Source organism: Dendrobates tinctorius, unplaced genomic scaffold (genome assembly GCF_039654945.1).
Source record: "Dendrobates tinctorius isolate UK_male_01 unplaced genomic scaffold, ASM3965494v1 ptg000397l, whole genome shotgun sequence".
Classification (NCBI taxonomy): domain Eukaryota; kingdom Metazoa; phylum Chordata; class Amphibia; order Anura; family Dendrobatidae; genus Dendrobates; species Dendrobates tinctorius.
The window spans coordinates 1216325-1288413 of record NW_027362063.1 but is presented as its reverse complement, the minus strand read 5'-3'; the positions used below and the strand labels follow the sequence as shown (position 1 = coordinate 1288413).

Sequence of the window (72089 nt, the reverse complement as noted above, 5' to 3'; positions counted from 1 at the left end):
ACAGTCTTCGCACCTTCTGGAGCAGGGCTGTTAACTCCGGATAATTTTTGAGGAAGCACTGCACCACCAGGTTCAAGGTGTGAGCCAAGCAAGGTATGTGGCTGAGTTTTGAAAGGCCTATGGCTGCCACAAAATTACGGCCGTTATCACTAACTACCTTGCCTGCCTCAAGATGTACACTGCCCAGCCATGACTCAGTTTGTCGCTTCAAGTACTCGGCCAGCACCTCGGCGGTGTGTCTGTCGCCCAAACACATCATCTGCAACACAGCCTGCTGATGCTTTCCACTAGCTGCTCGATAGGGGGACACCTCGTGTGCAACAGTGGCAGCTGCAGATGGAGTGCTCGTACGACTGCGCTCTGTGGACGAGCTTTCGCTTCTGGAGGAGGAGGAGGGTCGAACGCCTACAGCCAACTGTTTCCTATACCGTGGGCTAGGCAGCACTGTCCCACCACCGCTGTCCCCTGTGGACCCTGCATCCACCACATTAACCCAGTGCGCAGTGATGGACACGTAACGGCCCTGGCCATGCCGACTGGACCATGCATCAGCTGTGAGGTGCACCTTTCCACTCACTGACTGCTTGAGTGCATGGACAATACGGTCTTTTACATGATGGTGGAGGGCTGGGATGGCTTTGCGAGAGAAGTGGCGACTGGGTAGGTCATAGCGTGGTACTGCATAGGCCATGAGTTCGCGGAAAGCTGCGCTTTCCACCAACCGATAGGGCGTCATCTCAAACGAGATTAGTTTGGCAATGTGGGCGTTCAAACCCAGTGTACGCGGATGAGAGACTGAGTACTTTCTTGACCTACTCATAGTGTCTGGGAGGGTGAGCTGGACTTGAGAGCTGCATATGGTGGAAGTAGCGGTGGACAGGGTGGACTGAGAGAGGGTTGATGATGGTGATGGAGTTGGTGTTCTTTCTGATGGCCTAGATTCAGTATTTTGTTGATATAACAGTGGGATTCCCTGACTGCTGTGACCTTGCAATGACACCTCAACATTTGCTGCTGTGCTAACCGGTGGGCTTACAGTGGGGGAAACAATGTAGCGTTGCTGACTACCTTCTTTGTGATCAGTTGCACATGTGGCACTTGAGGTTTGGTGTTGTGTCCACGCTTGCAAGTGCATGGTGGTTAAATGTCTAAGCATGCAACTGGTATTCAAATTTTTCAGATTTTTCCCTCGGCTAAAGGTCTTTGCGCACTTCTTACAGATAACCTTGGCCTGATCATGAGGATTTTGTTCAAAAAAGTGCCACACTGCACTCTTCCTACTTTGGCAGACATTTTGCGGCCTAGCACGCTGTGATCTTTTGGCCCTCTGGACAAGCTGTCCAGCAACTCTTTTGATTTTTGGAACCTGTCTTTGGAGTGCTCCGGGCCTGCCAGATAACAGCTGTTGCGATGTCGATGTCTGCTGTGGATGCTCCTCATCTGAGCTATTGGAAGCAGCACCCTCTTCCCCCAATGGATGCCAATCTGGGTCAACAACTGGGTCATCCATCACCTCCTCTTCAATGTCATGAGCACCTTCCTCTGTGTCACCGTGTATGGTGGTATAGTGTGCGGGAAGGGGCACCTGAGTCTCATCAGGGTCAGAATCTGGCTCTGTACACTGCGAGGACAATGTAGTGCTCTGAGTGAATGTACCAGCAGAATCATCATCAGCGGCTGTGCATCAGTGCACTCCATGTCAGATTCATCTTGGCCTGGGTAATTTACCATTTCACTTGATAATCCAGGCATGGTATGTGAAAACAGCTCCATGGAGTAATCAGCAGTATGGCCTGCGTCATCCTTCAATCTTGGTTGGGGTTGAAGGACACAAGGAAAGGTGTGGTTCATGAACATGAGCCTCCAATGACGACTCAGTGCTTTTACTTTTTACAACTTCAGAAGAGGAGGCGATAGAGCTGGAGGCTGAGTCAGCAATGTAAGACAAAACTTTTTCCTGATGCTCTGGCTTTAAAAGCGGTTTGCCAACTCCTAGAAAACTAAGCCTTCGAAGCCTTATGGAGCCAGACGATGACGCAGGCTCAACACCTCCTCAATTCGGTCCTATTTTGCTCTTGCCACTACCATCAGATCCACCACCAACACCATCATTACCAGCTGCCAACCCCCGCCCAATTCCACGGCCTCTTCCACCAGCCTTCCTCATTTTTTGTAGAAATGTAGACAAAATCCAACAAACTATATAGTAATGTAAAACAAGGTACAAGGTGTCTATAGGACAGGGGAGATTTTGAATTTCTGCACACACTTGTGGACACTGGACACTTATGGATTGTGTGAGGCCCACTGAATATCAGAGCGCTATGTCACAGGCTCGATGGCACAGGTGTGAAAAAAGTGACTACAGGATCACAGAGATTTTGAATTTCTGCACACACTTGTGGACACGGGACACTTATGGATTGTGTGAGGCCCACTGAATATCACAGCGCTATGTCACAGGCTCGATGGCACAGGTGTGAAAAAAGTGACTACAGGATAAGGGAGATTTTGAATTTCTGCACACACTAGTGGACACTGGACACTTTTGGATTGTGTGAGGCCCACTGAATATCAGAGCGCTATGTCACAGGCTCGATGGCACAGGTGTGAAAAAAGTGACTACAGGATCACAGAGATTTTGAATTTCTGCACACACTTGTGGACACTGGACACTTATGGATTGTGTGAGGCCCACTGAATATCACAGCGCTATGTCACAGGCTCGATGGCACAGGTGTGAAAAAAGTGACTACAGGATAAGGGAGATTTTGAATTTCTGCACACACTAGTGGACACTGGACACTTTTGGATTGTGTGAGGCCCACTGAATATCAGAGCGCTATGTCACAGGCAGAAATTGGCTAGTGTATCACAAACTACAAGGTGTATGTAGAATTGGGCAGAATAGGAATCTCCCTAGAGTGTAGGTCTGTAAGAACGGAACAAGTCCTCCACTTATCCTTCCACTGTGACACACAGATAGCTTCACTGTGGCCGTGATAACAGCCATTACACGGTACTGAGAGGAGCGTGCACGTACACGGCTGTCCGGTGTACGTAAAATTGTCAAGCTCCGTGTTTTTTAAGTATACGGACTGACACACGCTGTCTCTCTATAGTTTTGAATGTGATCAAATAGCAAATATATTTAACTGTTTGAAAGCTAGACAAAACTAGTAGGTGCAGGTCTGTAAGAACGGAACATGTCCTCGACTTATTCTCACAGAGTGACACACAGATAGCTTCACTGTGGCTGTGATAACAGCCGTTACACGGTACTGTGTGAGGAGCGTACACCGCTGTATGGTGTGAAAAGATGCACGCTCAGTACCTCAGCAGGACAAAAAAAAAAATTGGGATTGCTTTTAAAAAAGCAGTTTGCAGAGCAGTGGGTAAACAGCAATGCAGCTGTCAGGAAGCCTTAGAAGGCAGCCTAACAACTAACACCGCTGATCCACCACAATATAGCCTCCCCTTGCACTGCACACACAGTGACTGGTGTGTTGTACAGGCAAAATCGCTAGCAGCAGAAGCAGTTTTTTTTTCTTCTTCCCTGCCTAACGCTCTCCCTACAGAATCAGCAGCAGCAACCTCTCCCTATGCTAAGATCGGCAGAAGTAAGATGGCGGTCGGCGTGCACACCCTTTTATAACCCCTGTGACACCCACCAAAGCAAGCCAATCACTTGCATGCCCTTCTGAAAGATGGTGGTGAGCCCTGCCTATGTCATCACGTTGCCCACAGTGTCCGTGGATCCTGATTGGCTGAAAAAGAGCGCAAAACAAACTTTTGAAACGCCACTTTGGCGCGTAAGTCGCCGACCTCGTGGCCGACCTCATCCTAGGGTCGGGTTTCGTTTCATGAAACCCGACTTTGCCAAAAGTCGGCGACTTTTGAAATTTTTCGACCCGTTTCGCTCAACTTTAGTGGTGAGCACTTTGAACCCCCAAGTGCTTCACAGAAGTTTATAACGCCCGGGCGTGAAAATAAAGAGTCATTTTTTTCCACAAAAATGATATTTTTGCCCCCAATTTTTTATTTTCCTAAGGGTAACAGGAGAAATTGGACCCCAAAAGTTGTTTTGCAATTTGTCCTGAGTAGGCTGATACCCCATATGTGGGGGTAAAACACTGTTTGGGGGCATGGCAGAGTTTGGAAGGAGCGCCATTTGACTTTTTCAACGCAGAATTGGCCGGAATTGAGATCAGACGCCATGTTGCATTTGGAGAGCACCTGATGTGCCCAAACAATGGAAACCCCTAACCCTAATCCTAGCCCTAATCCTAGCCCTCACCCTAGCCCTAGCCCTAACCCTAACCCTAGCTCTAACCCTAGTGGGAAAATGAAAATAAATACATTTTCTTTTAATTTTATTATTTTTCCCTAACTAAGGGGGTGATAACGGGGGGTTTGATTTACTATTTATGGCGGTTTTTATTTTTGGCAGCTGTCACATGCTAAAAGACACTTTATTGTAAAAATAGTTTTTGCATCACCACATATTGAGAGCTATAATTTTTCCATATTTTGACCCACTGAGTCATGTGAGGTCTTATTTTTTGCGGGACGAGTTGACGTTTTTATTGATACAATTTTCGGGCACGTGACATTTTTTGATCGCTTTTTATTTTGTTTTTTGGGATGCAGAATTTACAAAAACCAGCGTTTCATGAATTTCTTTTGGGTGGTGCGTTTACGCCGTTCCGGGTGCGGTAAAATTTAAAAGGCGGTTTTATTCTTCGAGGCAGTACGGTTACAGCGATACCTCATTTAGGTCTTTTTTTATGTTTTGGCGCTTTTATGCAATGAAAACAATTTTATATAAAAAATAATTATTTTTGCATCACTTTATTCTGCGAGCTATAACTTTTTTATTTTATCGCTGATGATGCTGTGTGGTAGCTCGTTTTTTGCGGGACAAGATGACGTTTTCAGCGGTACCATGGATATTTATATGCATCTTTTTGATCGCGCGTTATTGCAGTTTTTGTTCGGCGGTATGATAATAAATCATTATTTTTTGCTTCGTTTTTTATTTTTTAAGGGGTTCGCTTAAGGGGTTAACTATTGGGACAGTTTTATAGGGCGGGTCGTTACGGACGCGGTGATACCAAATATGTGTACTTTTATTGTTTTTTTTTTTTTTTCAAAAAATGAATTTATTGGGGAATATTTTTTTTTTTTTTTAATTTATTTAGCGATTTTTAAAAAATTATTTTTACACTTTTTTTTCTTTTATTACAATGTCCCAGGGGGGACATAACTGTCCTTTGACAGATCTCTGATCTGTCACATCACAGATCACTGTGACAGATCAGCGATCTGTCACAGGCACTGCACAAGGCTTCCTCATGCCTGCGCTTTGCAGGCACTGAGGAAGCCAGCTTCCTGCAGGCCCCCGGAGGTCCCCGCCGCCATATTGGATCCGGGGACCTGCAGGAAAGGAGCCCCCCGCAGCAGCGTTGCACATTGCGCTGCCGTGGGGGGCTCAGGGAAGCACGGAGGGAGCCCCCTCCCTGCCGATGCTTCCCTTTAACCCCCGGTACACCGCGATCGTGTTTGATCGCGGTGTGCAAGGGGTTAACGTGTCGGGGGTGGTCCGTGACCGCCCCTGACACATTGTGCCGGGTGTCAGCTGTGATAATCAGCTGACACCTGGCCGCGATCAGCGGCGCTCACCACGTGGGCGCCGCTGATCGCTGTGACGTAATATTCCGTCCATGGAAATTAGGTCCAGGGTCACATGGATGGAATATTACGTCCATTGTAGGTAAGGGGTTAAATTTTCTTAAAAAAATATTATCATTTGTTTATAATTTAGCAAAATATGAAAAATAATTTTAAAAAGTTTGGCAATTCCACTTGTTAACACTAGGGGGAGCAGCTACTGAAATTTGACACAAAGACCTAGTGTACAACTAGCTCACAGTGCTGCCCTGCAGGAATTATGGGCGGAGTCTGCTGACATGGGTGTGGTGTCACTCCTCTCCCCTCCTTCTGAGTGTTTGCTAAGGGAGAAGAGAGGATGACATCTAGGAACACAGTGATTAGACATTTTGAAGGTGACTGAACAGTTATACTGACAAGTAGACAGTCACCGAGGATGGCAGGCAGAAAGGATTCTGAGAGCAGGGTGACAGCAGCACAGAGTATTTCAGGAGAGCAGTGTGCTGGTCTATGGGGGGCACAGAGAGAGATATATGGGGGATGGAGCAGGGTGACAGCAGCACAGAGTATTTCAGGAGAGAAGTATCACACAGGATAGGATTAGATACATGCCTCAGCAGTCAGTATCACACAGGATGGGATTAGATACACAGCTCAGCAGTCAGTATCACACAGGAGAGGATTAGATACACAGCTCAGCAGACAGTATCACACAGGATAGGATTAGATACACAGCTCAGCAGTCAGTATCACACAGGGGAGGATTAGATACACAGCTCAGCAGACAGTATCACACAGGATAGGATTAGATACACAGCTCAGCAGACAGTATCACACAGGAGAGGATTAGATACACAGCTCAGCAGACAGTATCACACAGGAGAGGATTAGATACACAGCTCAGCAGTCAGTATCACACAGGGGAGGATTAGATATACGGCTCAGCAGTCTGCATCACACAGGAGAGGATTAGATACACAGCTCAGCAGTCAGTATCACACAGGGGAGGATTAGATACACAGCTCAGCAGTCAGTATCACACAGGGGAGGATTAGATACACAGCTCAGCAGTCAGTATCACACAGGGGAGGATTAGATACACAGCTCAGCAGTCAGTATCACACAGGGGAGGATTAGATACACGGCTCAGCAGACTATCACACAAGACAGTATTACAGATATGCCCACACACTGGTGAAACTTCCAGCCCCCCCAATTATTCACTAGACTATGGGCTGTATATGTCACTGTCCTCCTCAGACAGCCATAAAAGCTGTCATAAAAAGGAAGGTGTCAGATTACCGGAGATCACTGGGGCTGTGAGTGAGGAGACAGAGCAGGAAGCACATTGCAGAAAGTGGAGCTCAGCAGATAGCACTGGGCTACAGTAAAATGGCGCCCAGCCACACCTACAGCAGTGAATGGTGCAGCCCACAGGGGCGTGCCCAGTTCACTGCTAATGAGGCTGCATGGTGGGGTCGGGAACCGACCGCAGTCTCCTATGTCCAGGGACGGCCATACTTGCAGACTGTATGAGTCCTGCACAGATCTGCAAATCAAGATGGCAGCGCCCAGTGGCTACATTAAAACATTATTACAAACAAACCATAAATCCTGGTTAGTACAACATTTGCTGAAACAACATGTTTTGTTACTTACACTTTTTTTTGCAATTATATAAAATTGCGGCACCTTTCCTTTAAAGAAGCACTCCTCTCATCAGTCATCTACATATATAAAGCTGATATATAAAGCAAAGAGAAACACAGTCATAAAGCCCATTAAATAATAATGAAGTAACAATCTTTATTATATAAACAAAGATGAAGGGATAAATAGGGCTAAAAGGGATGGTACAAATTGGTAATACCACAGCATCTACATAGTGCCTGCAGGAAGGTCACAAGTGATACTTATAGGCATATAATAATACAAGTATCCATACATGATTAAATAAATATATACAATGTACATACAAGCGTAAACATCTCAGGTCCTATGATGCACTGCAATATCCACTTATCGTTTGGCAGGGACAGGATGGCTATCACTTTGAAATACCTTAGACAAATCCTGCAACTGGCAGCCCTTCAGGGAAAAAGTGTCAGCCATGGACTTCAATGCCTATAGGATCATGACAAGAGTTGGTGAGGAAAATCACATCCTCAAATGCAGACATCTCTTCCACCAATTCATCGTTGACATGTATGCAAAAATTTGGAGTGAACGTCTTCTGTACATCCGACTAAGTCAAAAGAAGCTCAGAGCAGAGGAATACATTCATCTTAGAGATGCTGTGGCAAATGATGTTTGTTATAACTAACTACACAGTTAGTTACCATGCCCGGGCAACGCCGGGCTCTTCAGCTAGTCATATTTTAAAGCACTGTGTATTTACAATTGCTAATTTTGCCTTTCTATCCAGTTAATTCTTCTTTTTCCATTAGATCTGTGACATCACGTGATTAAAAATTGACTTGCTGCATCGATCTAAGTTCTGTAAAGACACCTAAGGTGTCACTGGCACTGCCTAGGGGGCACTATCAGGTGGCACGTGAATGAGCGCAGGGAGTCCAGGCAGAAGGCACACAGTACAACAAGGACCTGAGTCTAGTGCAGTGAGCGCAGGACCTGGCACTAAGCGATCACATGACTAGGGGGCGGAGCCACCGCACTTGAGTGCAGAGAAGGACACTGACTACGCAGAGCACAGGGCAAAGACAGTAAACATGATCAAGGAGAGCAGAGACTCAAAAGCCAGACGTGCGAACGCGAAGTACCTAGGGACAAGACAAAGAGTAAACGGGTACAAGCCAAGGGGGTCAGATAAGCAGGAGAGACAGAGCAGTACAAAACCAGGATACAGAGGCAGAAGTCAGGGGACAAACCGAATCCTACACACCAAGGCGCACAAGCACAGAGGCGCACGTTTAAGGACGAGTCACCTGGGTTAGCAACCACTAACCGAGTATACGGAAGTATCACCGACCCTAAATGCAGGTACTGCCAACATTAAATAGCCACCCCAAAACCAAGAAGAGGTGGACTGAATTAACCCTGACCTGACCAGGATGGAGATGGGAACCATCCTGTCCTGAGTCATGACAAGTTCTATGTACAGTGGAAATAAGAGCTCCATTTTCTCTGCACAAATCATCAGTCACTGCAAAAGTCTATGACTGGGGGAGGAGCAGAGCAGCTGGGTCAAGAGTTGAAGAGGGAAATGATAAATGCAGGGACAAGAGACTTCCTTTTTCTACATACTGCAAAGAAAAGAGAATAATTTACTAGGTAGAAAGGCAATTGTAAGTACAAAGTGCTAAATAATATGATGACTGCAATATATTAACAGGATAAAAACTTTGATAGGAGTGCTTCTTTAACCCCTTCACCCCCAAGGGTCGTTTGCACGTTCATGACCGGGCCAATTTTTACAATTCTGACCACTGTATCTTTATGAGGTCTTAACTCTGGAACGCTTCTATGGATCCCGGTGATTCTGACAGTGTTTTCTCGTGACATATTGTACTTCATGTTAGTGGTAAAATTTCATTCAAATAACTTGCGTTTATTTGTGAAAAAAATGGAAATTTGGCAAAAATTTTGAAAATTTCGCAATTTTCCAACTTTGAATTTTTATGCCCTTAAATCACAGAGATACGGCACACAAAAAACTTGATAACTAACATTTCCCACATGTTTACTTTACATCAGCACAATTTTGGAACAAAATTTTTTTTTTGTTAGGAAGTTATAAGGGTTAAAAGTTGACCAGCGATTTCTCATTTTTACAACACCATTTTATTTTTAGGACCACATCACATTTGAAGCCACTTTGAGGGGTCTATATGATAGAAAATACCCAAAAGTGACACCATTCTAAAAACTGCACCCCTTAAGGTGCTCAAAACCACATTCAAGAAATTTATTAACCCTTTAGGTGCGTCACAGGAATTTTTTTGAATATTTAAAAAAAAATGAACATCTAACTTTTTTTCACGAAAAAAGTACTTCAGGTTCAATTTTCTTTATTTTACCAAGGGTAACAGGAGAAATTGGACTGCAAAAGTTATTGTGCAATTTGTCCTGAGTACGCTGATACCTGATATGTGGGGGGGAACGACTGTTTCGGCGCATGGCAGAGCTCAGAATGGAAGGAGCGCCGTTTGACTTTTTCAATGCAAAATTGTCTGGAATTCAGATCGGACGCCATGTCACGTTTGGAGAGTCCCTGATGTACCTAAACAGTGGAAACCCCCTACAAGTGACCCCATTTTGGAAACTAGACCCCCCAAGGAACTTATTTAGATATGTGGTGAGAACTTTGAACCCACAAGGGCTTTATAGAAGTTTATAACGTACAGCGGTACAATTAAAAAATCATATTTTTTCCACAAAAATGATCTTTTCACCCCAATTTTTATTTTCCCAAGGGTAACAGGACCCTAAAAGTTATTATGCAATTTGTCCTGAGTATGCTGATACCCCACATGTGGGGGTAAACCACTATTTGGGCGCATGGCAGAGCTTGGAAGGGAAGCAGCGCCATTTGACGTTTTTGGCTGGAATTGAGATCGGACATCATGTCGCGATTGGAAAACCCCTGATGTACCTAAACAGTGGAAACCCTCCACAAATGACACCATTTTGTAAACTAGACCCCCCAAGGAACTTATCTAGATGTGTGGTGAGCACTTTGAACCCCCCAGTGCTTCACAGAAGTTTATAACGCCCAGGCATGAAAATAAAAAATTTCGTATTTTTTCCACAAACATGATCTTTTAGTCACCATTTTTTTATTTTCCCAAGGGTAACAGGAGAAATTGGACCCCAAAAGTTGTTGTCCAATTTGTCCTGAGTATGCTGATACCCCATATGTGGGAGAAAACTACTGTATGGGCACACGTCGGGGATCGGAAGGGAAGTAGTGACGTTTTGGAATGCAGACATTGATGGAATGGTCTGAGGGTGTCATGTTGCCTTTGGAGAGCCCCTAATGTACCTAAACAGTGGAAACCCCCCACAAATGACCCCATTTTGAAAACTAGACCCCCTAAGGAACTTATCTAGATGTGAGGTGAGCACTTTGAACCCCCAACGGCTTCACAGAAGTTTATAATGCCAGGGCATGAAAATAAAAAAATCGTATTTTTTCCACAAACATGATCAATTAGTCCCCAATTTTTTCATTTTCCCAAGGGTAACAGGAGAAATTGGACTGCAAAAGTTGTTGTCCAATTTGTCCTGAGTACGCTGACACCCCATATGTGGGAGAAAACTACTGTATGGACACACGTCGGGGCTCGGAAGGGAAGCAGTGCCATTTTGGAATGCAGACTTTGATGGAATGGTCTGCGGGTGTCATGTGCGTTTGGAGAGCCCCTGATGTACCTAAACTATTGAAACTTCCCACAAGTGACCCCATTTTGGACACTAGACCCCCCCACGGAACTTATCTAGATGTGTGGTGAGCACTTTGAACCCCCAAGTGCTTCACAGAAGTTTATAACGCTCGGATGTGAAAATAAAAAAATCATTTTTTTCCACAAAAATGATATTTTTGCCCCCAATTTTTTATTTTCCTAAGGGTAACAGGAGAAATTGGACCCCAAAAATTGTTTTGCAATTTGTCCTGAGTAGGCTGATACCCTACATGTGGGGGTAAAACACTGTTTGGGCGCATGGCACAGCTTGGAAGGGAAGGAGCACCATTTGACTTTTTCAACTCAGAATTGGCTGGAATTGAGATCAGACGCAATGTTGCATTTGGAGAGCCCCCTGATGTGCCCAAACAGTGGAAACCCCCAATTCTAACTCCAGCCCAAACCCCAACACACCCCTAACCCTAACCCAAGCCCTAACCCAAGCCCTAACCCAAGCCCTAATGGAAAAAAATACATTTTTTTAATTTTATTATTTTTCCCTAACTGAGGGGGTGATAACGGGGGGTTTGATTTACTATTTATGGCGGTTTTTATTTTTGGCAGCTGTCGCACGCTAAAAGACGCTTTTTATTGTAAAAATAGTTTTTGCATCACCACATATTGAGAGCTATAATTTTTCCGTATTTTGACCCACCGAGTCATGTGAGGTCTTATTTTTTGCGGGACGAGTTGACGTTTTTATTGGTACCATTTTCGGGCACGTGACATTTTTTGATCGCTTTTTATTCTGATTTTTGGGACGCAGAATGAACAAAAACCAGCGTTTCATGAATTTCTTTTGGGGGAGTGCGTTTACACCTTTCCGCGTGCGGTAAAATTGATAAAGCAGTCTTATTCTTCGGGTCAGTATGGTTACAGCGATACCTCATTTAGGTCTTTTTTTATGTTTTGTCGGTTTTATGCAATGAAAACTGTTTTATATAAAAAATAATTATTTTTGCATCGCTTTATTCTGCGAGCTATAACTTTTTTATTTTTTCGCTGATGATGCTGTGTGGTGGCTCGTTTTTTGCGGGACAAGATGACGTTTTCAGCGGTACCATGGATATTTATATGCGTCTTTTTGATCGCGCGTTATTACACTTTTTGTTTGGCGGTATGATAATAAATCTTTATTTTTTGCTTCGTTTTTTATTTTTATTTTTTAAGGGGTTCGCTAAAGGGGTTAACTAATGGGACAGTTTTATAGGGCGGGTTGTTACGGACGCGGCGATACCTAATATGTGTACTTTATTGTTTTGGGGTTTTTTTATTTTCAAAAAATGAATTTATTGGGGAATATTTTTTTTTTTTTTTTACTAATTTATTTGGCGATTTTTTTTAAAATTATTTTTACACTTTTTTTTTATTTTTTTTTTACTTTATTACATAGTCCCAGGTGGGACATCACTGTCCTGTGACAGATCGCTGATCTGTCACATCACAGATCACTGTGACAGATCAGCAATCTGTCACAGGCATTGAAGAAGACTTCCTCTTGCCTGCGCTTTGCAGGCACTGAGGAAGCCAGCTTCCTCCAGGCCCCCGAAGGCCCCCCGTCGCCATCTTGGATTCGGCGGCCTGGAGGAAAGGAGCCCCCCGCAGCAGCGCTGCACATTGCGCTGCCGTGGAGGGCTCAGGGAAGCACGGAGGGAGCCCCCTCCCTGCCGATGCTTCCCTTTAACTCCCGGTACACCGCGATCATGTTTGATCGCGGTGTGCAAGGGGTTAACGTGTCGGGGGCGGTCTGTGACCGCCCCTGACACATTGTGCCGGGTGTCAGCTGTGATAATCAGCTGACACCCGGCCGCGATCAGCGGCGCTCACCACGTGGGCGCCGCTGATCGCGGTAGACGTACTATCCCGTCCATGGGCATAGGGGCCCGGGTCCCATGGACGGGATAGTACGTCGGATGTCAGGAAGGGGTTAAGGTTAAACACCTTCCTCAATGTTAGGTCATAGTAAGTGGTCCAACTTGTAGCAAATGTTCTTGAATTTCAAAAGGTATTGGGTCATAGAGTCCATTACATTCAATATTATGAAACTGAGTATAAATGGGGTTAATCTGCAGGTCTTAATTGTGGTTTAAATCTGTGCAGCTTCCACACTGAAAGTACAGCTACCCGGGGGAAATTAATTCTCATATTAATAGTCATATAGAAACTGCCGGCGCGACTTCTGTCACTGTTCAGTGAGCGCTGACCATAACCATGCTCGAACACTGACTGACAGCCGGCTTAGCACTGATGCACTGCTGAGCTGGCTGTCAGTCAGTGCTGGGGAGTTGGTTATAGTCGCCGCTCACTATGTACTGAGCAGTGACTGAATCCAGGCTATATTATTTGAAGGCTGTGCTATACCATATGATCCATGTGATGTGATAGATGAAAGGCATTATTGGGAATCCAGTCTGGTCATGCTTGAGATCATGTGTGCCTTCTCTGGCTGAAGCAATTTTTGAATTGTGTAAAGCAACGGCGTACATTTTTGCCGATTTGCACGACGCGAATCACAAATAGTTCAAATTCGCCAAGTCCAGCAAATTTACAAAAATTCATCAGAAATCTGACTTGCATCGAATCGATTTGCTCATCTCCACTTACAACCACTTCATCTAATAGCCGTAGCACTATATGTGTAATTGCAGGAGCAAAGAGTCTGGAAGTGATGAAAGAATCTTCTGAAATTACAATTCTGCAGATGACTCAATCTTGAACAGGAAATTTGATAATTTCATGCAAATCTAATGTCCTTTATAATGAAGTGGGGTCTCACAAAACAAGTCAGCACTTCAGGCATCACATGGTGTGACGTCAGATGCCTATTTGTCACTAGAAGCCCCAGTACAGAATGAAAGTGCGAGAAAAGGACATCTCTTAGTGTGCCGAAAGAAAGAAGAGGCCAAAGGGAGCTTTGCAGAGGATGGGTGGTTTCTGCAAAGAGACTGGCATGTGTCACGCTGTTGGCTGTAAAACCACTGTGTCATGGGCCGGTCTTGTCCTTCGAGGGGCGTGACTAAGCGGCTACTTCTTCAATAGAGTCCCTGATATTGGAGTTAGGTTTTTGCCGCAGTTAGCTGCCAGGTACCACTCACCACTCCAGTCCCCGGTACCGCAGCAGCTTCCTGCAAGGGACAGGGCCACAGGTACGGAGTTGGAATGTCAGGTGGGACAGGGGCAGCATCACTGGCAGAAAGGATACTGGTGCTGGTTCAGACAGGATGGCTGTTTTAGACAGGACAGATTCAGGATCTCAGGTACTGATTCAGACAGGACAAATGGTTTAGACATGACGGGTTCAGGATAATGAATACTGGTTCTGACAGGTTGGGGACCTGACAACAAACTAGAAGGTTTGATGACAAACTAGAAACTAAAGTTGCAAATGCACCTACCTACAGGGGAGATTGACTTAAATACATGATGCCTCCAAGGAATAAGCTTTGGACACTTCTGCAGTGTGCGCACTGCCCCTATTATAAGAGGGGGCATGTATGAATGCCCTAAGTGCGTTGCCAGAAGACCTGCACGGCGTATGCAGTCCCTGGGGTCTGGGAGCTGCAGTGGGAGCCACAGTAAGAGGGACAGCAGAGTGGCCGTGACAGTGAGCATGTTTGCGTCCCTGCCAAGGGGACAGGAAAGAACCATGCAGAAATTCACCAGAATCTGAAATTTAGGTAAAATTCAAAGGAAATTCAATTAATTTGCTCATCTCTAATACTTTGTATTACCTATCTTGTTGTAGTTTTGACTTTCATGATATTTTGTGCTCTATCAACAAGCAAAGCGAATTATAAAATTCTTTTCTCTTATCAGCTTAGATAACATTTATCCTGGATGTTCAGATGATGGTTGAATAAGTACTTGAAGATCTTTTTATATATTTAAAGTGGATCTGCCACCATATTTTACTATATACAGTAAACTGTACACATTAATACATATATCTCTTAGATCTGATGAGACTGCTGTACTTACCTTGAAAATTCATATCAGAATGGCTATAAAATCCTAATATTGAAAAAAGTTTTCTAGGAGTACAGCTAAAGAGTGAAAGCGCTCATGAATCCAAGTGTATGCAGTCTCCAGCAACCTAGCCTAACAGATGCAGCTTGTACTGAGGAGTGTGACAGCAGCAGGACAGACCCAGAGGAGCTGTTAACACCTTCTCAACCTTGGACGTATGTCATGGATAGTAAGTGCCGCCGGGTGATCAGGTGATCTACCAGCTGACACCCGGCACTCACTGCCAGGAGCGGTGCCCGCAGTATAAATCTCTAAATGCTGCAATCGATATTGATCGCACCATTTAAAGGCAGGCAGAGGGAGGGGGCCCTCTCTGCCCTCAGATCAGCGCTCCCATAACATCATTGCGAGGGCCCGATTGTTGCCATGCTGATCTGGCTTACCAGGCTCTAGCAAGTTAGTTAGATCATGTACATGATCTAACTAACTTTTATCAGTGCAGTACTGATTGCTATAAGCCAATTAAATGCTTGTTTAAAACAGCGATCAGAGCCGTAAAAGTGAAAGTTCCATGGTGGGGCAAAGTAAAAAAAAATTTAAAAAATTGTAATTATAAAAAAAATACATATACTGTACCGATAAATTTCTATTTTTATGTAAAAAAAAATACAAAAGATTGACATCATATCGTCTGGAAAGTCCTACCACATAAAATTGTCACTCTAGTTGACCCCTTCAGTGAACACTTTAAAAAAATAAATAAAAAATGAGGCAAAGGATGATGCTTTTTCATCATACCACCAAACAAAAAGTGGAATAAAACGTGATCAAAAACACGAATGTAAATAAAAATGGTACTGTTGGAAACATCATTAAAACAAACTACTATTCAGCTCATCAGTGGAAAAGTTAAAAAGTTATAGCTTTCAGAATGAAGCGATGCAAAAATAATTCTTTTTTCTATAAAATCATTATTGTGTAAAAGCGCCAAAACAGATAAAACGATACAAATGTGGTATTGCTGTAATCGTACTGATCTGAAGAATAAAGCTGAATGGCATAGCTCCCCCTCCCCAAAAAAACCCCAACTATTCCTGAATTGCTGTTTTTTTTTCATTCTGCCTCCCAAAAACTGGAATAGAAAGTGAGCAAAATATGTCATGTGCTTGAAAATGATACCAATAAAAACGTCAACTCATTCCGCAAAAAACAAGCCTTCAAATAACTCTGTTGGCCAAAATATGAAAATATTATAGTTCTCAAAATATGGCAATGCAAAATTTTTAGTTTTTGCAATAAAAAGCATCTTTAAGTGTGTGATAGCAGCCAAACGTAAAAAAAGATATAAATCTGGTATTGCTGTAATGACATCAAGCTGAAGAATAAAGTCGTTTAATCACTTATAACGCGTGATGAATGGCGTAAAAAGTAAATAAAACCAATTCTTCACCTGCTGTTGATTTGTTCATTCTGCTTCCCAAAGATCGTAGTAAGGCTTAGGCTGAGTTCACACGTGGCGTTTTTTTCGCGTTTCCGCGGTGGTTTTAACCGCGCGATTTTGCAGCGAAAACGCGAAAAATAAGCATCCCATGCATTCCTATGGGATTCCGCAATGCTGTGCTAATGCTGCGGTTTTTACCGCGGCGGAATCGCTTCGCGGTAAAAACCGCAGCATGCTCATTAATGTTGCGGAATCGCGGCGATCCCGCACCCATAGGAATGCATTGTTCCGCTTACTTCCCGCATGTGGCTGTGCACACCATGCGGAAAGTAAGCAGAACAATTGCGGATGGTACCCACGGTCCGGAGGAGAGGAGACTGTCCTCCGGGCTTTGGGTACCATATCCCTGTAAAAAATAGAATTTTAAAATAAAAAATATTGTTATTCTTACCTTCCGGCGTCCCGCGCAGTCTTCCTGCCTCTCTTCACGCTCCCGTTCCCAGTAAGCCTTTGCGAAAATGCCCGCGATGGCGTCCACTCTCGCGGGATCGCGAAGTCTCGCGGTCATTCGCGCGACGTCATCGCGAATGACCGCGAGACGTCGCGATCCCGCGAGAACGGACGTCATCGCGGGCATTTTCGCAAAGGATTACTGGGAACGGATGCGCGGGACGTCGGAGGGTAAGAATAACACCATTTTTTATTTTTTTTTACATTCTATCTTTTACTACTGATGCTGCATAGGCAGCCTCAGTAGTAAAAAGTTGGTCACACTGGTCAAACACTATGTTTGACCAGTGTGACCAACCTGTCAGTCAGTTCTCCAAGCGATGCTACAGATCGCTTGGAAAACGATAGCATTCTGCAAGCTAATTACGCTTGCAAAATGCTAGTTTTTCCGTGGGAAAATCGCGGGAATTTAAAATGCGATTTTCCCGCGGACTGGAATTCCGGAATTCTCGCGGGAATTTCCGCGAGAATTCCGGTACGTGTGCACTTAGCCTTAACCTTCTCTCTATGCTGAGAACTTACACCAGGGTTTCAATGTAAATCTCTGAAATATGTGCTTCAAACGGAACCCCCTGCGAAAAATTCCCTATAATGAGGCAGATAGAGTCACTTTGGGTATCTGTGTAGTCAGGAGAAATTGCACAACATATTTTGGGATATATTTTCTCCTGTTACCCTTGTGTAACAAAAAAAATTGGGGTTAATAGAACATTTTTGTAGAAAAAATGTGATTTTTTTTTTTTCACGGCTCTACATTATATTATAAACTTCTGTGAAGCACCTGGGTGTTTAAGGTGCTCAGTACACATCTAAACACATTCCTTGAGGTGTCTAGTTTCTAAAATGGGGTCACTTGTGGGGGGTTTCCACTTTTTAGGCACATCAGGGGCTCTCCAAATGTGACATGGTGTTCGCTAATGATTTCAGCCATTTTTGCGCTTCAAAAGTCCAATGGTGCTCCTTCCCTTCCGAGTATCTAGATACATTCCTTGAGGGGTCATGTTTCAAAAATGGAATCACTTGTAGGGGTTTTCCATTGTTATTTTTTAACAAATAAACGCAAGTCATATCAAACAAATATTACCACTATCATGAAGTACAGTACAATATGTAACAAAAAAAAATTATATTGTATTATTGCAGAATAACTAGGATACGTTGAATCGTTCCAGAGTTATTACCACATAAAGTGACGCTGGTCAGAATTGTAAAATTTGGCCTGGACATGAAGGTCATCAGAGATAGAGTTAAGCTTTCAAAAAACTATTATTAGTAATTCTGATATTAATTTTCAAAGTACTGTCATTAAATTGGCCCCATAGTCTAAGATATCTATTACTTTATATCATTTTTGCTGTTAAACGTAGTAACACATACACTGAAATACTTTTAATGTGGTTAGAGATAAAACCATCATTCTGCATATGGTCTGTGTTTGTGCATTGCTCAATTCCGTTCCCATGTTCAGCATAAATAATAATACAGGCCTGTGGTTGACTCTTAACAATTTTATTTTATTGACACATGGGATAAAAGAGGACATTATAAGTGGGGAATCACTTTTCTGTTATGTCAGGGCAGTGATACCTACATACAGTGGATTAGCTATAATGCATACATTTCAGTTACAAAATATAGACAGTGTAAAAGACGTAAATTAAGAGTGTTCAGACATTAGAATACAAGAACAAAAAACACTGGTCTACAGTTCTGCATCCATGTAATGGTAAGACCATTCACAATAGTTGCATTGCATATTCTATGTTCAAAACAGAAGATCAGCTACCAAGAAAATATCTCTTGATCTTCCAAGCTGTGCTAAAATCTTAGTACAGACACCAATGCCTTACATTTTTAGAAGGCCTGAATATGTGACTATTGTCCTATAATGGCAAAAGTATACACCTTCAACGATCGCTTTCATTAAAATGCCCAAGGCCTGAACCACCATTAACATTACTCTAGTTATGTCTGCAATATGAAAGGAAACAAACCTCAGTCCTCATGTCTGACTGCCTACTGCAAGAAACGACCACTGTCATTATTACACGTTTTTTTCACCCTCAGGCTATTTTCTCAAAGCGTTTTACTCTACGTTCAGCGACTTCGTCAGGGATTATGTCTGAACCTCCGCAAAACAGTAATGAGAGGCTCAGTGTGCTCTGTCATACATAATTTTCGGCTGTATATGTGTAGTCGAGGCTGGCAGATAAGGGCGTATGGTCTGACGATGCATTGACCACACTGATACAGATGGAGTCACTGTGTGGTCTGTGATACATCATTTCCAGCCGTATAAACCTATTGAAAAAGTACAGTAAAGGGGGTTTTACACATAGCGATATCGCTAGCAATATCGCTAAAACGTCACTGGTTTTGTGACGTTATAGCGATATTGCTAGCAATATCGCTATGTGTGACACTTACCTCCGACCGGCTCCCCCGCTGTCCATCGCTGATCGCGCGAGATTGGGCGGCTCCATTTCTCGTCGTCTGCTTCCTGCTGTGTGAGATGAGCGACGCTGGACGCGGGCGGGAGGACGCCAGGATCGGTGTGTGTGAAAGGTGAGTATCGTGCGCTGCGTCGCTGCTGCATCGCTGTGAGGTCTTCCTGTGTGGAAGCTCACTAGCGATCATTTAGCGATGCACCAGTGATCCTGACCGGGTCGGATCGCCGGTCGGATCGCTGGTGCATCGCTAAATGTAAAAGGGCCTTTAGACGTAGTAGACTACATCTTGCTGCCAGCCTCTACTAGGAATATACAGCTGAAAGTGATGTACGACACAGAACACAGTGACTCTGTTTCCATCATTATAGTCAATGCCTCGTCAGGGGATGCGCACATATCCGGTTTTGCAAGCACCGACGAAGCCACTGAACGTAGGGTAAAATGCTGTGGACCTTGCTTTAGTGAGCCAGGTGGTCCGAGAGAAAACAAAATAGCTATTAGCTGATTACAGACTTCTGCCCAATAACCTACAACTTTACTTTTGCTACTATACTGTACTATGGGTTATACATGTTGACATGGTTAATGCTTGCGCCTCCAACTTGTCATTTAATGCAACAATAGTAACAGCTAACACAGTAATTAATTTCATAATGCACGTTAATTGGCTGGTATTACGATGGAGTTGGGTAGATGCTGATATTAGTCAAGTGGGAACCCTCCACAGACCATCTACCTTGACCAATGACTTGAGTCAAGCCGATAAGGTGCCTAAATGAATGAAACAACGACAATCACAATGAATTTACAACCACTTATTGACAAACAGGTCATTATAAATTCTTACTGAGTAATTAATAAAAAAAGATTCTCCTAGAAACAGTTACAAAAGTACTATACATTTATACTAGTAGCAATCTAGACAATGCCATGTAATGCTCAGTGCTATAACGTACAACAGTTACCTTATCATTAATCTGAGCTCTAATATTGTTGGTGCCTTTAGAATTGTAAAATAGACACATTTGATAGAGGCCCGCTATCTTTTCTACCCCTGAAATGTCAATCTCCTGTTAAGCGGCACATGTCATGTCCCCATAATAATTATTGTAGAGGTACATTTCCTGGTGGTCTTATGAGTTCATTAAGTTAGTACACAGTTAGTGTACCAAGAAATATTACCTAACATTGTATTTCTGAGTCCTTTTGGGTTTACAATGCAGAAGACTCATTATTCAGCTGCCTAATATGTTAAATCCTTTTTTATTTTTTTTTAAACAGGAAACATAAGAGAATCTTTGGGGAGACCTGTTAATTTAGTGACAGGTCTTGTGACATTTGTAATAAGCTGTCAGTGTCCCTTCTATTTTTGGGGAACTTGATATTTGGCAATAGTGTATGGATGAATGTACAGTTTTTGTAATTACACACTGTGTTTGCTCCACAGGCTTGAGACAACGAATTTACTAATATCCCATTGTGACATTTTACAGAGAAGCTCAGTTTTTTTCTATTTTTGAAGAGGAACTTGGCAGTAGACAATCATGTCATTGTGAATCATGTGTTTTTACAAATGCTTATTGTATTTGTTAAATGAGCAAATTAATATTTTCTGATACAAGAAAGAACTGGTGAAATGTTCTAAATAGTCTCTATAGCATAGTCAGATCCTGTTTTTCATCTACAGTATACACACACATAAACGTGGCGTTGTATATACATTCAGTGATTAGAAAGATTCACTTGCTCTGAGAACTCCTTCTGCTCTCAGGACAAGAAGCAGCTTTTAGCGGCCACTGAAGCCTTCCAGATACAACACTGCCTTTGTGGGCTTCACAATATCCAACTTCTGCAGGCTGAGTAAACTCTTTGCCAGTATTTATTTTACATTTTGTTCTCTGGTGCAAGAGTGAAAGGGTGGATAGCTAGGGATTCAAAAATATTATATAAAATTGCTTGTCCATTTTTAAGGATTTTTGCGGTTTCTTCATTCAAAATCATATGGCAGCAGATGCCCCCTCCTAATGGTCTTGGGCACCAACACCCCCCCCTTTCCGGTTTTCCTGACACTGCAGTTCTGTCCCTGTCTGGCTGTGATCACTGTCTCCTATTGTTTAGAGATTAATCCATAGAACACACAGTGATGAGGCTGCTGCTGAGCTGTGATGGACTGCCTTGTCTCCGGGCTCCTCGCCCGGTGGGTGAAGATGCGTGGGGCTATGTGGTACCTTTCTCAGGAGCCCCTCCTCCTTGGCTGAAAACAACTACTTGTGGCACTGTGAGTGTAACATCCACTCTTCTTTTTATATTAGATGACATCAACACTGGTTTAAGGAGAGGTGGTCAGTCCCTGTCTCCATGGCTACTGCACTAAGAGGTCTCACCTATCCCAAGGCAAAGGAAAAGACATGGGAATTCCTCCCTCAGACAAGTCACTGTCTTGTGCCTCAGGAATGGTGGGAAGCAGATTCTGCTGGCACAGACGCCGCCTCAGCCCCAAGAGCAAAGGTTGGGGTATGGAGCAGATGTCTACATTGTTACCCAGATCTACCCACGCCAGCGAGGGGAAGTTGGCACTGTCCTTCATGGCTTCGCTAAGTTCCTTCAGGGTGGCACAAGAAAGTCGGTTTCCATTAAGTGCAAGGTGCGTGATATTGGGGAGAACTGCCAAAGCAGGCAGAGCCAAGCTCAAAATGCTGTCTGTGAGCTCAGTAAAGCTTAAGTCTACACTGGTTAGACTATCTCCATGGCTTTGTAAGTAAAGAATCACACGCTGAACATCTCTGGGAGTCAGAGGGATTCCAGACAGATCCAGGGACTCAATATTTGACTTCTGTTGCAGGCTGTTTTTCAGGCTGCCAAAAGAGAAGGAGATAACTTTGATAATGTAGTATTTGTATTTCTATACAATTCACAGCCACAAATACAAGTTAACTTTTTTCAATCATAAAATGTAGTTTATAAAGTTGCCTGCAATTCAATTAAAGGGAATAGGTCACCAGGTTTGCACAATTTAATCTAAAGCCACCACCATTAACTGTGCTATTACCACAGCCCATTGACCTGTACCTAAGCTTCCAACTCCCCATGCATATGTAAAAAATTCCTCATATACTTCCAGCATACGGCGTGGTTGGTCCAATAGGGGTCTCTTTTCTTGGCACCTTCTCAACCCCGGCAGTGGCAGTTCTCCCGACTTGACTGATGTAGATGACGCATCCTACATCATTCACAGATCTCAGTGAACCTAGTACCTGTGCAGTTGAAGTTCTGTAATGTTCCAGCGCCTATTTACCTGTAAGTGACGTTGGTTTTAGTGCATGCGCAGTTTGAGACTTTGCATCTGCCCAAGTACAAGATTCGCTGCGATCTGTGAATTACGTGGGATGCGTCATCCACATCAATCAAGTAAGCAGGAAGGCAGCTGCCATGATTAAGAAGGAACTGAAAAAAAAAAGAGGCATATCAGACCGTGCCATTTGCCAGAAATATATGAGGTATTTTGTGGCATATGCAGCGGGAGTTGGGGGCTGAGATACAGGGCTGGGGTAATAGAGCAATTTAGAGAGGTGACTTTATATTGGGAAAACCTGGTGACAGGTTCCCTTTAATACTGATGAAGTTGTCAAAATCTGAGATTGCTCACATATATAGCATAAATTCAATATATACAGTTTTTAGAGGTCATCAGAATTGGATACAAATTATATAAAGTAGAAATTATGTGAGCAGGCTTTTATAACTTCACATTGTTAACTCTTTGAGAACACTACAGCTAACCCAAAATGGATACAATCAGGCACCGATGGATAGCATTCAGCTGCAGAGTAAATGAATAGAAAAATTAACAAAAGAGGGAAATGTCAAATATTTCTCCAGCATAGAGGATTAAAATAACTTCATTTTTACTGATATCTTTTAAAAATTGATGTGTAAATCCAAGAAACCTTACATTAAGTTCGTATTTATATCTATGAATGGAAACTTTCTGTAAGATCTGACCATCTATGTACTATAAATGCTTAATAAAAATAACCTCAAAATGAATTGCCTAAACAGGTAATTAGCGCACATTTACAGTAACCGATAATCCTTCAAATTCTAACTCTGCAGCGGAACGCTATCCATCATCGGTTAGCACACGAGCATGCTCAAATCACACTTTATCCAAGCACGTTCGCTCATCACTAATAACGACCCATTATTTACGATAATTGTGAATGAATGATGTGTCCAAACCCACCAATTCATTGGGTATGAAACTGTTTATGCAAATAATTATATATTCTTAGTCATCTTCCGAAAATTGTGAAATGTAAATGGAGATCGTTTGCTGGTTTAATGATTAGATCAGCAAAAAGGAGAAGTGGAAATTGAAATGCTGAGTAGGTATGGCTGTCAGTGATTGACTGATTGTGTCCCAAGGCAATTGTTCAGGAGCAGTCGGAGCTTGGAACGAGTACATATTTGTGTCATATTGTTCATCGTTATTTCTGCCAATGCTACTGTTCATATAGAACTGGGAAACTGATTATTGAACATTTTATTACTAATTTGATAAAATATTTTTTCTATAGTGTTAACAGAAATGTTTGTAGAATACTTTATGCATTGATGTATTCAGTATATATAGTGGAACTTGACCATTGAACACAAATACAAATTCAGATTATCTGTCTGTATGAGAACAGCGTCCCATGTAACGATCGCCGTTCAACCATTTCAATCACGATTCTCATCCTATGTAAACACTCGTCTGACATTGTTTGCTAATTGTGAGTTTCAATCGCATCGTTCATCGCTTAGTTGATTAACTGCTTGTGTAAATTAACCCTTAAGGTTGTGTTATCAGAGACAACCCCTTTCAGAAAGAATGGTGTATGGCAATCAACAGGTAAAATGTAGCAATAGATTACATTGCAGCAATTCAGATAAGTGACCATTTACGTAATACAAGGAAAACCCGAGTCTGCCAGGATGATAGTAAAGTGGACTTGCACATACAATATATATGTTTATATATATATATATATATATATATATATATTATGCTTTTGCTGCCATTAGTCCCCTTTTAATAGCCTACTCACCAGGCCATACTTTTCCTCCGAGGTAGACTGTGTCGATGCCATTTTGAGTGTGGTGTCAAATGGTAGAGTAGCTGTCGGCAAATGCGGTCTGTAGATTTCATCTGGTCTTGTTCCTAAAATTGTAAATTTTTTAGAAAACATGGTAGTCATATATTTAGACACAGTTATCTTCATCGTTATATATGCTGAAAAAAAAGACGTAAATCCATCAACTGCAACCTTTCTTCAAAGTTATGCATTCTCTAGGCAAGGACACTCATTACCAGATTCAATCAACATAAATGGGTTTGTACCAAGATTTGTAGTTACCTAATTAATCCCTGTCTGTAGGATGGGGAATATCTTCCTGATCACAAAGAGTCAGTCCAATGACTGAATGATGGAAGCAAAGGCGGGGATGCTCAACCAGCATTCTGTTTGGGAGGTGCACTTTAGAGACCTGTTTTGGGATCAGTAGGGGTACCAGAAGTTGAACCCAAAGGCAATCTTCATGTTATTTCCTATTCTACAGCTAGAAGATGAAGTCAAATTGTGGCACAAACCATTTAAGGCACATCTATGTTGTGGTTTTGTTTACAAACCACATTGCGCTGCCAGTTCCAGTGGAACCTGATGAACCCTTATTTTTTAATGGGTCCCTTGACCTTTTGCAGGATGTCCCACTCCTTGATAGAAAAATAGCACCACATACTATATTGCCAATTTAAAAAAGAGAATCTACGACAATAGAGAAAGTGAGCTATAGTGAAATGTTGCTCGCTCCTGAGTTGGTCATCCTGGTGAAGAAGATGGTTAGTGTCTGTCACGATCTACAAACTATGCAGATTTCTCCAAACACTGACAGGAACTGTTTGCGCATGCGCTGTCACGAGAAACGACGGTGCTTGTACTAGTTTGCGGGTGAAGGAGACAGGACACTGAAAAAAGTGACCTGTCAATTAATGACTGAAGACAGACAGCAGATGGGGAGTATAGGGAGAAGAGGCAGCAAACCTGTATGTCTAGTGCTGATCACTGCACTCGTGGCTCAAAAACACAGATTTCTAAAGTTATGCTGTGGATATAATCAGCATTATAATACCCATACACAGATGTCATTAGTTTTGTGGTAGAAAAACCTGATAACAGGTTCCCTTTAACTCATAGAATCTGTAGTAAAGCTGCATTTACACTCGTTAATAATCCATAGAATTCTAAGGTTAACGACCCATCGTTCATGATAATCGTGTAATATGAATTGGTTGTGCTTCTGAATTGTGTGTCCAATAATGCTCATTCATTGTGTATGAAATAGTTTAGGAGAGGGAAAAAAATTCTCATTCAATATTTGAATTTCAATATTTGAATTTATGTCACGTAAATGGAGATTTTTCGCTCTTTCAATAATTTGATAGACAAAGAGTGTGGAAATGTTAGTCCTAAACAGTGATATTCGTGTTTGAAGACAATAAATAGTTCAGCAGCAGTTGGGGCTTTGTATCAAGTACATAATTGTGATTATGGAACAATATTTTCGCTTCGCTAATTTTATTAAATATTTTTTGTACAGTATCAACGGAAATGTTGTACAATACTTTATGAACTCACATACTCAGTATAAATGGTGTCATTTATCGGATTTGAACACAAATATATTTCAGATTATCACAGTGCCTGATGTAACAATCGCTCTTCAACCATTTCATTCACGATTCTCATTATTATCAAGGAAGTTTAACTCGTCATTTAGTCAGAATGTGGGTAAAGCAGTGTAACATGGTGCAGGGCGGTAGCCGTGGGCAAGGTACTCGTGTTTTATGACCTGGCAGGCTACACAAAAATGGGGATCCTGGCTGGATGTGTGGAGTTTAGCTGTGATGGCGAGATGCCCTTGCAGACCCCATGGTGCCGTTGTTTTCATCCTGCCAGGTTTTGCAGAGTTCAATAAGAGAGGTCATAGTCCATAAATAAAAATATTTTGACTGAGGAACTATATACAGCAGACAGTAGGCATTCATCTTTGTGGAAGTTTCAGTTATGACGTGGTACATTATCGCACACTTCTTCCTCTCTTTTCTTGGAGTCACTCTAGCTTTCTGCTTCTCTTAGCTCTTCTGTCTCAACACAGCCCAGCACACTACCCCAGGAGTCTCCTCGTCCCCCAATGACGGCACTACAGCCCAGCAAGGATGAGTCCAATACTTCTACCCATGGTTCCGCATCTTACTCCTGTTAGGAGAGTTTTCTATGTCAATATGGCTGCTACTTAGCTTCTCGCTCTATTGACGCATGTGGACAACATCATTGGGCTTTTCCTCTTCATCTCGCTTGTCCGTTCTTCTCTGTTCCGTTAACTGACAGGTAAATGTGAGTGATCGCAACATTTAGGATGCAGGCAGAGAGAGGGAGCTCTGCCTTCAGATGGGCACCCCGTGAAAGCCCGATAGTTGATAGGATGACCCTGGGTCATCATGACGACCCCCAGTTCACAAAGCTACAGAAAGCTGCTTAGACCATGCTCACAGCATGGTCTAAGCAGCTTTCTGTACAGGTATATTGCATTGCAGTGCTTAGAGCATTGCAATACATAATACCTATGATCAAAATGAAAAAAAAAAGTGAAAAAAGTGAAAGTCCCACAGAGGGACTAAATAAAAAAAAGTTTTAAAAAGTTAAAAAAATTAGTAAAAATCTAAAAAAATCTAAAATATTATACCAATAAATGAGTTTACTATGTAAAACAAACAAACAAACAAACAAAAAGAGTACACATATTTGCTATTGCCACGTCGGGAATGACTCGATCAATAAAACTGTCACACTAGTTAATCCCTTCAGTAAATGCCGTAAAAAAAAACAAAAAAACATTTCAAATGATGGTTTTTCATCATACCGCTGAAATAAAGTGGAATAAAATGCAACCAAAAAGAGAAATGTAAATAAAAATGGTACGACTGAAAACGTCATCTTGTCCCACAAAAAAACAAGCTGTCATACAGCTCCATCAGCGGAAAAATTAAAAAGTTATAGCTTTCTGTGAGCTCTTGTGAGCCAAAAGTGGAAAAATTATAGCTATCAAAATATGGTGATGCAAAAACTTAATTTTGCAAAAGAAAGTGTCTTTTAGGGTGTGACAGCAGCCAAACAGAAAAAAACAATATAAGGCTGGTTTCACACTTGCGTTTTTTTGCGCAAAAAAAGCATGCGGTTTTTTCCTATACTTTACATGGGTGCGCATACACATGCGTTTATACGCGTTTGTATGCGCATGCGTTTTTTTGTAGTGTGCACTCGGGCGCACAAAATGCATCCTGTTGCATTTTTTGTGCGTCCGACTTGTCCCAAAAAAATGCATGCGCACGCAATGCGGTTTTTTTTCCACCCAAACACCCATTATAGTCTATGGGTGCACGGACGTGCGCATGGTAACGCGCACGTCAGCACAAAAAAAAGCATGCTTTTTTTTAAAAAAACATGCTCAAAACCGCAAAAAAACGCACACAAACGCATGACGTGTTTTTTATGTGAGTTTGCACAGCGCACAGTGCGCAGAGCAAAAAAACGCAAGTATGATAGTAGCCTAAATCTGGTATCGCTGTCATGGCACGACCCGAAGAATAAAGTCGTCTAATCACTTTTACTGCACGAGAAACGGCATAAAAAAATAAATAGAACCAATTCTTCACATGTTGTTGTTTTTTTCATTCTGTCTTACAAACATCGCAGTAAGGCTCAGCGCACATTTATCCTGCGCTCTGCACTGAGCGCTTACACTGGGGTTTCCGTGTAAATCTCTGAAATACATGATTCAGACGGAACCCCCAGTGGAAGATTCCCTATAATGAGACAGATGGAGGCACTTTGGACACTGTCTGGACTATGATCTGGAGGTGTCTGTCTTTTTTAGGCACTCATTATCATTGCTCCCACACCATGCAGATTCTGCTTGAAAAAGGCAAGCTTGTGCGGAAACGCTGCGGAAGATAATGTCTTTCTATTGATTTTTGGCTTTTTGTATGGTGGTGGTATTTGCCTCGTTGTTCTACATTGGACAATAAATTTTCGTTTGAGTGCCCAAGGTTTTGTTATTTGATTGCTACTTACATACCTTGCAGCACCACCTCTGGAGTTCAGTGAGCACCCCTTATATTCTCCAATGTCTTTTTTAGGCATGCATAAAAGCACGGTCTGCCACAGTTTTGTGCACTTCTGAAAAGAAGGACACCGCTAAACAGAGGTCAGATGGAGTCCAGAGTAACTGCTGCCTCATTAAAGTGAATGGATCCCTCAGTGGTTTCATTCATCTGAATCACGTCACTCAAAGATTTAGATGGAAACTCCTATGTAAATGCTCAGCGTAGAGCTCCGGATAAATATGAGTCAAAATGTTATGTAAAATGTTCCCAACAACAGCTTCAATTCAATCCACAAAAAAACAAGTCCTCACTCAGGTCCATCATTTGTTAAAAGAAATATAGGGGGCTTCCACGTTACTGGTAGTACAAAGGCTCTGGAAAAGGGCTATGGTTCCTTTTTGTGAAAAAAATGCTTTTTCCTTTCACATTGCCTTAATTCCCGTGAAGCATCTGAAGGATTAAGAATCTTCTTGAATGTGGTATTGAGGACTTTGAGAGGTGCAGTTTTCAGAGTTGACTAACTTTTGGGTATTTTCTATCATATAGGCCCCTCAAAGTCACTTCAAATGTGAGGTGGTCCCTAAAAAAAATGGTTTTGTAAATTTTGTTGGAAAAATTAGAAATTGCTGGTTAACTTGTAACTCTAACATACCAATTTTAAAAAAAAAGTTTCAAAAATTGGGCTGATGTAAAGTAGAATATTGGAAATGTTATTTTATTAACTATTTTGTGTGACATATCTCTCTAGTTTAAGAGCATAAGAATTAAGTTTGAAAATTACAAAATTTTCAAAATTTTAGTCAAATTTCCGATATTTTCAGAAATAAATGCAAGTTATTTCCATCAAATTTTACCACTATCATGAGCACAATATGTCCCGAAAAAACAATCGCAGAATCGGTGGGATCCGTTGAAGCTTTCCAGAGTTTTTACCACATAAAGTGATACTGGTCAGATATAAAAAATGGGAAACGGTCATTAGCCTACAAAATGGCTCGGTCTTTAAGGGGTTAAAGTAACATCTGGCCCTAAAGTTTTTAGTCCTCCAAAAGTGCTATTAAAAATATTATGGAAAGTACTGTTATTAGCATGCTGTGTGTGAATCCATCCTTATACAGGTCGCTACATATTCACGGCTTGTGGTCACTCATTGACGCAGCTTTGTTTTAATTTCATTAAACTTTATTTTCTGTCAAGATTTCACAGTTATTTATTCACTAGCACCGTAAATGACACAGTGAAGCCTATGTTTCTTTTATAAAGAAAATATCCACAGTTTACTAAGTGAAAATACCCTGAGCTAAATAAGACACTATTCACACAGGATTTTTGGTATAAAAACTGAGTAAATCTCCTTATAGATGTACAAATCATATAACCACAGTTATAGACAAGTTGTAGAGGTTAGAACACAGAATTCCGTGATCCCTCGCTTATCAAGCTCAGGTTTTGCTTGTCTGCAAAGATTGTTTTAGCACCAATAGCTTGTCTTTGCTGTGACTCAACAGCGCATGCCTCCTTGTCCAGCAATGCCCCCTACTGTGACAGTGAGGGCGGGGTTAGCTTTCTCAGCTCTGCTTCATTGCTAAATCTAAAAGTTCTGATTGTGTGAGAACGGCTGCACCCAGTTATCTAAGTGATACATCCTTGGATATAGCTTCTCTTTCCCTACATCAGGCTGCTCTCAGATGAGGGATCAAAAACCTGCTGACAGATTCCCTTTAAGTGTATTTCTGGGACAATTTCAGAGCTAGGTAAAGACTTATCCTATCTGTACTATGTCTTGTGCACATGATTGGATAACAGGCCAGTGTTGTATGGATCTGTGTCTATATACTGTTACGCTATTTTTTACTAAGGATGTCCATATACCCTTACAAGGAATCTATTATGGTGAAAATGGTATCTGATCTTCAGGCAGCACGTTATAGAGCAGGAGAAGTCGATCAGATTAATGTAAATTTTTGTTGGGAAAGTTTCAGTAAACATTTCATTTTATTCAGTGAAATCTCTTGTGTTTGTAAGCAGATGAGTCCTGCTGGTGGTGCCTTTCAGTGATCGATAGGCTACGCGCACACGATTAAAGTGCTGCAGAATAAGTTGTTGCTTATTATAAATACATTGCTTAATATAATAAACAGATAAATATGGAGAGCGGAGTAATCCACTGCTAGTGAGCTCTTGCATCAGCTTATCGCTTGGGGAAGCAGAAGAATAAGAAGTTACAATTTTAACAAGCGCATTCTTCTCTCCAACAATACTGGCTGTGGGGAGTCAGAAGCCCCCATACACATTAGTAGCTTGACTAATATGGGTTCATCTAATGTGTATGGGGGTTCTCAAGGTATATAGAGAATTTTCTCTCCAATTCCAAAAGAATCCATAAAAAATGTAAATAAAATAAATGTTACCGTATTTGGTCTGTCGTTCATTTTTTTTTCTAAATTTTCTTCTAAATAGTCTTACTGTATCTTTAACAGTATTACTACTCTGACTTTTTTTTTATGGAAATACAGTTTGTTTTGCCATAATCCAGAACTGTATTGGAGCCTGACCCAGGAATCTGTCTGGAGTTTGTCTGTTTTTTGTCTATTGTTCTAAACAATGTTACTTTTTATATTCTTGCTTTTTTTTTTTTATCCAAACTTCTTGTATGTTTTTTCCCCCTCTCTTACAATACAGTCCTCAATTCTTACTTATGACATTTGTGTTACAATTTCTTTGCATCCTGATCATATCCAAATGATCCATAATGCATTTTATTGAGGATCTACAGTGGCTTGCAAAAGTATTCGCCCCCTTACACTTTTTTGTTACACTACAACTTGTGTTTAAATATTTTTGTAAGGCCGGTTTCACATTTGCGTCTCAGGGCGCAGCGACGGCCTGCGCACGGCCGCCTCTAAGCCCCGCCCCCTGCCGCGCCTCCGCCGGTAGCGCCGCCTCCAGGTGCATGACGCTGTCATGCGTCCCCTATCTTTATCACTGAGGATGCAGGCCGTGCGCAGGATGCATTTTGGCGGCGCCTGCGTCCTTTTGACGGTGCGCTGACCAGCGCTAAACGCAACCTGTTGCAATTTGGTTGCGCTCAGCGCACCGTCAAAAGGACGCAGGCGCCGCCAAATGCATACTGCGCACAGCCTGCATCCTCAGTGATGAAGATAGGGGACGCATGACACATGCAGCGTCATGCGCCCGGAGGCGGAGCTACCGGCGGAGGCGCGGCAGGGGGCGGGGGGCTTAGCGGCAGCCGTGCGCAGGCCGTCGCTGCGCCCTGAAACGCAAATGTGAAACCGGCCTAATCCGATTTGTGTGTGACGTATCAGCACCAAAAACTCTAAGTTGGTGAAGTGAGAAAAACATAGTCAGAAATTAAATTTATGGGCTCAAATAACTAAAAATTGGCAGGCGCATATGTATTCACCCATTTTGCTATGAAGCCCCTAAAAATTTCTGTTGGAAGCAATTACCTTCATAAGTCACATGCTTATTGAAAAGAAAGTCCAAATGTGTGCACTCTAAGTGCCACATGGTCTGTCAGTATATAAACACCTTTTTCTGAAAGGCCATAGAGGCTGCAACACCATTAAGCAAGATTGGAATAAAATATGAAATTGTGAAACTGAAGTAACATGTATCGAAACCACTCCACCTACAGTGAGGGTGTGCACAGAATAGGTTAGTAGCCTTATGGTGCCATCATACAAAAATACAATTAGACATTTATATTTATTGAAAATGTCAATCTTTAGAGCACACACATAAACCTGGAGTTCCAATGCAAGAGAATATATTTTCATATATGCAAATTCAAGAGGTGCTAATTTGCATGTGATATGGCTTCAAAATCAGTCTTGAGGTGTAGCAGTATTCCCTACTAAAAAGGCTATGTGCCCACGTTGCAGAAATGTCGGCAGCATTTTCGCAACTCCCCGCCACGGGTAAAATGCATGCTGAATTCGCATGCGTTTTCCCGCAAAACACAAGCGTTTTTAGCATGCAGAATGCTAGTGCTTTTACAAGCGATTTGAAGAATCGCTTGGAAAAGTGATTGACAGGTTGGTCACACTTGTCAAGCATAATGCTTGACAAGTGTAACCAACTTTTTACTATAGATGCTGCCTATGCAGCATCAATAGTAAAAGATAGAATGTTAAAAATAATTACAAAAGTAAAAATATGGATATACTCACCTTCTGGTGGCCCACAATCTCCACAGTTTTGCGAGAATGACGCCTGGGAACGGAACTTGCCGGCAGCGCCGCTGAGGACTCCGGGGGCCAGGGTAAGTATATCCCTATTTTTTTTTTAATTCTATTTTTTACAGGAATATGGTACCCAGGGCATGAAGGAGAGTCTCCTCTCCTTCAGACCCTGGGTACCATCAGCACATGAAGCACTCACTTTACGCATGGAGGGCATAGCCACATGCGTAAAGTGAGCGTTTCTACGCAATCCTATGGCAGTGGAATCGCCGCAATTCCGCAAAATTCATGGACATGCTGCGGATTTTTCCGCTATGCGATTCTGCAAAATCCACAAAATTGGCACAGCAACTGTGGAATCCCATTGGATTGCATGAGAATGCGTTTTGTTAGCTTTTTTTTAAGCGTTTCCGCAGGGGCAAAAATGTAGCAGAAAAACGCAACGTGGGCACACAGCCTTAGTAGCAGATGTAGTGCTGCGTGCATGGAATCAACAAGTGGTTTAAATCACAACCGTAGGTGTGCGGTGGAAGGACAGTGTCCTGATCCAACAGGTTTTACCTTGTGGAGGCTTGCAGAGGGAGGACGATGTCCAAATCCAGCACATTTTACCTTGTGGAGACTTGTGGTTGCAGCTGCTTCTTTTAGGGCATTATGGTCGACGTTTCACACAGCAGAAGCGCCCCGGCCGGTGGCAGAGAGGGTGAGCGTGTACAGCGTGCACCGCCGCCGCAGCTTGGTGACATCACACTTTCTCTTTGGAATGCTGGGTGAGTATAATTTAGCAATACGTTCAGTCAGTTCGACAATCGGTGTTTTGAAAACATCAGTTTTCATCCTCAAGATCCTGAGGCCACCGGCCGGCGCGCTTCTTCTGTGCGAAATGTTGAAGGTAATGTCCTAAAAGAAGCAGCTGCAACTGCAAGTCTCCACGAGGTAAAACGTGCTGGATTTGAAAACCGCAATAAGAAAAAACTATTCTGTGCACATTATCGCTGTAGGTTGGGTGGCTTCTACACATATTACTGTGGAATTCCTGTAAATGGAAGCACTTAATAATACCTCCTCCTAAGTGCAGGTTCACAATTTCATATTTTATTCCAATTTTAGCGACAAGTGGATTGGTCGGATTATGTGCAGCTGGGTTAAAAGGCTTGTCAGGAGCCATTGTGGTCATTCATATTCAATTAGTTCGTACCATAGCAAGAGGCACCAATAACCACACAACACCATGAAGACCAAGGAGATCTCCAAACAAGTCAGGGGCAAAGAAGTAAAGTACAAGTCAGGGCTGGGTCACAAAAAATATCCCAATCTCTGATGATCCCTGGAGAACCATCAAATCCATTATCAACACATGGAAAGAACATGGTACCACAACAAATCTGCCAAGAGAGGGCCGTCCACCAAAACTCCCAGCCTGGGCAAGGAGGGCATTAATCAGAGGCAGCACAGAGACCAAAGGTAACCTTGATGGGGCTGCTGAGCTCCCAGGCAGAGACTGGAGTATCTGTCCATACAACCAGAATAAGGGCAAGGTCAGACGTCCATATAACTCGTGAGAGAATCACATCACACTGAACGGACTGGCCCGGCACCTCTCCTGACCTGAGCAAGACAGCATGATGGATTACTATGCAGCTGTCAAGCTCAGGCCAAGAGAGCCAAGGTTTACGATGCGATTCTCACATGAGAAATAAGGCAGTCGGACTCTGCCCTTAGCTATAAACTCCATAGAGGTGACCTTTATGGAAGAGTGGAGAGAAATATGCCTTTGCTTACACACAAAAGTTCCAACTTCCATACAAGTCTATGGGTGAGTGGGAAACATTGGACTGCACTTGGATGACATCTGAGTGCAGTCCGATTTCTGCTGACTCACACAATGGAGAAGATGGAGAAATCTTCTCCTTTCCTGTGCTATGATTTTCTCATCCAAGAGATGGCACTCAGATCAAATTTCAATTTACATCATCAAATTCGCACCCATAAGAGAATCTACGCTTGTGTGACACCATCCTCAGAATTTTTTTTTTTCACTTCACTGTGGGGGGAAGGGAAACAAAAAATTATCTGAATTGCACAGAATGGACACTGTTGGGTCCCATTCCACTATATGGGGTGAGGATCATATCAGTAGAATCTAAATTTGCTTCTTATATGTCCAGATTAATATTCCATCTTTCTGACTTTTCCTAGACTTTTGGATGGGTTGTACATAAATTTGTATTTTTCAAAATATCAATATATAATCAGATTCAGACAATAAGCTATGGGTGTGGAAGGTATGATTCTCAATATCACACATTTGTTACATCATGTCTGATGGTGTTATAATAACATCTGGGTGTCCATGGCTTCCTTTGTCAATAACACATGTATATGTCCAAATAAAATATATACATTTATACAGACAATCATATTTCTAATGAAGCCATTTCTGTATTTTCCCTTCTTTGGTATTGGCATTGTTGGTTTTACAGAGGTTTATCATGCAAAATCTGATGAAAGGTGGCACTTCACATTGTCCTTATACTACACTTATGTTGTGGTTATACCGGACTGTGCGTATTGTGCACTTGCTGCTTTCTTATTGAGCTGATTTATTTTAACTATTTGTTCTTTGATTTTGATCTATGCATTAAATTTATATTTGCAACAGAGGTATATGAGGCCAGGTCATTGCCCGTAAAGCGGGCACAGCTAATGATAGGGGGGTCTTCCGGAAACCAACAGGTTGATCTGCAATTATTTCTCCATAGTAATATTTTCATGCTGCCAATGCAGATGAGGAACAAATCATAAGCCAAATGTCTAAATATAATGTGTCGCTCTAATTTTTACTTTAAAGGGACGCAGCCTTTCTCTCATCTGGCCTAGTGGACTTTTCCCCTGCCATGTCTCCTCCCTGGCCATTGCTCCCCAGCTTTCTGTGCTCTCTCCCTCCTCTCTCAGCCTCCTCCCTCTCTACCAGTTCCATGTTCCCATCATTGGTATTCAGTGCAAGCTCTGCTGTTTCTGGCAGGTTTTCCCTCCAAACAAAAGAAGAAAAACAATATCATGGGCAATTTCACCAGGGGAATGACAAAAAAGAAATAAGAAATCCACCTTGTCCTATGCAGAGACATAGCATGTATCCAGAGAGACTTAACATGAAGGCTACAGGGGTCATGTATTGGGAAGAAGGCTATGGGTGCTGTGTTCTTACCTTCCTCGGACACTGCAGTTCCCTGGCCAGGCTGAGCAGCAGCTCATGGGAGATGGGATCCACCAGGTTGAGATATGGGGCATGTCTATATAGGATATCATTGAGGAAAGTCCCCTCCAGGCCCAGGTCCTGCAGAGACAGCAAAAAGGGGAGGTGAGCACACCCTGGCCCAAGGTTAGGCGTGAGGTCAGAACTAGGCAGGTGCCATGCTTATATAAAGCAGGGGCCCAGGTGCGGAGCAGAGAGGCCCCCGGCTCCTCACCTTGCGGAGCAGCTGTAGGGTGCGGAGCGCCCGCTCCTGCTTGTGGTCCCGGAGCAGCGCCTGAATGTCCCGGATCCAGGCTGCTCTCCTCACGTAGGGAGCCGGCTTGTTCCTGCGCAGGATCCGCTCTGAGCTCAGGATCAACGCAGACAGGGCAAACTCCCCACGGGGCCCCGCAGTCTCCCCCCGCAGGGGCCCCAGGTCTATGCCATCGTCAGGCTCATCCTCCAGGCTGCTCTGTCTGCTCAGCCGGCCTCCCATCACCCTGCTAGTGCCCGACACCTACTCTTCTGCAGCCACCATTGGCACAGCTGCCCCCACTCCTGGTGTGAATGCCAGAGCCCTCGGTGAATCCTAGCCTGGCTCCTGCCAGCCGCTCTACAGGGACAGCCTTGCTGCAGCGCGTGAGGAGCTGTCCACCGCGGCTGGTGCTGAACTGCTCGCGCCCCTGTGCTGACTGCCGGACCTGCTGCCGAGCATCTTCGATCTGTGTCTGTCTGGAGCCTCCTGTCTTCTGTTTGTTTATAGTTCAGCTTCCAGAATCCGACCAATCCTGATCAGAGATGTGGGGGATGGTGGGAGCAATGTGTCTGGGATGGTGGAGGGGGCTGTGTCTGAGGCAGGGTGTGACATGTTCTTACACATGGAGGCAATGGAAATGTCACCCAGACAGTCCTACACTCCATGCCAAGACAATTGTGTCATTCTGTCACCCACACTGCCTCCATGCCTAGGGAGCTCTTCAATAGCTGCCATTTCCACAGAATGTGCCCCTCCTAAATAAGCAGTAAATATAAATCAGTGCTATTCTTCTGTCTAGATGCAAAAATGCAATGTTTGAACAAGGAGAAACAGAGTCAGATTATGCCATAGAAAATACTATACAGAATTTTATCAGCATTACAAAGAATTAACAATTTTGTTATAGAAAAATACAGTGGTTACATACAGTCATGGCCAAAAGTATTGACACCCCTGCAATTCTGTCAGATAATATTCGGTTTCTTCCTGAAAATGATTGCAAACACAAATTCTTTGGTATTATTATCTTCATTTAATTTGTCTTAAATGAAAAAAACACAAAAGAGAATGAAGCAAAAAGCAAAACATTGATCATTTCACACAAAACTCCAAAAATGGGCCGGACAAAAGTATTGGCACCCTCAGCCTAATACTTGGTTGCACAATCTTTAGCCAAAATAACTGCGACCAACCGCTTCCGGTAACCATCAATGAGTTTCTTACAATGCTCTGCTGGAATTTTAGACCATTCTTCTTTGGCAAACTACTCCAGGTCCCTGATATTTGAAGGGTGCCTTCTCCAAACTGCCATTTTTAGATCTCTCCACAGGTGTTCTATGGGATTCAGGTCTGGACTCATTGCTGGCCACCTTAGAAGTCTCCAGTGCTTTCTCTCAAACCATTTTCTAGTGCTTTTTGAAGTGTGTTTTGGGTTATTGTCCTGCTGGAAGACCCATGACCTCTGAGGTAGACCCAGCTTTCTCACACTGGGCCCTAAATTATGCTGCAAAATTTGTTGGTAGTCTTCTGACTTCATAATGCCATGCACACGGTCAAGCAGTCCAGTGCCAGAGGCAGCAAAGCAACCCCAAAACATCAGGGAACCTCCGCCATGTTTGACTGTAGGGACCATGTACTTTTCTTTGAATGCCTCTTTTTTCTCCTGTAAACTCTATGTTGATGCTTTTGCCCTAAAAGCTCTACTTTTGTCTCATCTGACCAGAGAACATTCTTCCAAAACGTTTTAGTCTTTTTCAGGTAAGTTTTGGCAAACTCCAGCCTGGCTTTTTTATGTCTCGGGGTAAGAAGTGGGGTCTTCCTGGGTCTCCTACCATACGCTCCCTTTTCTTTCAGATGCCGATGGATAGTACGGGTTGACACTGTTGTCCCCTCGGACTGCAGGGCAGCTTGAACTTGTTTGGATGTTAGTCGAGGTTCTTTATCCAACATCCGCACAATCTTGCGTTGAAATCTCTTGTCAATTTTTCTTTTCCGGCCACATCTAGGGAGGTTAGCCACAGTGCCATGGGCTTTAAACTTCTTGTTGACACTGCGCACGGTAGACACAGGAACATTCAGGTCTTTGGAGATGGACTTGTAGCCTTGAGATTGCTCATGCTTCCTCACAATTTGGTTTCTCAAGTCCTCAGACAGTTCTTTGGTCTTCTTTCTTTTCTCCATGCTCAATGTGGTACACACAAGGACACAGGACAGAGGTTGAGTCAACTTTAATCCATGTCAGCTGGCTGAAAGTGTGATTTAGTTATTGCCAACACCTGTTAGGTGCCACAGGTAAGTTACAGGTGCTGTGAATTACACAAATTAGAGAAGCAGCACATGATTTTTCGAACAGTGCCAATACTTTTGTCCACCCTCTTTTTTATGTTTGGTGTGAAATTATATCTAATTTGGCTTTAGGACAATTCTTTTTGTGTTTTTTCATTTAAGACAAATTAAATGAAGATAATAATACCAAAGAATTTGTGTTTGCAATCATTTTCAGGAAGAAACTGAATATTATCTGACAGAATTGCAGGGGTGTCAATACTTTTGGCCATGACTGTATAGGTCTCAATGTTGATGTCCTGGGAAAGGGGGACCAAAGGCAAAGCAGGACTACAAGTCACATAATAGCATTGCCACTAGTCATGTAACACAAGGTTATCCCCCAGGGAAAATAATCTATAATGCAAAAAACAGCCAAATAAGGTGCAAGTGCAATAGGCAAATTAATAATAATAATGTTTATTTTTATATAGCGCTAACATATTCTGCAGCACCTTACAGTTTGCACACATTATCATCGCTGTCCCCGATGGGGCTCACAATCTAAATTCCCTATCAGTATGTCTTTGGAGTGTGGGAGGAAACCGGAGAACCCGGAGGAAACCCACGCAAACACGGGGAGAACATACAAACTCCTTGCAGATGTTGTCCTTGGTGGGATTCGAACCCAGGACTCCAGCGCTGCAAGGCTGCAGTGCTATCCACAATTCCTGCTAGGACATGTTCCTCTTAGTGAGAACGTAAGTGTTAGGCATTGGTGGTGGTACTTACCCATATTAAATGTCCTGCCTTTGCGATGGTCCCGTTCCCCAACATATGTTTCACGTATGCCACTTCTTCAGGGGGCGCCAGAAGAAGTGACATACGCAAAACAAATTTTGTGCAAACTCTGGAAGAGGTTTCATCGAGAATATCTCTGTACTTGGCTGCATTCATGTTTCCTTCAATTGCAAACAGTCGTCCTGTCCCTGCAGCTGAAAAACACTCCCATATCATGATGCTGCCACCACCATGTTTCACTGTTGGGATTGTATTGGGCAGGTGATGTGCAGAGCCTGGTTTTCTCCACACCACTTAGAACTTTTTGGTGATAATTCTATCTTCATCTCATCAGATCAGAGAATCTTATTTCTCATAGTCTGGGAGTCCTTCATGTGCTTTTTAGCAAACCCTATGCGGGCTTTCATATGTCTTGCACTGAGGAGAGGCTTCCATTGGGCCACTTTGCCATAAAGGCCCAACTGGTGGAGGGCTCCAGTGATAGTTGACTTTGTGAAACTTTCTCCCATCTCCCTACTGTATCTGTGGAGCTCAGCCACAGTGATCTTGGGGTTCTTCTTTACCCCTCTCACCAATGCTCTTCTCCCATGATTGCTCAGTTTGGCTGGATGACCAGATCTAGGAAGACTTCTGGTCATCCCAAACTTCTTCCATTTAAGGATTATGGAGGCCACTGTGCTCTTAGGAACATTGAGTGCTGCAAAAATTCTTTTGTAACCTTGGCCAGATGTGTGCATTGCCACAATTCTGTCTCTGAGCTCCTTGGCTAATTCCTTTGACCTCATGATTCTCATTTGTTCTGACATGCACTGTGAGCTGTGAGGTCTTATATAGACAGGTGCGTGCCTTTAAAAATCAAGTCCTATCCATTTAATTAAACACAGCTGGACTCCAATGAAGGAGTAGAACCATCTCAAGGAGGATCACAAAGAAATGGACAGCATGTGACTTAAAATATGAGTGTCTGAGCAAATGGTCTGAATATTTATGACTGTGATATTTCATTTTTCCTTTTTCAATTTGCAAAAATTTCTAAATTTCTGTTTTTTTCAGTCAAGATGGGGTACATTAATGAGAAAAAATGATTTTTTTTGAATTTACCAAATGGCTGCAATGAAACAAAGAGTGAAAAATTTAAAGAGATCTGAATACTTTCCTTACCCACTGTATATATATAATAGAATAAAAGCCAGCAATTCAGCAGCCCCATACAGTAAAATAGAGCAGTGCCCAAGAGGAAAGAATAGATCGATTATATACAGTATATACACATAGAATAGAAATATATATAGATTTCAGTGATATATACAATTAGAGCACTACGTGTGCAACTTACTGTGCATGTATTTGATTATTCAAAGATTATGTGCCTGAAAGAAAGTGGCGTGGACTCCCGTGTAATTTTCTTAACCAGCAGGGGGAAAGGCGACGGCTGGGGGCTGATGTTTATTACCTGGGAAGAAGGTAATAGTTATGGAGCTTCCCAGGCTATTAATATCAGCTCACAGCTGTATACTTAGCCTTTACTGGCTATTTAAATGGAGGAACCCCCCAAAAAATGACAGGGTCCCCTCTAATTAATAACCAGCAAAAGCTATGCAGACAGCTGAGGGCTGATATTAATAGCCTAGTAAGGGTCCATGGATACTGCCCCCCAGGCTAAAAACATCAGCTCTCAGCAGCCCTAGAACAGGCGCATCTATGAGATGTGCCAGTTCTCACGCTTAGCTTCGCTCTTCTCACTTGCCCTGTAGCGGTGGAAAGTGGGGTGATAGTTGAGGGGGTTGATGTCACCTTTGTATTGTCAGGTGACATCTATAAGATGCCCTCATTACTAGCCTCATAGCAATATTATATAAAAACACACACACACACAGAAAAAAGTCTTTAAACTGAAAGAATGACACAGGCACCTTTAATAAATCTTAAGTAAACAATACTTACAACATCACCTATTCCAGAGACGCCATTGTCTCTTGCAAAAGAGTTAAAATAACAACAATATTCTTCACCTTTCTGCAGAGAAGATGACAATCCATTTGTCCCATGACGGGTCTAGCTCTGCTACATCTAGATGGCAGGCTGCATGGTTCCATGATGCAACCATAAAGCCTGCTATCCAGCAGAGACTCTGAGCAGTGTATGCTCAGTGTCTCCCTGTGAACTCCCAGGACTTTTCTGATGGCATCGCGAGCATGAGAACTTTCTCACAGTCGTGGTGTCGTCAGACAGGTAAAAGGAGTTTACAGGGAGACACTGAGCACACTCTGCTTGGATTGCATTTGTCCGATTTCATCTCAAGTGGGCATGAGCACTAAGGCTGTTAATATGCTGAGAATATTAACTACATACCATATTTTTTGCTTTATAAGACGCTCCGGATTATAAGACACACCCCAAATTTTGAGGAGAAAAATAGGAAAAATTTATTTTTTTAATAAATGGTGGTGCTTCTTATAATCCATGCGTCTTATTGCTACTGGGGGTGGTGGCTGCGGTGAAGCGGGGTGCCAGGATTGCTGCTGGAAGAGGCAGAAGCGGAACATTGCTGCAGGCCGCAGGCTGGGATGAGGGGGTGTTCCGATGCTGCCGTGGTGCTCTGTCCCCGGGTGTTGCAGGGTGTTGCTGTCACCGCGCTCTGTCCCTGGTGCTGCCGGGTGCTGCAGCCACGCTGTCCCCTGGTGCTTGCCACCGCGATGCTCTGTCCCCCACTGCTTGCCGCTGCCGCGCTCTGTCCCCCTGTGCTTGCCGCTGCCCCGCTCTGTCCTGTGCTGCGTGGGGGGCTCTGCAATTCCATCCATGCTTTCCTGTGTGTGTGCGGTGGATTCCTTCCAGGAAAATGGCCGCCAGGAGGCAGTGCAAGCGCAGATGGAGATATCAGCACTGAACTCTCGGGAGATGAGGGACAGAGCATGGCGGCAAGCACCGGACACCCGCAGCGGCAGCACAGATGAGGTATATCCGCATTGTAAGACGCACCCCCATTTTCCATCCAAATTTGAGGGAAAAAAGTGCGCCTTACAAAGCGAAAAATAAGGTAATTACTAGTGCATATGCAATGTAGATTAGTATTAAAGTGATCACAGAATCACATGTTCAAGTCTCCTCCTTTGGGACTAATAATTATCATGTGTAAAAAAAATAATTATAAAAAAACATTTTTGCATTAAGTAAATCTAAAAAAAATCCCCAAATCACAGTTTTCACAGATAAAAAAAGGGTTTCATTTTGTTAAAGTAAACACTGCCAAAACTACACATATTTGGTATTGTCTCCTATGTAATACTACTTTTTATATCTAACCCCTCAATAAGTGAAAACTATAGCTTGTTTCATAAAAACACAACTTTTACGCATCACTTTCTATAGAAACATTATTAATGTTATGGTTCTGAATATGTTGCCCAAAAAATTCTCTTTTTTTATGTTTTTTTTGTGCATAAGTAGTAAAACAACAACAAAAAAAACACTTAGTTTTGGTAACTGTCACAAGTTTACTGCTTTTTATCCATTATGGATCCTATCACTGCTCTGACAGGGCAACTGCAGCAACTCAGCCTGGAGGTGGTAGAGCTATGCACTATCATTTTGAAGCTCCCTAATACATCAGGTTTGGGGACTGTGACTCCCAGGCAACCCATAGTGGATCCCAAGATCGCTTTACTTGGCAGGTTCTCTGGGGGGATGTCAAGTTTGTTGTTTTCAGTGAGGCCTATAGGCTATACTTCAGGTTACGTCCTTGTTCCTCAGGAACCAAGGCGCAATGGGTGGGGATCAGGCCCGGATTAATAATGTGCCCAACCGGGCATTTTCCCGCTGGGCCGCTGTCATGTGGGCCGTGGGCTGGCAGCACCCGCTCATCTGGCCTCTTGCCAGCTGATGCGGCCACTGGCCTGGCTGTTCTTCATGCTGCCGGCCCTCTGCGGCATGGCAGTTATAGCTCCCAACCCTTCCAGGATTTTTGCACTGCAGGGAGATAAGCCACTGCGCCCCCCCCACGCACCCCCATCACCCTCCAGAGGCCCCCCTCCGCAGCCACTCACAGCGTCGCTTGGCTGCTCTTTTCTCTGCGAACAGGACTTGTGATGAGGTCACAGGAGGGGAGGAGTCAGGGGGGTCACATGATCAGGGTCCTCTGTCCAGAGCCCTGATCATGTGACCCCTGACTCCTCCCCTCCTGTGACCTCATCACAGGTCCTGTGCCCACATCCCTGCCTCTTGGTGTCGGCAGGAGTCTGCTGTGCTGGTTGTCATGGTGCTTGATGAGAGAAGTTTGTGTGGGGTCAGGAGAGGTTTACAGGGTGGATGTAGCAGAGCTGAGTGTGTACGAGGTGTACGGAGCGGAGCCGTGTGTGTACGAGGTGTATGGAGCGGAGACGTGTGTGTACGGAGCGGAGCCGCGTGTGTACAAGGTCTACGGAGCGGAGCCGTGTGTACGAGATGTACGGAGTGGAGTAGAGGCGGGTGTGTGCGGGGTGTACAGAGCGGAGCCGTGTGTGTACGAGGTGTACGGAGCAGAGCCGGAGGTGCATGAGGTGTACGGAGCGGAGCCGGATGTGTACGAGGTGTACGGAGTGGAGCAGAACCGCGTGTGTACGGGGTGGATGGAGTGGAGCCGCGTGAGTACGAGGTGTACGGAGCGGAGCCGGAGGTGCACGAGGTGTACAGAGCAGAGCTGGATGTGTACGAGGTGTACGGAGTGGAGCAGAACCGGGTGCGTATGGAGTGTACAGAGCGGAGCAGCGTGTGTACGAGGTGTACAGAGCAGAGCCAGGGGAGTACGAGGTGTACGGAGCGGAGGTGTGTACAAGGTCTACGGAGCGGAGCCGTGTGTGTACGAGGTGTACGGAGCAGAGCCGTGTGTGTATGAGGTGTACGGAGCGGAGCCATGTGTATGAGGTGTACGGAGTGGAGCAGAGCCGGGTGTATGAAGCGGAGCCACATGTGTACGAGGTGTACGGAGCGGAGCCAGAGGTGTGTACAAGGTCTACGGAGAAGAGCCGTGTGAACGAGATGTACAGAGTTAAGCAGAGCCAGGTGTGTACGGGGTGTACGAAGCAGAGCCATGTGTGTACGAGGTGTACGGAGCGGAGCCGGAGGTGCATGAGGTGTACTGAGGGGAGCAGAGCCGGATGTGTACGGGGCGTATGGAGCGGAGCCGCGTGTATACGAGGTGTATGGAATGGAGCCGGAGGTGCACGAGGTGTATGGAGGGAGGTGTGTGTGTACGAGGTGTACGGAGCGGAGCCATGTGTGTAGGAAGTGTACGGAGCGGAGCCGTGTGTACGTGGTGTATAGAACGGAGCTCTGTGTTTACAAAGTGTACGGATCTGAGCCTTGTGTTTACGGAGCGGAGCAGATCCGGGCGTGTACGGAATGAAGCCACATGTGTACGGAATGTAGCCGTGTGTGCGGGGTGTACGGAGTGGAGATGCGTGTTTATGGAGCGGAGCCGCGTGTGTACGAGGTGTATGGAGCAAAGCCGCATGTGTACCAGGTTTACGGAGTGGAGTCATGTGTGTACAAGGTGTACAGAGCGTGGCCGCGTGTGTATAAGGTGTTCGGAGCGGAGCCATGTGTGTACTAAGTGGAACCATGTGTGCGCGAGGTGTACGTAGCGGAGCCTTGTGTGTACAAGGCATACAAAGTTGAACCGTGTGTGTATGAGGTGTGCGGATCCATGCGTGTACAAGGTGTATGGTGGGGAGCATTCATACCTCCCAACCGACCCGTATCCAGTGGGACAGTCCCAGTTTTGAGAGAGAGAGACTGCCCCAGCTGGGAGCTAACTTTTCCCGCGGGCACAGGAGTACATGGCCAAGCCCCGAGGAGCACTTTAAAACTCGCACGTGACGTTCTACCGGAAGTGACGTGCTAGAAGCTGACCGGAAATGAGGTAATTTCAGGAGGAGATTGTGACGGAACCATGGAGGCACTTCAGGGAATGCTTCAGATTACCGGGTCCTCCGACAGCGGGATTGCCTTAAAATCGGGGATGCCGGCCATGTGAGCGGATCATGATATGCCCTGCACTGGGAGGCTCAGGTGGGCAATACAATGGGAGCCGGGCTGCTATAGTTTTTTTATAGAATATTTCTTTCTCTCTCTGTTTCTTTCTCTCTCTGTTCTTTCCTTCTTTTTCTCTCTAATCTTTCTTTTTTTCTTTCTCTCTCTCTCTCTGTTCTTTCTTTCTCTCTGTTCTTTGTTTTGTTCCCAACTTCCTTTCTCTCTCTCTGTTCTTTCTTTCTCTGTTCTCTCTCTTTTCCCTCTTGCTTTCTTTCTTTTCTCTTTCTTTCTTTCTTTTCTCTTTCTTTCTTTTTTTCTCTCTGTTCTTTCTTTCTTTCTTTCTTTCTTTCTTTCTCTCTCTCTTTTTCTTTCCTCTCTTTCTCTCTCTATGTTCTTTCTTTCCCATCTTTCTTTCCCTCTCTCTCTGTTCTTTCTTTATTTCTTTCCACTCTTTCTTTCTCTCTGTTCTTTCTTTCTCTTTCTTTTTCCCCTCTTTCTTTCTCTCTCTAATCTTTCTTTCTCTGTTCTTTCTCTTTCCCTCTTTCTTTCTCTCTCACTGTTCTTTCTCTCTCTGTTCTTTCTTTCTCTTTCTTCTCTCTCTGTTCTTTATTTCTCTCTCTCTCTCTGTTCTTTCTTTCTGTTTTATTCTCTCTGTTCTTTCTTTCCCATCTTTCTCTCTGTTCTTTCTTTTTTTCTCTTTCATTCTCTCTATGTTCTTTCTTTCCCCTCTTTCTTTTTTCTCTCTCTGTTCTTTTTTTATGTCCCTTCTTTCTCTCTCTCTGTTCTTTCTTTTCCTCAGTACCAGCCACTGTGCCCAAAATAGCTGATGTGTATACACTGTACACTGTATATACATCAGCCTCAAGTCAGCACCTATCTATACGTAAGCCTCAGCAACAGTATATACGTAAGCCACAGCACCAGTATATACATCAGCACCTGTATAATAGACAGGTGCTGGGGCTGATGTATATATAGGTGCTGGCGGGGGTGATGTATATACTGGTGCTGACTTGAGGCTGATGTATATATGGGCTGTATGTATATACATCACTGATCATCCTCTAGTCAGCACCTATATATACACCAGCCCCAGCACCTCTATATTCATCAGCCCCAGCACCCATATATACATCAGCCCCAGCACCCGTATATACACCAGCCCTAGCACCCGTATATACATCAGCCCCCCGCACCATATATACATCAGTCCCAGCACCTGTATATACATCAGCCCCAGCACCTATATATACATCAGCCCCAGCACCTATATATACATCAGCCCCAGCACCTGTATATACATCAGCCCCCAAACCATATATACATCAGCCCCAGCACCTGTATATACAGCAGCTCCAGCACCCGTATATACACCAGCCCCAGCACCTGTATATACATCAGCTGTGGTCCAATCATACGCACTGTGACACCATTAACATGTGGCTCTTTAAATATCTCCTTTAATAGAGTGATGAGGGGATGAAAAAGTATAGCAAAAATTCACTGATCGGGGATGATGAGTGTTATAGTTTGTGGGCTGGTGGGGTTTGTGTGGCAGGGCTGCTTTTTTGTCCCAGTCCGGCCCTGGTGGGGATAATCTCTCTCCTTCAGATTGACCCCCAACATGGGCATTCTCTCTCCTGTCTGACACCCAGTCACTCCAGACAGTGGATGAATTTTTTATGGCGCTGGGTCATATATACGATGACCCCGACCGCGTGTCTCTGTTCACACTACGTTATCTTCGGCAGGGAGACCGGCCTGCAGAGGAGTATTGCTCCAAGTTTTAGAGGTGGTCCACTGACACTAAGTGGAATGACCCCAAGCTCCATAGTCAGTTCTGTTAAGGGCTAGCAGTAAGGGTGAAAGATATCTTAGCCCTGTGTGAGACTCCAGTTTCCCTTGAGGGGCCATGTCTCTCGCTATCCAGGTGGATTGCCATGTTCGCCACAGATATAAAGAGACACCCCAATGTGCGGGAGGTCTAGGGCCAAGGGAAACCAGGTCTGAGTCATCTAATGAACCCATGCAGTTTGGTAGGGCAACTCAATCTGGAAATCAGACTGTAGTTTGGCACAAAGGGGGAGTATGTTGATACTGCAAGAGAAAGGGTCATTTTGTGGGTGCATCTCCTTCCCTACCCTCACTGTAAACAGCAGTAACAGCAACTAAGGAGACTTGGTTGCAGGGAGGTTAGCAACTCGAGTGTACATATCTACTCCGTAGGTAGGATACAATTTTTTCTGCTTGCAAAAATCGATCTGAGCAAAAATGAGGTGGTTATTTCTGCCTTTCTGGATAGTGGGGAGGGGTTTAACTTGATCAATGGCAGGTTCATCCAGGTCCAGGTCCTCAAACCACATACACTGTCTAGACTTATACCCAGGGGCATTTTACTCAAGTTGTCCAAGGGTTACATCTACAGGTAAGGCCCATGCATTCAGAAGGGTATTGACTGTTATGTGCTAGAGGGTCTGCCCTCTTCTGTGGTCCTTGAACTACCTTGGCACACTCTACACAACCCTGTGGTAGATTGGCAGACTCGGGAGGTGGTAAAGTAGAGTGAATATTGTCAAGGACACTACTTGGGTGCCCAGCTTGCAAGGGTGGATATCCAATCTGTGCCTAAATACCGTTCTGACTTTGGGGATGTGTTTTCGGAGCACAGGTGCCAACAATTTCCTCCCCATCGTTCTTATTACAGCGCAGTAATTCTTGTCCCTGGGGCCAATCTGCCAAAGAACAGACTATATAATATCTCTGGTCCAGAGAGGCAGGTCATGAAGGACTATATCACGGAAAGTTTGGCAAAGTGTCATATCAGACCATCTGTCATGCCCTCAGCCGCAAGTCTGGTCTCTCATGGATAGGGGGTCCAGCGCTCCCCACGCAGTGCTATGCACCTCACTCACCCTGTCCGTGGCTGCTGATGGTTGGTGGCTCCACTCCCTGCTAGGAACCTGCATCCCCTTGGCAGGTCTCCTGGAAATGCTGTTAGAAGGCGCGCCCCTGCACATACTTAAAGCAACAGGGCACCTGTTTTCTATTAGGGCTGTCTGTACTGTGATGGTCTGTGCATACTTAAAGTCCTCACTTCCTTTGGGAGGTGCCTGGGCAACTTTGTGTTTTGCTCTTAGTTGCTGTTCTCAGTTCCCTGATCAGCGATTGCTTATTCTGTCTTGCCTTATCTTGCCTGAAATAAAATCCAGTGTTTTTTCCCTAGTGCCGTTGAGAACCTTATGATGTCGTATGGGTTGACTAATTCTCCCACTGTCTTTCAGCACTTCATAAATAACAGCTTTAGTTACCTGGTAGGTAGATTTGTTGTAATCTATCTTGGTGACATATTAATTTATTCACCTTACCTTGAATCACATCAGGTACATGTCAGGCAGGTGTTACAGATGCTCAGAGACAATAAATTACTTATAAAGCCAGAGAAATGTACAGTATGTTCTTGGTTGAAGAGATCCCTTTTCTAGGATATGTTTTATCATCTACCGATTTTCGCATGAATCTGGCAAAAGTCGGGGCGGTACTGGATTGGGATTGTCCTGGGTTTTGCCAGCTACTACCATAAGTTAAAAAAAAACAACTTTTCGGCAGTGGCCAAACCTGTGACGGATATGGCCAGGAAAGGGACAAACTTTTCCAAATGGTTCAGTCTGGCCAGTGAGGCATTTGATACCTTGAAGGAGTGTTTTGCATCTGCGCTGATTCTCATACTGCCTGAAGTCACTCAGCAATTTATTGGTGAAGTTTACGCATCTGAAGTGGGGGTGGGGGGCTATATTATTGCAGGGTGCGTTTCCTGATAAATGGCGTCCATGTGCAGACTCTGTCATCTGCAGAGAGAAATTATGACATTGGTAACAGGGAACTCTTGGCAATCAAGTCGGCCTTTGAAGAGTGGCATCATTTTCTCGAGGGGTCAGTTCATCCAGATATGCTAATCGCGGATCTCGTATATCTAGAGTCTGTGAAACATCTAACGCCTAGACAGGCAAGATGGTCATTGTTCTTCAACGGGTTTAACGTTTTTGTTACATTTAGACCAGGAAACAAGAACATTAAGGCGGATGCCTTATCTCATTGTTTTCCTGGGGTGGAGATAATTGTGAACCGGTTCCTATACTACAAAAAGGTGTGATTATTGCGTCTATTTGCTCTGATCTTGAGAAAGAGGTGGTTGAAGCTCAGAGGGATGCCCCTGCGGCCTGTCCATTAGGTAAACTGTTTGTACCTGTGATTCTCCTTCTGAGAGCTCTTATGGAACATCATGATTCGGTCTTGGTCGAACATCCCAGTAATGAAACCACCACAGATCTTCTTACTCAAAGTTTATGGTGGTCAGGGGTACATCAGATTGTCCGGGAGTATGCAGCCACCTGCAGAGTCTGTGCACGTTCTAAAACCTCTCATAGTCGTCCATCTGGGTCTCTCCAACCTTTGGCGATTCCCAGCAGACCTTGGACTCATTTATTGGTCGATTTTTTCACTGATCTAGCTGTGTCAGCAAATAATACTGTAATATGGGTGGTTGTGGACAGATTCAGTAGAATGTTACATTTCATTGTGCTACCCGCTTTACCCAAGGACCTTGGCTCATATTTTCATCGGTGAGATTGTAAAAATCCCTACTGATTTTGTTTCTAATCAGGGGATGTAGTTTAATTCCAAATTTTGGAGAGCGTTTTGCACTCATTTGAGGATCCATCAGTCGTTCTCTTCAGCATTTCACTCGCAGTCTAATGGGCAAACTGAATGGCTTAACCAGAATCTTGAGACTTATCTTACGTGTTTTGTGTCTGAGAATCAGGAGGATTGGTTTACCTACTTACTTCTAGCTGAATTTGCGGTAAGTAATCGTTGTCATAAGTCTTCTGGTAAGTCCCTGTTCTTCAGGGCCAGGGGTGCGACTACCGCGGTCGCAGCTGCGACGGGGCCCGGAGTGCTTAGGGGCCCGATCACTGAGCTGCAGCTGCTCATTGGCTGTGCAGCTCCGTGCTTTGATTTGCTGCCAGGCTGCAATTGGCCTGACACAATGGCTGCTCTGTGTGCACAAGACCTGTGATGAGGTCAAAGTAGGGGAGGAGTCAGGGGTCACATGATCAGGAGCCTCTGTGTATGCAGGACTCTGCTGTGCTGGTTGTCATGATGCTGGATGAGGGTAAGTTTATGTGTGGGGTCAGGAGGGGTTTACAGGGTGGATGTAGCAAAGCCGTGTGTGTACGAAGTGTACGGAGCGGAGCCATGTGTGTACAAAGTGTATGGAGTGCAGCCGTGTGTGTACGAGGTGTACGGAACAGAGCCATGTGTGTACGAAGTGTACGGAGCAGAGCCATGTGTGTATGGAGCGCAGCCGTGTGTGTACGAGGTGAGCGGAGCCGTGTGTGTACAAGCGGAGCCGCGTGTGTATGAGGTGGACGGAGCAGAGCCTCGTGTGTATGAGGTGAATGGAGCGGAGCCGCATGTGTACGAGGTGGACGGAGCGGAGCCGTGTGAGTACGAGGTGTACGGAGCGAAGCCGCATGTGTATGAGGTGGATGGAGAGGAGCCATGTGTGTATGAGGTGGACGGAGTGGTGCCGTGTGTACGAAGTGTGCGGAGCCGCGTGTGAATGATGTGTACGAGCGGAGCTGCACATGTATGAGGTGTACGGAGTGGAGATGTGCGTGTATTTTGGCATGGGGGGCCCCATTTGAAAGTTCACATTGGGGCCCATAACTTTGTAGTTACGCCACTGTTCAGGGCATACGGGTTTCATCCTCAGTTCAGCTCATTTAATAGGAATCATTCTTCTGGAATAGCTGAAGTAGAACGGTTTTCATCATCAATTATTGTGTGGCAAGAGGTTCTTGATGATTTGAGGAAGATGGGGTCCAAATACAAGCGTGTGACTGAGCGGAGACGTTTGGTGGGTCCTCACCTGTATGTTGGTGACTTAGTATGGTTGTCCTCAAGGAACATTACGTTGATTCTTGGAAACTGGGTCTCAGATTCATTGGTCCTTATAAGATTGTGATCATCGTCAATCCCTTAGCATTCCACCTTGCTTTGCTGTCCACTTTTATGATCCATAATGTGTTTAATCAATCTCTCCTCAAAAAATATGTTGCGTCCTCTGTACCATCAGTTCCATCACCGCTACCACCATCTCTGGTCATTGTGGATGGAAATTTTGAATTTCAAAATAGCTAAGATTGTTGATTCTCGCCTAGTTTGTCAGTTGCTTCAGAATCTCGTGCACTGGAAGGGATACAGTCCTGAAATTACACCATACAATTTGTTGTGCAAATACTCCTAAGTATGACTATACACCATACGTGGGGGAAAACTACTGTTTGGGTGCAGGGCAGGGCTCAGAAAGGAAGGAGTGACGTTTTGGAATGCAGAATTTGATGGACTTGTGTACAGGTGTCAGTCATATCGAGTTTGGAGAGCCCTTGGTGTGCCTAAACTGTGGAAAACCCCCACAAGTGACCCTATTTTGTAAACTAGACCCCTCAAGAAATTCACCTAGACTTGTGATGAGCACCTTGAACCCACAGGTGCTTCACAGAATTTTACAAAATTGATCTGTGCAAATGAAAAAAAAAAAATCTTCCCACAAATCTGTTGTTTTAGACCCAATTTTTATCATTTCACAAAGATAGCAGGGGAAAATGGACCACAAAATTTGTTGTGCAATTTCTCTTGAGTATGCCAATACCCTACAGGTAATCAGGAAATACTTTTCAGGAACAGTGCAACTCAAAAGGGAAGGAGCGCCATTCTATAGTGCAGATTTACTGTTATGGTTTGCGGGTGCCATGACCCACTAGGAGAAGTGCCAGAACAGCAGAACCCCCTATAAGTGACCCCATTTTACAAATTACACCTCTCAATTAAATTATCTAGGGATGCAGTGATCCTATTGACTGCACTGGTGTGTCAAAAAATGTTATACCATAAATACATTTTTAGCGTCTCCAGGAGATAAAATAATAATTGCTTTATTGAGAATATAAAATCTTCATACCATCAGGTAAAAACGACATAAAGAGGCGTATGGAGGGGAGCAATTTCCTACGCGTTTCACCCTGAAAGGACTTAATCATGGAATGCGTAAGAAAGGTCTCCAAGCAAATATTTAAACACATCAAGAAAACAGGTGAACCAATTAGATGAAAAACACACCCATTCGTTTAGCATGAAAAAAAAAAAAAAAACAAAACAAATTTAAATCAACTGTGCAAAGGATGGAGACCAACACACAAAAAAATTGTAATAACAAAAAAGATGAGAGGAAAAAAGAAAGAGAAAAAAAAGAAAAAATACTAGTGTATAATGTAAACAGTTAAAAAACACACACGTTTTTACCTGATGGTATGAAGATTTTATATTCTCAATAAAGCAATTATTATTTTATCTCCTGGAGACGCTGGAAAAATCCTTCTTTATGTTGTGCATGCACTATACACCCGGGTCAGGGTGTTTCCGTGCGTCGGAGGTGTGATCAGGAGTGAAGAGGGGTGAGCTGAATACATCTTGTTTGTATATAAATACATTTTTACCACAAAAATTTTGTTTTAGCCCCAGATTTGACATTTTCACACAGGGAAATGGGTAAAAATGGTACCAAAATTTGTCACACAATTTATGCTTAGCCATGCAGTAAGACTTGGGAGAGATGGAGCGCTATTTGCCTCCTGGAGCACAGATTTTCATAGAATAGTATGTGGACTCCATACACAGAGCCCTTAAGTGATAGAAAAGCAGAATCCCCCCCCTCAAGTGACCCCAGTTTGGAAATTTTTCCAATGCCAAACGTGAATGCTAAATGTGGTTTAGGTACACTTTGGAGCTCAGAAGGGAGGGGGCATTTGGAAGGGCAGAATTTGCTGAATTTCTTTTGAGGGGCGAGGAACCATAGCCCTTTTCCAGAGCCTTTGTGCAACCAGTAACGTGGAAGCCCCTATATTTGACATTCTATGACTAAGGGCTGATAGCCAGAAACGCGTAAGAATGTGACTCTCTTTTTATCTATTTGTGGATCGTATCTACACGTTTTTATGATGGTGTGAAATAAAGAAGAGTTGTTTTTGATTATTCAGCTGTGTGATCCGACAACCTTTTTCTTCCTCGCAATTTATCCTATGCCGATACCCCACATTTGGTTGACAAATACTTTTGAGGCGCAGTGGAAAGCTCAGAAGGGAAGAAGCTCAATATTGGAGTTCAGATTTTGCTGGAATGGTTTGAGGGTGCCATGTCACATTGACAGAGCCCCTGAGGCATCAGTACAGCAGAAACCTCCTCATAAATGACCTCATTTTACAAACTACACCCCCCAATGTATTCATCTAGGGGTGTAGTGATCATATTGACACCACATGTGCCTCAGAATTTTATACTATTGGGCTGTGAAGAATGAATAATTATATTATTACCACTAAAATGTTGATTTAGCCCCAAGTTTTTATTTTAAGGGCTAATGGGAAAAATATTTTTCAGGCACAGTGCAAAGCTCAGAAGGGAAGGAGCTCCATATTATAGTGCAGATTTTATTGTTATGGTTTGCAGGTGCCATGACCCACTGGGAGAGCCCCTAGGTGCCAGAACAGCAGAACTCCTCATAATGACCCCATTTTACAAACCACACCGCTTGATGAATTAATCTAGAGTTGCAGTGATCACAGGTGTGTCAACAAATTTTATACCATTGTGCAGTGAAGAAAAAATAACTACATTTTTATCACAAAAATGTTGTTTTAGCCCCAGATTTTACATTTTCACAAGAGAAATGGGTAAAAATGGACCAAAATTTGTCCCACAATTTCTTCTGGAAGTAGAAATACCCCTTATGAGGCTGTACACTACTGCTTAGCCATACGGCGAGAATTGGGTGGGATGGAGCCCTATTTGCTTCCTGGAGCCCAGATTTTCCTAGAATAGTTTGCGGGCTCCATATACAGAGCCCCTTAGTGCTAGAAGAGCAGAAATCCCCCTCAAGTTACCCTATTTTGGAAATAATTATACTCCTTTGTGAATTTATCTACAGTTGTAGTGATGATTTTGACTCCATGGGTGTTTTCCAGAAACAAGCAGCAGTGGATGAGTAAACAAAACTGCCATTGTAGTGCCCATTAAGTTGTAGTGCCCAGTACATTGTAGGGCCCAGCACAATGTAGTGACCAGTAAGTTATGCCGTTATGCCCAGCTTGTTCTTCTGGAGACATGCCCCTCTAAATTAGGTGGGAACTCATTACTACAGAAATGTCAAACATGTGGACGCTGAATGTGGTTTAGACACACTGGGGCTCAGAACAGAGGGGGGCATTTGGATTTGGGAGCGCAGAATTTGCTGGATTTCTTTTGCAGTGCAAGGAGCCATTTTGCTTTTCTAGAGCCTTTGTACTACTAGTAATGTGGAGACCCCATGTATTTCAATTGACAGGTGACGGACCTGAATGGAGACTTGCTATTTTTGTGAATTGAGTTGAAGCTTTTGCTGAGAACATTTCACATAACGTTTGGGATCACATTTATCTGGCTCTCTACGCTGAGCACTTACTTTGGGGTTTTCATCTAAATCTCCGAGTGACGTGATTCAGATGGAACCCCAAAGGGAACCAGTTACTATAATGAGGCAGCAGAGTTACTCTGGACTCGGTCTGGTCTCTGTTCCGTAGTTTCCTTCTTTTCAAAAGTGCACAAAACTGTGGCGGACTGTGCTTTTATGCACGCATAAAAAGACAGACACCGCCAAATCACAGGCCAGATGGTGTCCACAATGCCCCTATCTGCCTCGTTATAAGGAATCTTCCAACAGTGTAAGTGCTCAGCGCAGAGCACAGAATAAATGTGCGCCGAGCCTTACTGATCTTTCGGACGCATAATGAAAAAATCAATAGCTATTTAAGAATTGATTGTATTTATTTTTTACGCCGCTTCTCATGCGGTATAAATGATTAGGCAACTTTATTTTTCGCGTCGATGCGATTACAGCGATAAGAGATTTATATTGTTTTTTTCTGTTTGGCTGCTGTCACACACTAAAAAATGCTTTTTATTGCAAAAACGCATTGCTATATTTTGAGAGCTATAATTTTTTCATATTTCTGCGTCTATTCTGATTTTTGGGAGGCAGAATGAACAAAACCCAGCACTTTAGCAATTGTTTTTTGGGTATTTTCTTTATTCCGTTCCACGTGTCTCAAAATTGATAAGGCAACATTATTATTCAGGCCAGTTTGATTACAGCAATATCACATTTACAGTGGGTTCGGAAAGTATTCAGACCCCTTTAAATTTTTCACTTTGTTTCATTGCAGCCATTTGATAAATTCAAAAAAGTTCATTTTTTTCTCATTAATGTACACTCTGCACTCCATCTTGACTGAAAGAAAAAAGAAATGTAGACATTTTTGTAAATTTATTAAAAAAGAAAAACTGAAATATCACATGGTCATAAGTATTCAGACGCTTTACTCATACACTCATATTTAATTCACATGCTATCCATTTCCTTGTGATCCTCCATGAGATGGTTATACTCCTTCATTGGAGTCCAGCTGTGTTTAATTAAACGGATAGGACTTGATTTGTAAAGGCACACACCTGTCTATATAAGACCTCACAGCTCACAGTGCATGTCAGATCAAATGAGAATCATGAGGTCAAAGGAACTGGCCAAGGAGCTCAGAGACAGAATTGTGGCAAGGCACAAATCTGGCCAAGGTTAGAAAAGAATTTCTGCAGTACTCAAGGTTCCTAAGAACACAGTGGCCTCCATAATCCTTAAATAGAAGAAGTTTGGGACCACCAGAAGTCTTCCTAGAACTGGCCATCCAGCCAAACTGAGCAATCGTGGGAGAAGAGCCTTAGTGAGAGATGTAAAGAGGAACCCCAAGATCACTGTGGCTGAACTCCACAGATGCAGTAGGGAGATGGGAGAAAGTTCCACAAAGTCAACTATCACTGCAGCCCTCCACCAGTTGGGCCTTTTTGACTGAGTGGCCCGATGGAAGCCTCTCCTCAGTGCAAGACATATGAAAGCCCTCATAGAGTTTGCTAAAAAACACATGAACGACTCCCAGACTATGAGAAGTAAGATTCTCTGGTCTGATGAGACAACGGTAGAACTTTTTGGTGATAATTCTAAGCAGTATGTGTGGAGAAAACCAGGCACTGCTCATCACCTGCCCAATACAATCCCAACAGTGAAACATGGTGTTGGCAGTATCATGCTATGGGGGTGTTTTTCAGCAGCAGGGACAGGATGGCTGATTGCAATTGAAGGAAACATGAATGCAGCCAAGTACAGAGATATCCTGGATGAAAACCACTTCAAGATTGTCTGGACCTCAGTCTTGGTCGAAGGTTCACCTTCCAACAAGACAATGCCTCTAAGCACACAGCTAAAATAACAAAGGAGTGGCTTCAGAACAACTCTGTAACCATTCTTGACTGGCCCAGCCAGAGCCCTGACCTAAACCCAATTGGGCATCTCTGGAGAGACCTGAAAATGGCTGTCCACCAATGTTCACCATCCAAATTGATGGAACTGGAGAGGATCTGCAAGGAACAATGGCAGAGAATCCCCAAATCCAGGTATGAAAAATTTGTTGCATCTTTCCCAAGAAAACTCATGGCTGTGCAAGCTCAAAAGAGTGCTTCTGAATACTTATGACTAGAGTTGAGCGATACCGTCCGATACTTCAAAGTATCGGATCGGAATGGATCGGCCGATCTTAAAAAAAAGTATCGGTATCGCCGATTCCGATACCGGAAGTCCCATTCAAGTCTATGGGACTTCCGGTATCGGAATAAGAAAAATCCTGTTTTTCCCTTGTACAGCCTCTCTAGGGTCTGTACGGGCCTTTCGGGGGGCTGTGCCGGCCTGCCAGGGGGTCTGTGCAGGCTCCGGTGGTCTGTGCCGGCCTGCCGGGGGGCTGTGCCGGCCTGCCAGGGGGGCTGTGCAGGCTCCGGTGGGCTGTGCCGGCCTGCCGGGGGGCTGTGCCGGCCTGCCGGGGGGCTGTGCACCCTGTGGGGGTCTGTACCGGCCTGCCGGGGGGCTGTGCCGGCCTGCCGGTGGTCTGTGCACCCTGTGGGGGTCTGTACCGGCCTGCCGGGAGGCTGTGCCGGCCTGCCGGGGGGCTGTGCTGATGTCCGGGGGTCTGTGCAAGCATCGTCCGATGGGACTACAAGTCCCATCTGGCGATGCCTGCTACCATGACAGTGATTGACACATTAGCCAATGATGGGACAGTAGTAGTCCCATCATCCGGCTAATGTGTTAAATGTTAAAGAAAAAAAAAAAAAAAAAAATACTACATACATACTACATGCATGCTACATACATACTACATGCTACATGCATGCTACATACATACTACATACATAACACATACATACTACATACATACTACATACATACTAACTACATACATACTACATACATACTACATACATACTACATATATACTACATGCATGCTACATACATACTACATATATACTACATACATACTACATACATACTACATGCATGCTACATACATACTACATGCTACATACATACTACATATATACTACATGCATGCTACATACATACTACATATATACTACATACATACTACATACATACTACATGCATGCTACATACATACTACATGCTACATACATACTACATATATACTACATGCATGCTACATACATACTACATGCTACATACATACTACATATATACTACATGCATGCTACATACATACTGCATGCTACATGCATGCTACATACATACTACATACATACTACATGCTACATACATAACACATATATACTACATACATACTACATACAATACATTCATACAATACATACATAGACATACAGTACATATAACATAGAGTAACATACTTACCAATACTTGTCACATTGTTCCCCGAAGCCATTGTCTTTTACGGAATAAATATTAACATAACAAACCACAAAAATACTCACCCACGATCCGAAGCAGTCCACGAGTGTGTCCCACGACGATCTTGGGTAGAGAACTGCAGCATCAGCTGTTGCTGCCGTTCTCTACGGGCTGCAGGAATCCAATGACGGAAGGTAGGTATCCTTCCGCACTGTATTCCTCCGCCACTTAAAAAAAAAAAGTCCCTAGTCTCACTTTATGCCATTGCTGTGTGGGAAATTCCCACGCAGCAATGGCATAAAGTGAGACTAGGGACTTTTTTTTTTTTTTAAGTGGCGGAGGAATACAGTGCGGAAGGATACCTACCTTCCGTCATTGGATTCCTGCAGCCAGTAGAGAACGGCAGCAACAGCTGATGCTGCAGTTCTCTACCCAAGATCGTCGTGGGACACACTCGTGGACTGCTTCGGATCGTGGGTGAGTATTTTTGTGGTTTGTTATGTTAATATTTATTCCGTAAAAGACAATGGCTTCGGGGAACAGTGTGACAAGTATTGGTAAGTATGTTACTCTATGTTATATGTACTGTATGTCTATGTATGTATTGTATGAATGTATTGTATGTAGTATGTATGTAGTATATATGTGGTATGTATGTAGCATGTAGTATGTATGTAGTATGTATGTAGCATGCATGTAGCATGCAGTATGTATGTAGCATGCATGTAGTATATATGTAGTATGTATGTAGCATGTAGTATGTATGTAGCATGCATGTAGTATATATGTAGTATGTATGTAGCATGTAGTATGTATCTAGCATGCATGTAGTATGTATGTAGTATGTATGTAGTATATATGTAGTATGTATGTAACATGTAGTATGTATGTAGCATGCATGTAGTATATATGTAGTATGTATGTAGCATGTAGTATGTATGTATCATGCATGTAGTATGTATGTAGTATGTATGTAGCATGTAGTATGTATGTAGCATGCATGTAGTATGTATGTAGTATGTATGTAGTATGTATGTAGTATGTATGTAGTATGTATGTAGTATGTATGTAGCATGTAGTATGTATGTAGTATATATGTAGTATGTATGTAGCATGTAGTATGTATGTAGCATGTAGTATGTATGTAGCATGCATGTAGTATATATGTAGTATATATGTAGTATGTATGTAGTATGTATGTAGTATGTATGTAGTATGTATGTGTTATGTATGTAGTATGTATGTAGTATATATGTGGTATGTATGTAGTATGTATGTAGTATGTATGTAGCATGTAGTATGTATGTAGCATGCATGTAGTATGTATGTAGTATTTTTTTTTTTTTTTTTTAACATTTAACACATTAGCCGGATGATGGGACTACTACTGTCCCATCATTGGCTAATGTGTCAATCACTGTCATGGTAGCAGGCATCGCCAGATGGGACTTGAAGTCCCATCGGACGATGCTTGCACAGACCCCCGGACATCAGCACAGCCCCCCGGCAGGCCGGCACAGCCCCCCGGCAGGCCGGTACAGACCCCCACAGGGTGCACAGACCACCGGCAGGCCGGCACAGCCCCCCGGCAGGCCGGTACAGACCCCCACAGGGTGCACAGACCACCGGCAGGCCGGCACAGCCCCCCGGCAGGCCGGTACAGACCCCGGGCAGTCCACACAGCCCCCCGGCAGGCCGGCACAGCCCCCCGGCAGGCCGGCAGAGACCCCCGGAAGGCCCGAAATGACGGCGCATCATGATGCGCACACACCGCGCATCATGATGACGTCAGGCTGTCAATCAACTTTGAACTTCCGATGCCGACTTCCGATATTGAAAAAATATCGGAAGTCGGTATCGGAATTCCGATACAGCAAGTATCGGCCGATACCCGATACTTGCGGTATCGGAATGCTCAACACTACTTATGACCATGTGATAGTTCAGTTTTCCTTTTTTAATAAATTTACAAAAATTTCTACATTTCTGTTTTTTTCAGTCAAGATGGGGTGCAGAGTGTACATTAATGAGAAAAGAACAACTTTTTTGAATTTAGCAAATGTCTGTAATGAAACAAAGAGTGAAAAATTTAAAGGGGTCTGAATACTTTCCGAACCCACTGTATATAGTTTTTTTAATGTTTTGGCACTTTTACACAGTAAAAACTATTTTATAGAAAATAATTATTTTTGCATAGTTTCATTCTGAGAGCTATACCGTAGCTGTATGGTGGCTTGTTTTTGGAAAGACAAGATGATGTTTTCAATTACCGTATTTTTTGGATTTTAGTTCCCCCAAATTTTGGGAGAAAGTGGGGGGTGCGTCTTATAATCTGAATCTGTGTGCTGTGCTGTAGAGGAGGGGGGGCTGCTCTGGAGTGTTGTCAGAGGGCTGGGGTGGGCTGGCTGCGGGCTGCAGAGACAGCGGGAGGTCACGTGCTCCCACTCAAGAGCCTCATGTATTATTCATTGCACCCGCTCTCCATCACCTTGGTCCTGAAGCCACGCCAAGTTGGTTAACAGGGGAGTGGCGCATATTGCATGTGCCTGCACTATCCCCCCCATCATGGATATGCCCCCACTCTATATGCCCCCTGCTAGCACACACATGCCCCCCTGTTCACTCAATGCCCCCCTTCAGGCAAGCACATGGCCCCCCGTCACTATATGCCCCCCACTGGCAAACACATGGCTTCCCCGGTCACTATATGCCCCCTGCTGGCACACACATGGCCCCTCGTTACGCACATGATAAAATAACAAACACTTAACTGACCTTCCAATGATAGCTCCATGCTCCCAGCTCCCCTGTGGCTCTTCCTGTGTCTGTGCCGACATCCGATCATGTGATTGGCACAGGACAGAGATGTTGTGGGGAAGGTGACTTGACGGACAGATGTGACTGGTAGTAGTAGAGGATGGTTTGTGCACAAGAGACGGAGATTGCCAGGATAGAAGGGTGACAGCTGGGAAAGGTGGATAGGAGAGTGCAGTACCTAGAAATGACCACAAGATGGCAGGGGGGAGTAGCTTAGGACTCAACATCAGCTTATGGCTTGAGAAATGCTTAGTCATCGGGGGCGGGGAGATAGGAACCCAGGAGGGGAATTCCCGGTGAGAGAGAGGATAAATAGAACAGGATAGGGTTCCAGGCAGGCTTGTCCAGGGAGGAGCTCGGTAGAAGACGGTGAAGAGAGAAGAGCTCAACCAGGGGATGGACAGCTAAGAGACAGTCAGAGGGGTGGCCCTGACCCGACGGACCGCAGGACAGACGAGGCCCTGGGGGTACCGATTGCACGACGACCTCGGGCAGGTGAAGCACTGGCAGTAGGTTGGTCTAGGTCAGCCCCATCAAAAGATCCGCGAGGGACGTTACTTCGACTGGAGCAAAGATGCAGGTACCCGGGCCTGGAGGCAGAGAACTGTAAAGAGGCTGCGGTGCATGGTTGTGGTCGTCAGGAGGACGACGAATAAATCCGGAACTGTTACTACTGAAATCTGTCTCCGCCTCATTCTTGCATCGCCTGGTTTCTGTGTCATCCGGACAGGGTAAGCAGTGGTCCACCCCCCAATCCCGGCCCCCTACCACAATGTCATCACTGTGTTCCCAGGTCACATGATCCGATGCCCGGAAAACAGGAAGCACAACCGAGGAGCTGGGAGAATGGAGCCATCAAGAAGGTGAGTTAAGTGTTTGTTATTTTATCATGTGTGTGCCAGCAGGGGGGCATATAGTGACCGTCGGGGCCATGTGCATGCCAGCAGGGCGGCATATAGTGACCGGAGGGCCATGTGCGTGCCAGAAGGGGGACATATAGACAGAGGGGGGCCATGTGCGTGCCAGCAGGGGGGCATATAGTGACCGGGGGGGGGCATACCCAGGATGGGATGGGGGGCTATGTGCCAGCACAAGGGGGCAATGTGCCAATGTACCAGCAGCATGAGGGGGCAATGTGACAATGTACCAGCAGCATAGGGAGGCAATGTACCAGCACATGGGGGCAATGTACCAGCACAATGGGGCAATGTATCAGAGGGGGCAATGTGCCAGCACAAAGGTGCAGTGTGCCAGCACAGGGGGGCCAGTAGCACAGGGGTGCAATGTGCCAGCAGTGCAGGGGGGCAATGTGCCAGCAGCACAAGGGGGCAATGTGCCAGTGTGCCAGCAGCACAAGGGGGCAATGTGCCAGTGTGCCAGCAGCACAAGGGGGCAATGTGCCAGCACAAGGGGGCCATGTGCCAGGATGGGGGTTATATGGATACCAGGATAAGGGACAAATATACTGTATGATTTGTAAGATGAACACTGGCATTATGAGACAGACCCCCATTTAACATAAAAAATATTTTTTTTCTCTTTTCCTTCACCAAATTTGGGGGTGCATCTTATAATCAGGGGTGTCTTATTAAGCAAAAAAATGATATACAATTTTTATTTACATTTATCTTTTTGATAGCATTTTATTCCACTTTTGTTCAGCTATATGATGAAAAAGCATGTTTTTTTATTACGGTGTTCAGGGGGTTAACAAGTAGGAGAGTTTTATGGGGCAGGTCGTCCCGGACACGGCGATACCAAACATGTACTTTCTTGTTTGTTAATTTACTTTATTACATAAAAATAGAAATGTATTAGTACTATATATCTAATATATAAAGCTCAAGTGTGTGTACAGTTGTGGCCAAAAGTATTGACACCCCTGCAATTCTGTCAGATAATACTCAGTTTCTTCCTGAAAATGATTGCAAACACAAATTCTTTAGTATTATTATCTTCACTTAATTTGTCTTAAATGAAAAAAACACAAAAAGAATTTGTCAGAGACACCGCACTGAACTTGCTCACTGAGCCAGTGCGCGTGTCCTGAGCAAAGCGAAAGTGTGCTCAAAGCGACCTGTGGAGCGGGCAGCAGCCGAGTAGATGCATACTTCAGAGACGCAGGACCTGAAGCACGTGATTGCTAGAGGCGTGGTCCAAACTTCACAGAGCCAGGAGCTGCAAGACAATTCCTAGCAGAGTAAAGGGCATGTCACACTAAGAGATATCGCTAGCAATATCGCTATAACTAGTGACGTTATAGCGATATTGCTAGCGATATCTCTGTGTCTGATACTTACCAGCGACCGGCTCCCCCGCTGGTTATCGCTGATCGCACGAGAACGTTCAGGACTGTTTCTCGTCATCAGCTTCCTGTGGCGCTTCCTGCTGTGAGGACGAGCGACGCGTGGAGCCGGGCAGGAGGAAGCAGGATCGCCTGGTGTGACAGGTAAGTAGCGATCCCCGTCCCCAGCGATGTCGCTAGTGAGATCCGCCTATGTGGCAGCTCACTAGTGACCACTTAGCGATGTACCAGCGATCCTGACCGCGTCATATCGCTGGTCGGGATCGCTGGTACATCGCTAAGTGTGACAGTACCTTAACTGCGAGACAAAGTTACCAAGGGGCATACACAGGGAGGATAGTCAAGACGTAGCCAATGGATCACACTCAGAGATAGCTGCAAGATACAAGAGGGGCGAGCAGAGAGTAGTCAGGTCACAGGCAATGAGTCGTACACAGATATAGCTACAAGGTACCAAAGGGGCGAGCAGAGAGTAGTCAGGTCACAGGCAATGAGCCATACACAGATAATAACGCAGTACAAAATCAACAGGCAAACTCACAACGGGAAGCAAAGCCGGGTCAGAACCATATAAACAAGCTATAGCAACAAACAGGCACACGGGGGTCAGCACACTAGGCCAAAGGCAGAAGTATAACTGGCAGGGATTGAAGCTACCCAGGGGTTTATGAAGCTCTCCCAGAACCAGAAAGAGGCCACAATCATTAACCCCAAGTGTGCAGGTCAAAACCTGCACAGAGCTCCAGACATTAACCCCCGGTGTGCAGCTCAAAAACCTGCACTGGGATCATGACAGTACCCCCCTCTCAACGGGGGGCCTCTGGACCCCCAGGATTCCCCGGGTACTTGGCATGGAACACCCGAACCAGGCGATCTGCATGTACCGAGCGAGCAGGGACCCATGAGCGCTCTTCTGGTCCATATCCCTTCCAGTGGACCAGGTACTGCAAAGAGCGGCGCACCCGCCGAGAGTCCACAATATGTCCGACCTCATACTCCAATTGACCCTCCACCAGCACTGGAGGAACAACAGTCTCAGAGTTCTCTTTGACAGATCCTGCTGGTTTCAACAGAGACTTATGGAACACATTAGATATTTTTAAGGAGGCGGGGAGACGCAACCTATATGCCACAGGGTTGACTATCTCCATAATCTCGTACGGACCAATGAACTTTGGTCCCAACTTAACTGATGGTACCTTTAAGTTGATGTTACGCGTGGAGAGCCAAACCTTCTTTCCCACCTGAAACATGTCTCCCGAGGCCCTCTTTTTGTCCGCAAAATATTTGTATCTCCCCTGGGCCCGAGAGATATTACGCCGGACTTCAGCCCAGAGGTTTTTTTAACCGTTGAACGGACCCCTCAGCTCCTGGACAACCGGAATCCACCCGAGAAAATTCCCCAAAATGCGGATTAAAGCCATAGTTAATCAGGAATGGGGACATGTTGGTGGACTGACTCACCCGGTTGTTAAAAGCGAATTCAGCCAACGGTAACGCATCACACCATTCCTCCTGTCTGGCGGAGGTCAGACACCTGAGAATTTGTTCCAGGGATTGATTGGTGCGTTCTGTCTGACCATTGCTCTCCGGGTGATATGCCGATGAGAAGGAGAGTGAGATGCCCAATTTCATACAGAACGCCCTCCAAAATTTGGCCACAAACTGCACACCTCTGTCAGACACAACATTCAGGGGTACCCCATGCAATCGGACCACATGCTGCACAAACAACCTTGACAATGTTTCTGCTGATGGTAATGCTGCCAAGGGAATGAAATGGGCCTGTTTAGAAAACCTGTCCACCACCGCCCAGATCACGGTATTGCCCCTGGAAGGTGGAAGGCCGGTAATAAAATCCATGGAAAGATGAGTCCATGGCCTATCAGGAACCGGTAAAGGTACGAGTTCCCCAGCCGGTCGGTTATGCGAGCTTTTGGAACGGGCACACATGCCACAAGCAGAAACAAATTCATTGACATCGGACCTTAATGAAGGCCACCAAAAACCCCTGGCTACTGCCTCTCTAGTGGCCGTGATACCTGGATGAGCACTCAGCCTAGAATCATGAAACTCCTGCAGAAGTCTAGGCCGCAATGAATCTGGAACAAACAGTTTATTGCTTGGCCTGGTTGCCGGAGCTAGGGCCTGAGCCCTTAGGATTTCTTGTTCCAAATCAGTTGAGACCCCCGCTACTACCACCCCTGGGGGAAGAATGGAGGACGGCGGCTCAGGGGGAGACACTGGATCAAAACTTCTGGACAGGGCATCCGCTTTAACATTTTTGGACCCCGGTCGAAAAGTAATTGAGAACTGAAATCGTGAAAAAAAAGTGACCAACGGGCCTGTCTAGAAGTAAGCCTCTTAGCAGATTCAAGGTATGCCAAATTTTTGTGATCCGTGACAACCGTGATAGGGTGAGCCGCCCCTTCCAAAAAGTGCTTCCATTCCTCAAACGCCAGCTTGACCGCAAGAAGTTCTCTATTGCCTACATCATAGTTTTTCTCAGCTGAAGAGAACTTCTTGGAGAAGAAGGCACAGGGTTTGAGATTGGTAAGGGTGGCCAGACCCTGGGACAGCACAGCCCCCACCCCCACTTCAGAAGCATCCACCTCCACAATGAATGGTTTGGACGGGTCAGGTTGCACCAACACCGGGGCAGACATGAAACATTTCTTAATCGCTGAGAAGGATTCCTTAGCGAGTACAGACCAATTTTTTACATCAGCTCCCTTCTGGGTAAGATCTGTGAGTGGTTTAACCACTTGTGAGAAACCTTTAATGAATCTCCGGTAATAGTTCGCAAATCCTAAGAAGTGCTGGAGCCCCTTGAGATCTCGAGGCTGAACCCAGTCAGCGATCGCCAGCACCTTCTTAGGATCCATACAAAACCCCTCACAGGACACAATCAACCCCAAAAAAGACAGCTCCTGTACAAAAAAACGAACATTTTTCCAATTTAGCGAACAATTGGTTCTCCCTGAGTCTCTGGAGAACTGTCTTTAGATGTTGCATGTGAGATTGACTGTCCTGGGAATACACCAAAATATCATCCAAATAAATAATAACAAAACGGCCTATCAGATCAGAAAACACAACATTGATGAAATTTTGGAAGATAGCGGGTGCATTAGTTAACCCAAATGGCATTACCAGGTTCTCAAAGAGTCCTTCTGATGTGAGGAATGCCGTTTTCCACTCGTCCCCTTCCCGAACCCTTATCAGATTGTAGGCCCCCCGCAGATCTAACTTGGAGAACCATTGGGCCCCAGCTAACTGGTTACATAAGTCTGGGATGAGGGGAAGCGGGTAAGAGTTCCTAACCATTATCTTGTTCAGTTCCCGAAAGTCGAGGCACGGCCGCAAACCACCATCTTTTTTCTTCACAAAGAAGAACCCTGCTGCCACAGGTGACACAGAAGGCCTGATATGCCCTTTGCGGAGACTCTCAGCTATGTACTCCTTCATGGCTTGGCGCTCAGGCCCAGACAAATTGAACAATCGAGCCTTAGGTAACTTGGCTCCGGGTACTAAATCAATGGCACAATCACAGGGTCTATGTGGTGGCAGCGCCTCAGCCTCACTTTTGGAAAAAACGTCTTTGAAATCCTTCAGGTACTCCGGAATACCTTCCAGATCGACAGACGACACAGACACGGATTTAACAGCATTAACAAGATGTCCCCGGTTACCACATTTATTATTGCATCCCCATTGAGTGATTTCCCCTGTAACCCAATCAATGGTAGGATTATGGCGTTGAAGCCAAGGCATCCCCAGTACCAGTCCTGCAGGCAAGTTATCTAGCACCAGACAACTTAGTTTCTCCACATGAGTGGAACCCACTTTTAGAGAAAAAAGTTCAGACCTGCAACAGATACCGTCTTGGGTCAGAGGAGATGAGTCAATTGCCACAAGTTTAACAGGATCGTGAAGCCTGACTGTCCCTATCTTATTAAGAGTCATAACCTTGGTATCAATCAGGTTCACAGCAGAACCGCAGTCAATAAAAGCAGTAGTCTGAACAGGACCATAACCAAGTTCCAGTTCCACCTGCAGCACCACTTTTGCACATGAGGAAAAATGTACCTGAAGGTCTGGGTAGCCTCCTCGATTACTACCCAGACCTAGTCGTTTCCCGCCATCTTGGAGGATGACGGACAGGAGGGGCAGTCCTTCTTCCAGTGTCCAGATTCCCCACAATAGAAGCACAACTGCTTTTCCCGGCGGCATCTTCTTTCCTTTCCCTCACAGGTGACCGCGCTCACCTCCATAGCCATAGGAAGAGTCCGGGTCTCATCTCCACTGAAGAATAAGGGCGATTCCTGTTGCATAATACCTATAGCCCGCAGCCTGCGATCCATGCGAACCGCTTGGACCATGGCATCCTCCAGCGAGTCAGGCGGAGGATGAAGTGCCAAAGCATCCTTCAGACGTTCACACAGGCCTCTGTGGAACAGCCCCCGAAGGGCGGCATCACTCCAGGAAATCTCCGCTGCCCAATGTCTGAATTCAGTACAGAACCACTCGGCCGAGTGCTCCCCCTGACAGACACTCATCACTTTGTCCTCAGCCAACCGCACTCTATCAGGCTCATCATAAATAAGCCCTAAGGCTTCAAAAAGTGCATCCACAGACATTCTCTCAGGGGCAGAAGAGGAAAGCGAGAATGCCCAGGCTTGTGGGGACCCCCTAAGCAGAGACATCACCACCCCCACCCTCTGTTTCTCATCCCCAGAGGAGCGGGGTCTCAAAGAAAAAAAAAAAAGCTTACAGCCTTCCTTAAATGCCCTGAAATCATCCTTGTTACCAGAAAATATATCTGGCAATTTAACCGGAGATTCAGGTGGGACTAAAATGACATCTCTATTCCCCACCTGCTGCAAGCCTGCAGAAAGCACCCCCTGAACCGAGTCCGCAACATGCCGCTGGGACTGGGCCAGAGCTTGGTGTTCCAAACTTAAGTGAGGAGAGAACACAGAAGTGAGGAGAGAAAAAAAAATTGTAGGCCAGTTATAATGTCAGAGACACCGCACTGAACTTGCTCACTGAGCCAGTGCGCGTGTCCTGAGCAAAGCGAAAGCGTGCTCAAAGCTACCTGTGGAGCGGGCAGCAGCCGAGTAGATGCAAACTTCACAGAGCCAGGAGCTGCAAGACAATTCCTAGCAGAGTAACTGCGAGACAAAGTTACCAAGGGGCATAGACAGGGAGGATAGTCAAGACGTAGCCAATGAGTCACACTCAGAGATAGCTGCAAGGTACAAGAGGGGCGAGCAGAGAGTAGTCAGGTCACAGGCAATGAGTCGTACACAGATATAGCTACAAGGTACCAAAGGGGCGAGCAGAGAGTAGTCAGGTCACAGGCAATGAGTCATACACAGATAATAACGCAGTACAAAATCAACAGACCTTTTTCCTTGGATTCACTCCTGAAGATTCTCTTCCTTGGTATAATTCCTCCCTTGTCAACTAAAGTTTATTAAAGGTAATTCGTCCTCTCATGGGGTCATTGTACTTGTTTTAGCTGGATATTTTGCATATAACCTGTGTACACTTTAGCGCAAGTTAACCCTATATATTTTTATTTTATATATTTCTGGACAAATTGAGTGGTTTTTTGTCCTATTACTTGCTGCTGTGCACTCTAAGGTCTTGCGCTTAGCGCCGTTAGGTATTTTATATATATTCTGTGTGAAATGATCAATGTTTTGCTTTTTGCTTCATGCTCTTTTGTGTTTTTTCATTTAAGACAAATTAAATGAAGATAATAATACCAAAGAATTTGTGTTTGCAATCATTTTCAGGAAGAAACGGCGTATTATCTGACAGAATGGCAGGGGTGTCAATACTTTTGGCCACAACTGTATGTATGTATGTGTGTATGTCCGGGATTGGCATCCGCACCGTCGCAGCTACAGCCACAAAATTTGGCATTGTCACACGTCTGGACCCCAAAAGCATCCTAGGCTATGTTGTGAGGCGAAATTTTAACCCTGCGCGCTCCAATTCACCAAACAATTTAGCCCCTATCTACATAATGGGGAAAAAGTGTGTATCAAGCCCCGCCCCTCATTATGATGTCATAATGGTTGCCATGGCGACGCTGATGTCATCATAGGTTGCAAGCCCCGCCGCTCATTATGATGTCATAATGGTTGACTATGGGATGGAGGATGTCTGATGGTTATATGGGCACTGGACTATGGGATGGAGGATATGTATGACGGGTATATGGGTACGGGACTATGGGATGGCGAATATGTATGATGGGTATATGGGCACGGGACTATGGGATGGAGGATATGTATGATGGGTATATGGGCATGGGACTATGAGATGAAGGATGTGTGATGGTATATTGGCATGGGACTATGGGATGGAGAATGTGTGATGGGTATATGGGCACTCGACTATGGGATGGAGGCTATGTATGATGGGTATATGGGCACGGGCCTATGGGATCATGGATATGTATGATGGGTATATGGGCACGGGACTATGGGATGGAGGATAATTATAATTTGCTATAACTAACCACAGTTAGTTACTATGCCCGGGCAGCGCTGGGCTCTTCAGCTAGTATATATATATATATATATATATATATATACATACAGTGGGGAAAAAAAGTATTTAGTCAGTCAGCAATAGTGCAAGTTCCACCACTTAAAAAGATGAGAGGCGTCTGTAATTTACATCATAGGTAGACCTCAACTATGGGAGACAAACTGAGAAAAAAAAATCCAGAAAATCACATTGTCTGTTTTTTTTTCATTTTATTTGCATATTATGGTGGAAAATAAGTATTTGGTCAGAAACAAGCAATCAAGATTTCTGGCTCTCACAGACCTGTAATTTCTTCTTTAAGAGTCTCCTCTTTCCTCCACTCATTACCTGTAGTAATGGCACCTGTTTAAACTTGTTATCAGTATAAAAAGACACCTGTGCACACCCTCAAACAGTCTGACTCCAAACTCCACTATGGTGAAGACCAAAGAGCTGTCAAAGGACACCAGAAACAAAATTGTAGCCCTGCACCAGGCTGGGAAGACTGAATCTGCAATAGCCAACCAGCTTGGAGTGAAGAAATCAACTGTGGGAGCAATAATTAGAAAATGGAAGACATACAAGACCACTGATAATCTCCCTCGATCTGGTGCTCCACGCAAAATCCCACCCCGTGGGGTCAGAATGATCACAAGAACGGTGAGCAAAAATCCCAGAACCACGCGGGGGGACCTAGTGAATGAACTACAGAGAGCTGGGACCAATGTAACAAGGCCTACCATAAGTAACACACTACGCCACCATGGACTCAGATCCTGCAGTGCCAGACGTGTCCCACTGCTTAAGCCTGTACATGTCCGGGCCCGTCTGAAGTTTGCTAGAGAGCATTTGGATGATCCAGAGGAGTTTTGGGAGAATGTCCTATGGTCTGATGAAACCAAACTGGAACTGTTTGGTAGAAACACAACTTGTCGTGTTTGGAGGAAAAAGAATACTGAGTTGCATCCATCAGTGGATATATACAGTGGGGCAAAAAAGTATTTAGTCAGTCAGCAATAGTGCAAGTTCCACCACTTAAAAAGATGAGAGGCGTCTGTAATTTACATCATAGGTAGACCTCAACTATGGGAGACAAACTGAGAAAAAAAAATCCAGAAAATCACATTGTCTGGTTTTTTTTTCATTTTATTTGCATATTATGGTGGAAAATAAGTATTTGGTCAGAAACAAAATTTCATCTCAATACTTTGTGATATATCCTTTGTTGGCAATGACAGAGGTCAAACGTTTTCTGTAAGTCTTCACAAGGTTGCCACACTGTTGTTGGTATGTTGGCCCATTCCTCCATGCAGATCTCCTCTAGAGCAGTGATGTTTTTGGCTTTTCGCTTGGCAACACAGACTTTCAACTCCCTCCAAAGGTTTTCTATAGGGTTGAGATCTGGAGACTGGCTAGGCCACTCCAGGACCTTGAAATGCTTCTTACGAAGCCACTCCTTCGTTGCCCTGGCGGTGTGCTTTGGATCATTGTCATGTTGAAAGACCCAGCCACGTTTCATCTTCAATGCCCTTGCTGATGGAAGGAGGTTTGCACTCAAAATCTCACGATACATGGCCCCATTCATTCTTTCATGTACCCGGATCAGTCGTCCTGGCCCCTTTGCAGAGAAACAGCCCCAAAGCATGATGTTTTCACCACCATGCTTTACAGTAGGTATGGTGTTTGATGGATGCAACTCAGTATTCTTTTTCCTCCAAACACAACAAGTTGTGTTTCTACCAAACAGTTCCAGTTTGGTTTCATCAGACCATAGGACATTCTCCCAAAACTCCTCTGGATCATCCAAATGCTCTCTAGCAAACTTCAGACGGGCCCAGACATGTACAGGCTTAAGCAGTGGGACACGTCTGGCACTGCAGGATCTGAGTCCATGGTGGCGTAGTGTGTTACTTATGGTAGGCCTTGTTACATTGGTCCCAGCTCTCTGCAGTTCATTCACTAGGTCCCCCCGCGTGGTTCTGGGATTTTTGCTCACCGTTCTTGTGATCATTCTGACCCCACGGGGTGGGATTTTGCGTGGAGCACCAGATCGAGGGAGATTATCAGTGGTCTTGTATGTCTTCCATT

General features: G+C 44.3%; 1 protein-coding gene across 1 annotated transcript; it reads right to left on the bottom strand.

Annotated features, from left to right (window-relative positions):
• Positions 1-18503: 18503 nt before the first annotated feature.
• On the bottom strand, positions 18504-37066 carry LRRC75B (leucine rich repeat containing 75B). The gene is made up of 4 exons (XM_073563779.1): positions 36341-37066; positions 36079-36207; positions 24551-24663; positions 18504-22315 (listed from the first exon to the last, which is right to left on the bottom strand). The coding sequence occupies exons 1-4, from the start codon at positions 36599-36601 to the stop codon at positions 21841-21843; spliced, it is 978 nt and encodes a 325-aa protein (XP_073419880.1). The 5' UTR covers positions 36602-37066; the 3' UTR covers positions 18504-21840.
• Between the last annotated feature and the right edge of the window lie 35023 nt (positions 37067-72089).

Coding starts and splice junctions, on each gene's coding strand:
- LRRC75B (XM_073563779.1), bottom strand. CDS start 36,601: ATGGGAGGCCGGCTGAGCAGACAGAGCAGCCTGGAGGATGAGCCTGAC. Junction 24,664..36,078: donor AACTGCAGTGTCCGAGGAAG/GTAAGAACACAG, acceptor TTACAATTTTAG/GAACAAGACCAGATGAAATC. Junction 22,316..24,550: donor CGGAGGAAAAGTATGGCCTG/GTGAGTAGGCTA, acceptor CTCTTTTGGCAG/CCTGAAAAACAGCCTGCAAC.